Genomic DNA, 72,089 nt, shown 5'->3' with positions numbered 1-72,089 from the left:
ACTGTTTGGTCTGGCTTCTTGTCACCGCACATGCAGGATACAGTTCATAATCATTATCTGGAACTGTTGACAAAGGGTCTGAAACCGTACAGGGGTATACTTTGCTTCCCGCAAGGTCATTCCCTAGAAGTAGGTGTACTCCTGGGACAGGAATACTATCTATCACACCTAAAATGACTTCACCTTCGACGAGATGATGTTTCAGAGCAAACTTGTGTAAAGGGACGACAGTTGATTTTGTCCCCACTCCCTGGATAATGGAAATCCTTCCGGTGTTCGTCTCTGGTGTAATGTCCATTGAACTTTTCAAAAGAAGTGAATGTGACGCTCCTGTGTCTCTTAGGACGGTGATATTCCGCTGAGACAACGGATCACCTGGTTTGCTAATGATGGCTTCGGCAATAAAAGATGAAAAGTCAACTTTTCTCGATCCCTCGAGATCGGTAGACTCGGAAGAAACTGGATGGTGGCGAGAACAGTCAAAATGTGACTGCACATAATGTGTGGAGACTTGACTACCTTCTTGCGGACACTTAGGGTTAGAGTCCTTTTGAATTCTAGAGTTCATAGTTGAACTGGCTGCTTGAGGGGATAGAGCATAGTGCGCAGAAGTACGCACCACCTCTCTGTTAAATTGAAGACGTTTGTAACAGTCCTTGACATGATGACCAGGTCTTTTGCAGAACTGGCAAACTGCTCGACGATTGAGAGTTGATCTTGGTTTCTCTCTGGACTGTGATGCCTTCACGTGTTGGCCAACAGGAGGATTGCTGCCAAAAAGGGGAAGCACGGGGTTGAGGCGGTTTCCTGACACTAATGGTTTCTTATGCACCAACATATATGTGTCAGCCGACTCAGCAGCCTTCTGGATGTCAATTATCTTGTTATCCAGTATGTGTAGTCGTATCTCTTCAGGCAGGGACGATAGGAATTCTTCCCTTAGGATAAGTGACCTGAGTTTCTCAAACTCAGAAACTTCCTCAGAGTGTAGCCACCTTGAGAATATTTTCTCCTTTTCAAAGAGAAATTCCACATATGATTGAGTGGGTAACTTGCGGAGTGTTCGGAATTTTGTCCGATAGGCCTCGGGCGTCAGTGCGTAGGCCTTCAAAATGGCAGTCTTGACCAAACTATAGTTATTTTGAACGTCGTGAGAGAGTGCCTGGTATGTTTTTGCAGCTTTCCCAGTAAGGACAGAGCTCAATAAAGCAGTAATGGAAGTTTCGGGCCATTCACATGTCTTCGCTAAACTCTCAAATGAGTTAAAGAAAACGACCAAATCTGTTTCATCAAATTTAGGAACTAATTTCCCAAATTTGGCAATCACTTGCCCTACCGACAACTTTTTTGGATCTACCAGAGAAGTAACATCACTAACTTGACCAAACTCTAATTCCAACCTCCTCTTATCTAAAGCAATTTTAGCCTCTAATTCCTGTTCTTTTAAAGCCTTCTCTAAAGCAACTTTTTCCTTCTCTAAAGCAACTTTCTCCTTCTCTAAAGCAATTCTAGCTTCTAATTCTACCTTTTCTAGAGGTTTCTCCTCGCGGAGCAACACACCAGCTAACAAACTTTCATCAAATACCCCTTCATTAATAAAATGAACAACAATTTTATCTCTCAACACCTCTGACTTCTGCGTAACAGAATAATCCAATTTCAATTCCTTAACAAGACTAATCAAAACTTTTCTACTCAACTTCTCGACCTCCTCAAAAGAGGGATTAGCCAAAAAAGACTCCATAACACTAACTTTCAAATCACAACAAGCCTAGGTTCACTAACTTAACACGGTGCGTTGGGCCGTGTACTTGACCTCTTCAATCTAGGGCGTGACACGTCTACCTATTGACCTAGATACCTCTATGCTTGCGCGCGTTGTAAGAACACTGCGCTACTGGATATAAAAACAACTAAATCAAACTAAACTTAGTGTTTAACTGATATAACCAACAACTGGAACGACAGATTAAATCTCGGCGAGCCCCCACTTTGTAACGTTTACCTATCTATCAGCCAAATAGAAGGTGAACGTCCCCGGATTCTTTTTTCGGGGTCATATGCAAATGCCTTACGGCCTAAATGGATGAACACTAACACAATGACACACTAGGGCTCGAATTCGATGTCTAGGGAAAACTAGTGATACTATTGATATTAACACTCATCCAATCTACATACAACCTTTAATAAGCGAACACAGTTGTGGCAGAACACAAAGTTAAACTAGATAAAATATTTAATGTATAAAATATCAAAACCCAACTTACAAAATGTAAGAAAAAACACTATCACAGATTTCAACACTGCCTAATAATAGCCACAGGCCACACAACACTGCTATAGCTTCAAGAATTACTTGGCGACAAGTAATATTATACTAGAAGACAAAATCAACTTAAGAAAGCAAGGCACACACAGGACTTAAGTTCTCTCACGTTCAAATGGTCAGAATCTATTGCCGGACAATATGGACGGCTTGATCTTAATAGATCGCTTGATCCTGGTAGACTGCCTGATCAAGGTAAAACTGCCACGTGTGGCGAGTGTGCGGTGCAATTAAAGACTTCAGCCTCAGGGGAGGTTATCCTCAAACCATGTAGCCATTGGTTGGGATAGTCATCTGATCAGAATCATTCAATCAGATCTTAATGGAAAATTTCTACGTCTTAGACACCCTTAATACGACAGTGGAAAATCCCCAGGGGTTGCACAATCATTCCATATAAGGTATTATACAATGTCAAAATAAAAATGGAACCTGACTCGACCTAAGTAGGTCACAACAGTTAAATTTATAATAATTTTAAAAAAAACCTGTTTTATATTTACCTATTTGTTGACTTTGTCCAACATTAAAAACAGAAAATATTAACAAAATTTCCAAAAACGTTTTGAACTTTCCTTCAATCATTTCAAAACTTAATTAGCCAAACTTCTTTTGCGTGTCATTAAAAAAGTTGTATGACTGGAGCACGATTTAGAGAAGACTTAACCTGGTTCCCAGCCTGGAATAAACTGGAGCTTGACACAAACAAGCTAACAAGCTATTCAACGACAGAAGTGAAGCCGGTCTGTGCGTACAGTCATAAATATTGTAATACTTCCGATTTCCTATTCTCTCACCTCAGCGGTTCTCAAGAAGAGCTTAAAGACAACTAAACAGATCCACTGGTGAATGTTGAATTGTGGGATGATTCTATACCCCACATCTGAATGTGTTACAACATGACTACAAAAATGAGTCTATAACGTTTAATAGTTTCACATGACCAAGCATGTCCTACGATAACGCATTGCTCCGATTGTGCGAACATTTCTCATTTTACAATGAACTTGCTTGACTTTATACAGTAAAATATCAACGTGACCTTCATTGACGACAGCCGTAATATTATGACGGGGGGACCACAATATGACGGGGTGACCAGCCTATTATGACGGGGCGACCAGCACATTATAATGGAGTAACCACGTATTATGAAGGAGTGACCACCATATTATGACTTACTTGAAAACACATTCTTGTTCCCTTTGTTGAACAATCGATTGACATATTTAGCATTCAATCTTTCAATCAGTCTTTGTCAAAACACTTGCACTTTCATGGTTCAGCTAATGCAAACAAAAATCTCCAGCATGGTTCAGTAAATATAAATAAATATTTCCAGCTTTTGAATGGCGTAGTTTGGAACTGAGACTTTTGTTTTCTAGTTTGTGAACAAACAGTTGATACACTCGCCGGTATCAATGATGTAACAGAACTGAGAAAATAATGAAATGCCTATTTTTAAATTACCTTGCTGGTTGATTGAATAATGGTTGCAGGTCAAACGATTTCAGACAAAATCTCCCCACGACAAATTCTATCAGAAAACAAAATATATCAGGAAAAATTATATCAGGAAAAATTATATCAGGACAAATTATATCAGTACACATTTTTGCTGATAAAATTATATCTGGAAAAATATCATAGAACAAAACATTTCAGGACAAAGAGATTGTTTGACCTGCCATCAGTATTACCTTACCTAATTTAAATTTCAATCAATCAATCAATCAATCATTCTTTCACCCTTATTTGCGTCGTTGTGACTTCACTGTGGATTTTATCAATAATTTCCCCATCTGTCTCGGTCCACTCATGCTATGTGGGGTTCAGCAACAATCTTTGATGTCTCCAATCCTTTGACGTCTTTGTCTTTTCCTTCTTCTACCTCATGGCACAATGCCCTGCAATGCCCTGTCGTTACCTTACGATGTACAGCTATGTAAGCCAATTTGCCTCCCTTCTCCATAAATGGCGTCGCAAAATGTAACCATCCTCCGGCACATACTTTCCATAGAACCAACGCATCTCGATGAGTCAGTTAACGGGAGAAGTGGAGGAGTGACTGGTAGGGCCTGGGTTAATGGTTGGGTACCTAGCACAGTCTAGTCGTGTTTGTCCATTCCCCGCCTTGTGTGCTGTTGTCAGTCGCCATGTTGTCGTCGTCCAGTTTGTTCCTGCTTTAGCGCGGGTACAATTTGGCGTATGCTAGTGTTGTGTCCAGTGGTTTATCAGCGGTATAATGTTCTGTTTACGTGTCCATTGACACGCTCGACTGCACATCAACTGTTTGTTGACGTGTTCACAACAGCCAACTATATCTTTGTTAAACAACAGACATACGACTTAGGCACAGCATCAAATGTTGCTTTAAAAGTTTCTAATCCTTAAGCTAATGCAAGTGAAAACCAAAACTGTTACTGACACGTTGAATACTGTTCAAGTTTTGTTATCTAAATAAATACAAGACGAAATTGTGTACTATATATAACATTTAATAATACAAAACACAAAAACATCTTCAGTGGGAAAAGACATAAAGGCAAATTATCAAGGGAATACTCGCAACCCCTGATGGACTAAACAGAAAAAAAAATCTTTTTTATTAATATTTTATAAAAAATGTATTTAATTTAAAATTAAACATTAAAATAGTAGTATAAAATCTTTAGAGGTCAGGTGAGTGGCAGTCAGATATCAAATGAAATAACCAAACAAATCGCCATAAAAACTTTACGACTCCTCACCATGTTGAATAATATTAGTGGAGCTATGATCATACAACTATACAAAGGCATATGAAAAATGTATGTACGATAAAAGTAAATTGTATAAGAATAAAATATTTTTTTAAAATGTTTGTTACACTTACAGGGACATTTTTTTTCATGTTTGAAATTCTGAAAAAGAGATGTCTAAAATCATCAATAGCAGGGAACTAAAAGATAAAATATGAGCAATTTCGAATATTTGCTACCATCATATATACTGAGTAAGGTTTGAAAAATATTAAATTATAAAATACTTTGAAATAACCAATGTAAAATTCAGTGCAGTTTGTAACGAAACACCACTCTATCAGCCAGATAGTTGGCGAACGCTCCCGGATTCGTTTAAATGATTATACACAGATGGCGACAAGCCTAAATAAAAGAAAGCTGACACAATAGTTCACTAGGACTCGTACTTGACGTCTAGGGGAAACACTAGAGAAACTACTGATGCCAACAATACATTTAATCTGCATATAACTTTTAATGAGTGTACAAAGTCGTGGCAGGACACTAGATTTATACAGGATAAAATAGATTTACAGAATGAACAAAACCCAACTTACAATTTGTGGGAAAAAATAATATGATACACTATCACAGTTTACACAACGCTGCTATAAGCATAAAGTATTACTTAACCACAAGTAATATAAGAATATGCTGCTTAAACAACTTAGTACTACACGACGACACACAGGGCTTATTATCTCTCAACGATGTCTGGTCAAGTAACTGCCTAGAGAAACCTGTGCGCGGTCTATTTATCGACTTAGGCAACATGGAAGGTCACCTTCAAATCATAAGGCTATTGGTTGGGATATCACCTGGTCCGAATAAACCAATCATCTCATAATGGAAAAGTACTGAGTCTAAGACTTTCTTAAGACAGTGGAAAAAACCAGTGATTACACCACAGACCATATATGGTAAAGTAACAAATGTAAAAATAAAAATTACCAGACCTAAGTAGGTCACAAGTTAAAGATAATAAAAGAGCCGTTTGCCCCTGAGCCAAATTTGCCGCACTCTGAAAAAAGGGATATTAACCGTGAACGTATTTTTTTTAATTATTTAGATAAATGTTATAAATAAAACCATTTTTGAATTTATAATTTTTCCAAACGTAGAATTTAAAAATACTACACGAATTTAAAATGTGCTCAAAATTTGAACAATTAAATAAAAACGGTTATAGATAAATAGAAAAATGTTTGCATGCAAATCCATTTTTTTTTTAAATCGAAGTTAACAGAAACATATTTTTTTAAATTTTTTTTTAAATTGTACATCAGTCTCAACTATTAAAGTTTTGATACGTTAAATCAAGCAGCCAGTTTAAAATATCGAATAACTACAGGTACATTAACAAAAGATTAAAATGTTTTTCAACTTGCTAATATTCCATTGGTTTAGTTAAATTTACGAATATATTTTCAGCTCTGATTTTCTGTGTATAGTTGTCCCCTGTCTTTACGTGTCCGCTTAAGCTAAGCTCCTTTCCCCTCGCTACTGGCCAAGATGATCACCCTGTTGGTGAACTCATATTCTCTGTGTACAGTTGTCCCCTGTCTAGATGTACTCATATTATCTGTGTACAGTTGTCGCCTGTCTAGATGTCCTCATATTCTCTGTGTACAGTTGTCCCCTGTCTAGATGTCCTCATATTCTCTGTGTACAGTTGTCCCCTGTCTAGATGTACTCATATTCTCTGTGTACAGTTGTCCCCTGTCTAGATGTCCTCATATTCTCTGTGTACAGTTGTCCCCTGTCTAGATGTACTCATATTCTCTGTGTACAGTTGTCGCCTGTCTAGATGTCCTCATATTCTCTGTGTACAGCTGTCCCCTGTCTAGATGTACTCATATTCTCTGTGTACCATTGTCACCTGTCCAGTAAGATGTACTCATATTCTCTGTGTACAGTTGTCCCCTGTCTAGATGTACTCATATTCTCTGTGTACAATTGTCCCCTGTCTAGATGTCCTCATATTCTCTGTGTACAGTTGTCCCCTGTCTAGATGTACTCATATTCTATGTGTACAGTTGTCCCCTGTCTAGATGTCCTCATATTCTCTGTGTACAGTTGTCCCCTGTCTAGTTGTCCTCATATTTTTTGTATACAGTTGTCCCCTGTCTAGATGTACTCATATTCTCTGTGTACAGTTGTCCCCTGTCTAGATGTACTCATATTCTCTGTGTACATTTGTCCCCTGTCTAGATGTCCTCATATTCTCTGTGTACAGTTGTCGCCTGTCTAGATGTACTCATATTCTCTGTGTACAGTTGTCCCCTTTCAAGCCAGATGTACTTATATTTTCTGTGTACAGTTGTACCCTGTCTAGATGTCCTCATATTCTCTGTGTACAGTTGTACCCTGTCTAGATGTCCTCATATTCTCTGTGTACAGTTGTCCCCTGTCCAGCTAGTTTTGCAGACACACAGACCAGATGTGTTGTCACAAAAATCCGTGTTGGTTTGGTCACAACTACAGCTCAGCTCACACGTCGGCCCGTACGTCCACTGTTTGCAAACTAAAATAAGTTTACAGACAGTTAGTTTTAAGATTTGTTGTATTTATTTTGTATTAAGTTGCTAATCATTCTAGAAAAAACATAATTTCATTGTTAAATTTAATATTGTTAAGTATAAATAAAAATGAATATTGAGAAAGGAAAAGAGCAATACAAAATGATTATTACATCACATAAAATACTTTTGGGAATTGCTTAACTTTTACCTAATGTCATGCGATCCATTTTTGTGAATACTTTCTTCACTCAACAGCTTCCAAAATGTAAAAACGTTAAATTATCAAATATTTTTAGCTATTTGTAAACAACGTTTACCGTGCGAGCGAAAGTAAATATTAAAGATGTCTCCATTGACATTGCCTGGGCTAGTGTACGTGACGTAGACGTACGGTCCAGTTGACCTGACCAGACCAGAAACAACATTCCCGCAGTATTTCCCGATGAGATGGGAAGAATCTTTTTTCCCGTCGTAGATGTTGATAGAATCAGTGGCGCATCGGGGAGAGTAAGTCACATTGAAGTCTCGGAAACTGAGGGCAGCGAGAGGTCAGGGAAATGTTGGTATGATCAAGTTGTAACGGGAAACTATTTTAGTAACATTAAATAGCATAGCACTAAATAGCTGACTGTACAACATGGAATAAAGAGCTAAATACCTAAGGGAAATAACCCTTCCTTTTCCAGCTCTAACTGTCCATTTACAATTAGCCGAAAGATTGTAGGAGGCTGGGTAGTTGGGGTTGGTGATGTAGCCTGACTCGTACGTGACAGTCATGTTGCACGCTGTTTAAATCAAGAAATATTTATACATTTCAATATATATATATATATATATATATATATATATATATATATATATATATATATATATATATATATATATATATATATATATATATATATATATATATATATATATATATATATATATATACATATATATATATATATATATATATATATATATATATATATATATATATATATATAAATATATATATATATATATATATATATATATATATATATATATATATATATATATATAAATGTAGTCGCACAACAGTTAGGACAAAATCACAAACGTGTTACAAAATACAACACTAAATAAAAGTTTAACGGTAGTGTACTTTATATATATATTCACAATTCACTGTCTATTCTAAATAGGTATGATAAGTAAACACACAACTAGGACACAGGGACTACAGAATTAAAGCACAAGGAACTAAAATACAGTAACGTGGCAGATTAAAAGTACCCGACTGAGGCACTGAACCACTCTTTCACACACATTGTTACCGGTACAAAACCAAGTATTAAATAGGCGATGAACGGGACAAGTTATTAAGTAGTAAACACTTTCTTTCCCTTCTCTCCTTCACTACTTATTTCCATTGTTGTTGTGTACCCATAAATCTGTCGAACTGATAGTCTATTAAAATGTAATTAAAAAAACGAGATTTGTTACTTTATCTGATGTGTTGTGCAAAAAAATCAGCCACACTGACCAGTGGCAATGGACATAGAGCATTCATATCCTCCCCGTGTATTCAAGCATGACTGAGGCCTTGGACAGGGATTTCTGAGACACTCGTCATCGTCTTGTGAGCAGTCACTGGACGTCCATCCTGTCTTACACTTGCAGACGCCTGTCGTAGAGTCACATGACTCTGTGGTGGCTGTCTTACACTTACAGGGCATGCTACACTTTGTGCCATACCAAAAGGTAGGACAGTCTATAGAATCGAATGATAGCTTTTAATTATTTTTAAGTTAGACAGTTGTTAAAGGAGACAGTAATAGATTTTTAAGGAAATAGAAAACAACAACGAAAGTATGCATTGTAGGGAACATACAACGAATGCAATGTAAAACTGTGTAAAATGTGCTGTTCTATCATCAAGTGAGCCCAACACTAGTCTTACCCACGTCACCCTTCTTCCTACGAACATTTTTACCTCCGTTTTGGATCTTCAAATCACCTCCATGGAGACATTCATAAATGTAACATCGTTTTATTACCATATTATTAATATTGTGCAGTAAATAACCACCATTCAGTATTGCATATTATTAGTATTAATACATAAATCTACGTAGGCTAATTGCATAATGTTTTATATAGTTGAAAACAATTAATTTTACTCCTTTAAAAGAAAAAATATAATAATTTATTTTATTTTTGACTTACAATCCTTATTTTAAAATAAATTCCACTCGTATGAATTGATACTATTATAGTTTTAATAAAAAGAATTAAAGATACTCGTGGAGTAAAAATTGGCGTAGAATCCAGCATCAGCCACCGCCCCGTCTGTTCTCATCACGAGGTAGAACATGTTTTCTGATGATGTAAATATCGGCACCGGGGCCTCACAGAACCGTCCAAGTTTCTCCGCGTTACTGTTGACCCCGTCATAGATGTCCAGGTAATCTTTGGAGCAGTCAGGTGAGCTCTCCATTCTCAGGTCAGAGATTCTGAATAAATTTTTTTTAAATAGATTTTCTACAAATGACACAGTTATATAAAATATTAAACCCTTATCTAAAACATTATACTTTATTTAATGTTCTTTATATGTTGTGTAGTGGAATGAAATGAAAAATTTGCCAGACGAAAAGTATTTTTTTTTAATAATGATGAATAGAATGCTGTATTTTTGTTTTGATTAGTGTTATTCCTATGTTCTTTTTACTTCTTTGAAAAGGAAGTATAGGAGAACTATTGTAATTGCGTTGTAATTAATGCATTTTTAAAGTGTTTTTGACGTTTTATCTTCTTTACTTTATCGTTTGAGTATAAACATTTAAAACATATTATTTTCAACAAAAGTCAGTATCTTTAATTTCTCCGTATAATGCTGAACTTGAAAATACTGACCTCATAGCCTCGGAAAATATGTGATGTACAGAGAGAGAGAAAGAGAGAGACAGAGACAGGGACAGCCAGACAGACAGAAGTGCGCAAATAGGCTTTTATGTGTCAAGGATAAGAATTTATGAGAAAGTTTAGGGGAGATAACTCCCACTTTATTCAAAACATTTCATTTTCAAGTAATAAGTATTGCAGTTAAATCTCCAAAAATAATTTTTATTTTATAAAAGTAGTGCAGTATATAATTTGCCGAAAAAAAGTGTTAGCAAAAGATCATGGTATTTTAAACTCTTCTTTGATTTTTTTTTATAACTGAGTTGCAAATAGCTGTTAGAGTTGAAGTGAAAAATATTTTACTTTAGAATAACCGATGTGTTTACGTCAGACACGATGGTCCACTGACAGAGCTGATTGTTGCTGTAGTTCTGTGGGTAGTTGGGGCTAGACAAGTTGCCAGATGTTGCTGCGATGTTGGTGATACATGGTGGGATGGGCGTCACTGTAGATCGTTAATACATTAAATGTTATAGAACTGCTGGACACTTTGATTTATAGTACACATTTTATATATCTTTTTATGAGCGATCAAGCTGATTCACCTACATCTAATATTCCCGACTGATAAAGGGCGTTTACTCCCACTTCAACTTAAATATATCATGGTTGCCGCCATATGAAGTATCCCTAACTGTAAATTATAAAAGTAGTCGTGTCTAATATTTTCACCTGATTGGACGTAGGACTTGCAGTCACTGCCGTAGAAGCCAACCCTACACACACAGTGACCAGTGTTTCTGGTGCAACTGAAAGAGTTGGCCTGCACACAGATGCACGGTGTAGTGCACTCCTCTACACCCCAGGTGAAGTCTGGACAATCTAGAAAACAAGTACAATACCGTTTAATTAAACTCTAATTCGTCATTTCTGGATGGATGTGTGTCCCCGGCTTTAAGTCGTATCTCCTCAACGAAGCAATATCGAGGACTAGTTCCAAAAGCAAATATGTTAAGCAAGTTCCGAGGATGATTGTGGGCCAAAAATATTCCCGGAATTCCTTTAGGGATTTCACGGAAAGCCAAAAAATCTCGACCACTTAGCGACTTGAAACATTTACCAATCGATTCCTGCTATAATTTAGAACAATATCCTTTCGTTCGGTCACAAAAAAAATAATTAAGAACATTTAAACTGAGCATCGTGTAGGCCTAGGATGATATTTACTTCTTTTTTAAACTGAGCATCGTGTAGGCCTACTCGTTAAAATAAAACTATTTCCGTTGATATAGGTTAATATAGTTGTCTTTTTTTTAGCGTAAAAAATATCCGTTCGTTCGGTCAGAAAAAAATTAAAAATTGTTATGGATAACATAAGGAAATTGCGCTTAAATTGTCACTAGACTTTTTATTAACTTGTTTGCTTCAAAACAATTTTTTTCGGCAAACAAACCGACCAGATGTTTTTTTTGTTTTGTTATGGTTTACATAGTGGATTATTAAAGGTGTTTTTAAAAGTATTATTTATAATCAATACATTGAATTTAAAAGCTATATTTTTTAAAATACATTTTATAACAACAGTATATATATATATATATATATATATATATATATATATATATATATATATATATATATATATATATATATATATAAAGCAATGTATGTGTGTGTGTATGTCTGTCTGTCTGTATTTTATGTATTTTATGCATCACTACACTTTTATTCCGATCGCCATGAAATTCATGGGAAAGTTTTTGTCCTTATGTCTGTGTGTGTATGTGTGTGTATGTATGTTTGTCTGTGAACACGATAATTTGAGTACCGTTACATCTTGGTTCCTAAAATTACATATTTAACTATTATATTAAATTTGGTGTTCTGCATCTACTTTTCAGCGATTTTCGTTAACCGGAAGTGAAACTTACTCTACTTCCAATTTTTCGAAAACTATAACTCGAGTACTGTTTCAGATAGATACATAAAATTTCATATGTAAGTAAAAGATCTAATTCTCTGCCTTCTATCAAACTGTGAGTAATTTTCGTTGACCGTTAGTAGTTATATACGTATTGAGTATTTAAAATGGATTAAAAATTATGTCTATATCCCGAGTTGCCATCCCCCGCAGTGATATTTAAGAATAATTGAGAAAATTTAGGGGAGATCACTCCCGTTTATTTGTTATATTTAAAACGTCTTTTGTTTATGTTTGTAAAAAAGGTCTACACTTAGTAACTCTAGTCCTGCATTATTAATATAATATAAGCTGCCATAACCTCTGGGATTATATCATTTTCGTGTGTAGAGGAGCGATGAAAAACTGAGCAAAACACTAGTTCCTTTAGACTTGCTTTACATAGTACATATAAGATATATACTTTACCATCAGGCTTAACAAAGAATGATGAGCTGAAGCCACGAAAATCATCATTGCTGCCGTCTGCTCGAAAAGTTAGGTACATGTAGTTGGAGGTGGACCAGATCTGGGCAGGGAAGTTTGACATGTCTTCAGTACCACAGAGCACGTCAAGTATTGGCGACGTATCGTTTGGTCCGTCGTAGACGGTCAGGCTGTCGCAATGACAGTTTTTGCAAGGCTGGATGTTGATGTCATAAATTCTGTGGACATGGGAAGGATCAACAATGGGTTAACATTAAGATCATGTCTTTTTAATAATTTAAAGCGTTTCAACAAATCAGAGAACAAAAGATTTATGGACAAAGTATATATGATATATGATAACTTGGACCTCATGGACAAAAGGTATCAGATGAAATATTTGGTATGGTTTTAGTCGAGTTATACATTAGTAATAAATTATCGTATGGTGTTTATTCACATTTTTATATTAAAAGAATAAAGATTTGCTAATGTGAACTCGTTACATTTAACATAGATGAAGAAATCTTAAAATGTATTTGCGGTAGCATTTTATTTGAAAACTAGCTTGACATTTTTTAAATATTAAAAACGATCGAGGTTGGATTATACCACATAAATGTTCGAGACTCATGACATGTTTGTTTTTTTCTTATAAATAAAACTTTTATCGTCTGCTACAAAACGTAAATTCATTGTTTTCAAGGCATGCACACTACCAGTACATCTTTTCTACAATGACTGTTATGATTTAAATTAGCATTGTCACCTGTTCATTAAGGTGTGAAATCAATAGCTATCTGACTTAAGAAGTTAGTTGTACTGTTCACCGATAGCAAATGTCCACTCCTTTAGAGCGTGTCTCCGTCGTTAAAGTGGACGGCTACTTTGCTAGGAAGGTGTAACTTGATTAACCTTAAATCCAGAGTTTCTTCCAGGCATCTCTTCGAAAAATTTTACCGCCCCCCCCCCCCCCCCGAACGAAATGAAATTTATATAATTTATATAGAAAATATATACTTTTAACAGTGTCCGCCCCCCCCCCCCCCCCCCGAAGAAAGTTTTCCGCCCCCCCCCCCCCCCGAAAATTTCAAGTGCCCTCCCGGAGAAAAAAGTCTGGAAGAAACACTGCTTAAATCAACAGATGAGCATTCCTCTTAGCGCTTGAATATTTCACCTGATGTGGTAAGACTGTTTCATATCCGACAAGCCCACCTGCGCTGTCTATTGAATATTCGTATGTTTCTACGAGTTTCTATTCTAGTTTAAAAAACGTTTAAGTATGTAAAAATCATGTGTATATGCCGGGTTGCCATCCCCCGTAATGTTAAATAAGAATATATATATATATATATATATATATATATATATATATATATATATATATATATATATATTCGAAAAAGTTTAGGGGAGATTACTCCCGCTTTTATTTTAATGTATGTGACTGAACACATTGAAAAAACGTGGGCAAATAGCAAATGTTTACCTTAATAAAATAAGAGTACCAACAGGGGCAACGACCTGGAAAAAACAATAAACATTGTTTGGATAGCCCGGGTATTGGCCGTTACGCAGTGGGCCACTTATTAAGTCTGTGATGGTTGAGTTACATTCTGAAAAAGGACGTGTGTGTAGGTCAGTTTAATTATCTCACACTAAGGAATAGAAATCGACATAAAAGTTTATATATATATATATATATATATATATATATATATATATATATATATATATATATATATATATATATATATATATATATATATATATACAGTGGCGTATATATATACAGGATCGTCTCAAGGGGGGGGGGTCCAATTTTTACCCGGGGAAAAGCTTTCGATGTGCACCCCCCCCCCCCCCTCAAACTTTCCATTTGCACCCCCCCTCATGCTTTATATATATATCGAGGGGTCTATGGGGGGGTTATGACCCCCCCCTAACCCCCCCCCCCCTTCTCCCTGCCTACGCCACTGTATATATACATATAAGGTATACACCGATGTATGAGTGTGTGTGTATGTGTGTTTATCTGTCTATTTGCCTTTTATGCATTACTACATCTTTCATACGATCGCCATGAAACTTTGGGAAGTGTTTAGTATACTCCTTGGGAGGCACCAGCGAAAAAAAAATTCAAATTCGCAGGGGTGGCGCCCGGACAGTCGACATTCGATTCTTTTCTATTTTCGGTATATAAAAAATAAAAGTCGATTAGAACAGTCCAGAGCGCGATTTTTCTCTATATGCGGTATATATGCAGGGGATAAATATCATATAGGCGGCGCCCGCGAGGGTGCGATTTTAGTCAATAGACAGTTTTGCGCCCAGAGTTCCAGAGCGGCTATTTTAGCACGTGGTATCAGTTAATCGGACGTCCTGCATAGCGGGTAAACTGTACTACTCTATTCAGCGTTAAAACTTTAAAAGGTGCTGCCGCCGGCGCCCCAGCTATGGCATAAACCGACGCACCCCGGGCTATTCACTAAAGACACGGTAGGCAACAATAAGCATTGACCATATCGATTCAGGCGCGTACTCTGGCGCCCCTGCAGGGTGCAATTTAGGGCGGACGGGTTAGCCGCCCCGGGCGTTGACCATAAGGGGACGTCAAATGGAGTAGGAATAAAAAAGCTTATTCTGAGCTGCATTACTGAAATGTACTTAGTCAAAGTTAAGAAAATAAACGGCTGCTCGGCATCACTGACTTATTTAACTGTTTTATACATCATTGTGTGACACCAGAATAAAAGGTAAGGGACACTTACTTGCTTAATTTTGGGGGGAGGGGGGCGCTTTTTCACCACTATTAACAACTATATATAAACGGAGGGGTACTAACTCTATAGTACGCCCCGTGCGCTGTAATGTGTTGTTCTACGTCTGGTTAGACGAGTGGACATAAAGAGTGTTGTGAGCTAGGAAGTTAGGGAATTAGCGTAGTGTAATCAGCAGATTGGTTAGGGCGAGAGAATAGTACAACGTGAAGGTAGAATTAAAGAAAGCCAACAGTTGAAGATTTACCCACTATTAAAACAAGACAAAACCCAGAGAAGCTGTGGTTTAACCATTAGCTAAACATTTTCTACGTCAACAAAGCACACTCTAAATCTTGTGACAATTAACTATTTAGACAACTAGCATAAGGCGGGTTTTACTGGATCGTCTATCACAGTAGACGACGCCATTTTGAATTTTTGTGTTGTTCCTTGTCGGACAGTTGCACTCATCCTTCCAGGTGCTTAGGTTGGTCACGTTACAGTAGAAGGCACAGCTGCTGTCAATGCAGGTACCTGAGGGGAAAAATGTTCGACTACTTGTTGATTGTTCTGTAGGATATAGTATTGTTACAACTATCTCGATAAGGATACAGTAACGTTACATGTAACGAACATGTATCGAACATGTATATATATATATATATATATATATACATATATTTACAAATGCTTATGTGTGCATATACATTATACACATTATATATATATATATATATATATATATATATATATATATATATATATATATATATATATATATATATATATATATATATACAATATAAGCGGCTAGATAATGTGTCAGTCCGTCATCCCTATAGATTTTGGAACCATAAAAGTAAACGCATCACATGTCGTGCTTTTTACTTGCACCGCAATGTCTTATTATAAGTAATGGAGTAGGGTATGTTTATATAACGACTAAAATGTATTTTATAGTTGCCATTGCTTTTACTCTTTGACGTAAAGAAAATAATAAATACACGCACATTGCTAAAACATATTAAAATGATCATTGTCAAGAATCATTTTCGTTTATATTCCTAGATAAAGTGGATACATTTTAATAATAATAGGGTAAATAATACGGATTAATTAAACTGTATTGTAATTTTCCAAGGGAGGTAATAAATAAATTCAACTCACGCTAATAAAAAATGTAAATGCAAAATCTACGGACTTCTAAGAAGGAATTATTGTTGCAATAACATAATTAGCAAAATGTGAATGCAAATTCTTCGGACCTCAATGACGTAATTATGGTTGCAAGTAGTAATTAGCAAAATGTGAATGCACATTTATGAGTGTTGTCTTTTTTGTTTGTGTGTTGCTTTTGTTTTCGTTTGTGTTTACATAGTGTTTGTTTGCATTGTGTTTGTGTTTTCTTTTGTTTTTGTGTTGCGTTTGTATTTTCTTTTGTGTTTGTGTTGTGTTGTGTTGTGTTTGTTTTGTGTTGTGATTGTGTTGTGTTAGTGTTGTGTTTAGTTTTGTTCTGTTCTCAAGTTGGTACATTTAAAAATGATTTACCGTGCCAGAGCACGGGTATGCAGCTAGTATATATATATATATATATATATATATATATATATATATATATATATATATATATATATATATATATACTATTATTATTTGTTATGGAAATTATCTGTGATCACACTTTTAGACGGGTTACCTTTAGAGCAGTACGGTCCAGTTAAGTTTGGTTTACACTTGCAAGTCCCTTTAAACGTGTCACAACTGAGAGTGTTTTCCATCAGACAGGTGCAATCCTTGTCACACGACTCTCTCCCGTACTTGTTCGCTGGACACACTAAAGGGGTGAGAAAATATGGAAGTAATTATGTTGAATAACGAAAAGCGGGTTTGGGCATTGTTAGAATGAAAACTCAAAAAGTCATCGATTTAAACCCCGTTCAGATTAGACTTGCTAAGTGGGGACAGCAACCCATCCAGGAGACAAGTTCCAAAAATCAAAATTACATATTGTTCTTCTGTGAACAAAGAAGCTATAAACAAATCGAGAAAAGCAGATACAGGCTAACTCAAGGGACTTATAAAACGTTTAACTTGTTTACACGTAGTACTTTAATTGAGTGAGAGAATATTCCTTCAAAATTACAATTAATAGCTAGAAGAAGAAGATTTTAGACGAGTGCATATTTATCGCTGGATAAAATGGTGGTGAAAGTAGGTAAGCTAACAATTCAAATAAATATGTTCAAGATAGTAGAAATATACAAGTTTGAACGGAAAATCTATGTAGATCCACCAGTGTTTGTTAGTGTTATGAAACTGAGCTATGTCCAGTATTTTATCAAGTAGTTTCTTCTCTTCAATTATTGCCAAAAATCGGAAGATCCCCCCCCCCCCCCCCCCCCCCCCGATTTTCGAGAAAGAACCATGAATTGTAGTTACTGCTTCTTGCTAGCTCACTTAAAACTATTTTATGAGCAGTATCACATCTTCTATCCAAACACATCGACCCAACAGAAAAATGTCATACCATGTGTCCAGAATTTGGCGATAAAGCCAGGTCTGACCAGGTCATTATCTGACCTAAACATGACGTACATCTTGTTGCTGGTTGACCTAATCAACCGTGACGCCAGCTGAGACTCGTCCAGTTTGCCGCAGACGGTTGCCATAGGTACGACAGTATTAGTCAGGCTGTCATAGACAATGACAGCATCAGACAGTGTACAGGCAGCATCAGAGTCCTCTGTGTCGAACGTGTGGAACCTTCAGGGGTAGTGACAAGGGTAAGGGCAGTAGAACAAAAAAAATTATGATCGGGTGTATATCAAGTTTTAACAGCAAATTTGCAGGCATCTCTTGGGGGAGGGTTCACAGTGAAATAGAAAAAATTATAATTTATATAGAAAATAATTACTTTAATCAGTATCCGCCCCTCGGAAGTTCGAGCTTCCGTTCTTCCTTATCCCACCCCCCCCCCCAACCCATCCGAAAGTTTCAGGTGTTAACTCGGATATAAATGTCTGAAAGAATCACTGAAGTTGAAATGTGGTGCATTACAATACAAATTGATTGAAGAATACAAAAACCAAGCAAAAGGCCCTCTTTCGGGAACTATAAACAAAATGTACTGCATACTAAAAACTTGCTGTAAATATTGTTACTAGCGAGCTTAACTTGTGTGGTGATGTTGCTGTCTTCTTTTTCAGGGTTTCAACAGACGCTTTACATCGTCACATTTATATCTGTTTAAGTGCGTGTATAAAAACTGTGTATGCTCGTCTTGTTTGAACCTTACTCAATATTTAAGCTATAGATTTATTTAACCCAGACACACGTAACTTTACCTGATGTATATCCAGATACACGTAACTTTACCTGATGTCTATGTCCCAGTCAGGTGAATCTGCACATGTCCAGATACACGTAACTTGTCCAGATACACGTAACTTTACCTGATGTCTATGTCCAGATACACGTAACATTACCTGATGTCCAGATACACGTAACTTTACCTGAAGTCTATGTCCAGATACACGTAACATTACCTGATGTCCAGTTACACAAAACATTACCTGATGTGTATGTCCAGATACACGTAACTTTACCTGATGTCTATGACCCAGCCAGGTGAAGCGATAATCTCCCAGGCGCACGTGACGTTGTTTGGGTACCCATACGGATAACCTGGTGACCTGATGACGCCACTGGTTGCGTTGAGCAGACCCCCACAATCTGAAGATGATGGGGGGGGGGGGGTGTGAGTTAAATTCAACCAATTAACACTATTGGTCGATGTTATCATTCAACATTTATTCTTAATAAATACTTAGAAAACGAACTTTTATTTAATAGTGCACAAAAAGGAGAAAATAAATAATTTTCTTTAAATATAAAAAATACACTACCATTAAAATAACTATAAAGAAAAGAGTGAGTCACTATAATATCTATTGGATACCTTTCCTAGTGTTTAGAAAGAATTTCGAATTTTTAAATTTCGAAAAAAAACCTAATCTTAGCCTTAAAAATTTTCAAAATGAAACTGGTTTCAATCTTAAATTTACCTGATTGTTGACTTGGTCCAAAATTTAAAATCAAACAAAATAGAAAAATTTCAAAAATACGTCTGAGCTTAGCCTTAAACATCTCAAAACCGAATTGGTAGATTTGTTTCTTGTGTCATTTAACACGTTGTGTAACCCGCATGTGGATAAATGTCGTACAAGATTTAGCTTTCACCTCGACAGGATAAAGTGAGTTGAAGTTTCGCATTTTATTTAAGTTGACTAGCTGGTCAACGATAGAAGTGACACCTTTTCAATGCGTGCGGTTATAAATATTGTAATACTTCTGATTTTCTTTTCTCTCACTCCAACGGTTCTCAAGTAGAACTTAAAGACACTCAGTGATGGTAGAATTGTGGGATCAGTGTTTCTTCCAGACTTTTTTCTCCGGGGGTGCACTTGACATTTTCGGGGGGGGGGGGGGGGGGCGGTCAACATTTTCCGCGGGGACGAACACTGAAAAAGTATATATTTTCTATACAAATTCCATTTCGTTCGGGGGGGGGGGGGGGCGGTAGACTTTCTTCGGGGGCCCGACCCCCCCCCCCCCCCCACACCCCAACGGAAAGATGTCTGGAAGAAACTCTGGGAGAATTCTAAACCTCGCACGTATTCTCGAGTAGAGAAAACGTTACTCCAGAGAAAACGTCGATTACAATTAATCAGATCACATGACCTAGCATGGTGTTGCTAATAATAATCTGCTGTGACCATACGACTATACTTATGTTACTCATATTTTACGGGGAGTACGTGCTATAATGCCAACCTGACCATGCCTCACACATACACTGAACATACAAATAGAAAGTTAGTTCCCAAATTTTACACCGAAATATTATGCCACCCTTACCATACTGGTGCTGCAAACATAGATCTACACACAAAAAGATAGTTTGTTCACAAACTTTCTAAATTAATATTATGCCAACCTGAACATACTAGTCCCTCACACCTACACTTAACAAAAAATAAGAAGTTTATGCACACATTTTACAAACTCTTCTAGTCTATCTATTCTGCAATCAGAGTATTCTGGGTGCTGCTGGCACTGTACTGAGAATCCCTGCGTCTTAGCAGACTTGATTACACAATCAGCATCATCTATTACCGTCGGTACCCAAGGCACATGGGGTCGTCAGCTTATATAATAACTTAATGAAAACACTTTCTTGTTCTCTTGTCTGAAAAAAAAAGATTGGCATATTTACACTGCAATCTTTTCTTCATTCTGAGGGCAAAACACTTGTAGTTCCATAGATTTTGCAAACTTGAGCAAACAATATTTCAAAAGGTACCGGTAGACCGGGAGATTTCTGCTAGTTGGTAACCAAATATAAGATAGAATCCCCGGTAACAATAAATAAATAAATGGCTCCATAGTCTGATAGTTCGTAGTATGATTTTCAGTCTTAGAAATCAGTGCGCTTAGCCTGGGCAGCAAGATGAGAAGTGTCTGATGAAGCAATAGATTGCATAAACTAAATAGTTTGTATGCACCTAACTGCACCTAACGTTACCTGTTTTAGATTTAAGCATATATATATATATATATATATATATATATATATATATATATATATATATATATATTGGTGTGTTCGTGTGTGTATGTCTGTCTGTGTACATACATTTCGCATAAGCATTGGTTGCTCCTAAAAGTAAATGATTTCATGACCGACCAATTATTTTACAAAAGTAATCGAAAGTTGTTTTTTTCATTGCATTTAATTAAAGCATTTTATAATTTTGTTCAAAGGTGTTTTCTTTTTTTTTATATTTTTGTCCTTGTATTGCTTTAAAAGTGTAAAAACTGATATAAGTTAAATGTATCTACATACATAATATATAGGCTTATAGCAGTTCCACAATTTTCTAAAAATGGGGCTGAGAAAACGTTCTTACATGGAGATTAATTTGTTGATAACTATAGCTGATTGCTACTAGTCTATACATGTTATATGTAAATATTGTGCTTTACAAGTGAATAGCCATTTGCCTGGGCTAGTGTACGTGACGTGGACAGACGGTCCAGTTGACATGACCAGACCAGAAACTTCCCCGCAGTATTTCCCGATGAGACGGGAAGAATCTGTTTTCCCGTCGTAGATGTTGATAGAATCAGTGGCGCATCGTGGAGAGTACATCACATTGAAGTCTCGGAAACTGGCGTCAAGGAGACGATAGGGAAATGTTGGTATGATCAAGTGGTAATAGGCACGTATTTTTTTAAATATAGATTTTGCAGGTAACATTAAAAATACGCTGTTAGCACGCTGTGGATTTTTATCATTTTAGAAAGATGTAAAAATGATAAATAGACAAAATAACCCTTCCTTTTCCTGCTCTAACCGTCCATTGACAAAACGCCTTTAGTTTATAGGATGCTGGGTAGCTGGGGTTGGTGATGTAGCCTGACTCGTATGTAGAGCTCATGTTGCAGGCTGTGTAGACAAAGTTATGCACACATTTTAGATACAGCAGGACATTGAGAAGTCAAAGATCGAATTTGTATTATTAAATAAATTGGTCACCTAATAGTTAAAGCTTTGGTCGAGTTTTGACGGGGCAATCAAGAGTAGAAAATATTGCGAAGAGATAAGTATCCATTTGGATTGGTGTAAAACAGAGGATTGTGATCGATTGTCTAAGAATTTCATTAGATTTAGTGGAATGCAGATGTTCTATCTGATTAGATTTTTGTGGGATGCAGGTGTTCTATCTGATTAGATTTTTGTGGGATGCAGGTGTTCTATCTGATTAGACTTTGTGGGATGCAGGTGTTCTATCTGATTAGACTTGGTGGGATGCAGGTGTTCTATCTGATTAGACTTGGTGGGATGCAGGTGTTCTATCTGATTAGACTTTGTGGGATGCAGGTGTTCTATCTGATTAGACTTGGTGGGATGCAGGTGTTCTATCTGATTAGACTTGGTAGGATGCAGGTGTTCTATCTGATTAGACTTGGTGGGATGCAGGTGTTCTATCTGATTAGACTTTGTGGGATGCAGGTGTTCTATCTGATTAGACTTTGTGGGATGCAGGTGTTCTATCTGATTAGACTTGGTGGGATGCAGGTGTTCTATCTGATTAGACTTTGTGGGATGCAGGTGTTCTATCTGATTAGACTTTGTGGGATGCAGGTGTTCTATCTGATTAGACTTTGTGGGATGCAGGTGTTCTATCTGATTAGACTTGGTGGGATGCAGGTGTTCTATCTTATTAGACTTGGTGGGATGCAGGTTTTCTATCTGATTTGACTTGGATGCAGGTGTTCTATCTGATTAGATTTTTGTGGGATGCAGGTGTTCTATCTTATTAGACTTGGTGGGATGCAGGTGTTCTATCTTATTAGACTTGGTGGGATGCATGTTTTCTATCTGATTAGACTTGGATGTGCAGGTGTTCTATCTGATTAGATTTTTGTGGGATGCAGGTGTTCTATCTGATTAGACTTGGATGCAGGTGTTCTATCTGATTAGATTTTTGTGGGATGCAGGTGTTCTATCTGATTAGACTTGGTGGGATGCAGGTGTTCTATCTGATTAGATTTTTGTGGGATGCAGGTGTTCTATCTGATTAGATTTTTGTGGGATGCAGGTGTTCTATCTGATTAAACTTGGTGGGATGCAGGTGTTCTATCTGATTAGACTTGGTTGGATGCAGGTGTTCTATCTGATTAGACTTGGTGGGATGCAGGTGTTCTATCTGATTAGACTTTGTGGGATGCAGGTGTTCTATCTGATTAGACTAGGTGGGATGCAGGTGTTCTATCTGATTAGACTTGGTGGGATGCAGGTGTTCTATCTGATTAGATTTTTGTGGGATGCAGGTGTTCTATCTGATTAGATTTTTGTGGGATGCAGGTGTTCTATCTGATTAGACTTGGTGGGATGCAGGTGTTATATCTGATTATATAATTCCTTAGGATATAAAATAAAATAAAAAATTTGACAGAAGGCAGAGAATTAGATCTTTTACTAACATGTGAAATTTCATTTATCTATCTGAAAAAATACGCAAGTTATAGGCTTTTGAAAAATTCAAAGTAGAAAAAAATTTCCTTCCGTTTATCGGAAATCGCTCACAAGTTGATACGGATCTACGATTTTGATATAATACTTATATATGAAATTTCATCAACCTAGCTATAACGGTACTCAAGTTATTGTGTTTACACACACACACACACACACACACACATACACACGGACAAGATTGCAAAACTATGTTTTTCCGACTCAGGGAGGTGTAAAACGTCGAGATTTGCAAAAATCTCGATTTTTTTTTTTTTTTTTGCACGATTACAAGACTTTCTCTATACTTTGTATATACGAGAAAATAAAAAAATAACAAGATGGAAAATTTCAAATTAACTTTTATTCAAATGATATGTTTACTTTGTCTGAAGTGTACTTATGTTTAGGCCGTTAAAGACAACAGATGTGGGTGAAGATTATGTGAAATATCAACAGTAATTATCTATAAGTTGTATTGCAGTACATGCAAGTGCAGTTATTAAAGTTGCTAATAAACAATACATACGCTCTTGCAGCAGTTATTCATGTCACATCAATACTACCTGTATCAAAAGCTTTCAACATCCAGTTTCTTATACACTCACGACGTTGATGATCCACGTTTTCATTCAAATCAATACCATATGACAGGTTTGGTGTTAATACCACACTAGATATCATTCGGCTGATTTGGACTAGGTAAACAAAATGTATAGGCCTACTATTTGGCTAAAATTTGGTAAAAAATGTATATACTATTTGGCTAATTTACTGTTGGTAAACAAAATGTGTACTATTTGGGTAATTTACGGTTGGTAAACAAAATGTATACTATTTGGCTAATTTACTGTTGGTAAACAAAATGTATACTATTTGGGTAATTTACGGTTGGTAAACAAAATGTATACTATTTGGGTAATTTACGGTTGGTAAACAAAATGTATACTATCTGGTTAATTTACGGTTGGTAAACAAAATGTATACTATTTGGTTATTTTACTGTAGGAAGCAAAAGTAATGCGATGTGGTTAAATTGTCTAAATCACAAAATTCCTTGTTTGCGGCTGATTTATTGTTGAAACTTGTGTTTGCGAGGAATTTTTTTTTGTCAGAGTGAGATGTGTGTGTTTCTATTCTATAAAACTTCATCAACACTTCCATGGCGTGAAGTACTTGAGACGAGAGATTTTTGTTTGAGTGAGATATTGTGTGTGTTTCTATTCTATAGAACTTCATCAACACTTCCATGGCGTGAAGTACTTGAGACGAGAGATCGGCGTTGGTGACGCCATCCACTCTACGTGCTGACTCAACGACAGGAACCAGATGTCCGGCATCCTCGCCAGTTCTTTGAGGAACTCCACCAGGCCTTCAAAACTTTGGCTGTTGCTGGTGAACCAGGTGTAGTGGATGAATATCTGCATGGGCGACCTGCTTTGGTAGCGATCTTTGAAGTTGGTGCGCAGGTACTCCAGTACTGCGCTTGTTGATTTGGGTAGTCGACAGCCGTCTGGCATCCAAGGCTCGATTATCTTGTTTCCCTGCACACACTTGTACATTGACAATGGTATCTGTAGGGGTCGAATAATTCAATGAGTTAATGACAAATTGAGAAAATTACGTTAATAGAAATATTCACAGCGGATGGAACTAATTTCAACACAAATGACTGCGACTGAAGAAATTTACTTCAACTGAATTGATGATGGAAGTTGAGGAAAGTGACGTCAACAGAATTGATGGTAGGAACGGAATAAATAAAGTCAATAGAATTGATGGTAGGAGCGGAATAAATAAAGTCAACAGAATTGATGGTAGGAGCGGGATAAATAAAGTCAATAGAATTGATGGTTGGAAAGGAATAAATAAAGTCAACAGAATTGATGGTAGGAACGGAATAAATAAAATCAACAAAATTGATGGTAGGAACGGAATAAATAAAGTCAGCAGAATTGATGGTAGGAACGGAATAAATAAAGTCAACAGAATTGGTAGCAGGAACGGAATTAATAAAGTTAACAGAATTGATGACTAACTCTAAAAGATCACCTAGATGTAGTATCGAATTAACCATTAATTATTTTACATGAATGAAAGAAAACAATTCTACTATACTCAACACAACAGAGACAATCTGAACAACCAGTCGCCTCCCTGTACATTGTAATCACCAAGATAAATTCATAATCAAGAAACATAGAATGATCAGAAAAAAAAAACATTTAAAAATCCTTTTTATCAAACGTTTTAGTTGCATAACTCTTTAGATTGTATTCACTATTTACTGGGTTAAATATGTTCTGTAGCGGACAGTATTTTATTGTTTGTAACGTTTTGAAAGTACTAGTTATGATTGTAGAGAAGGGTTGATATAGGGGATAATGGGGGTGTAAATAAGAGGTAAGGGGTGTCTATGGGGGTAAGAAGGTGAATATAAGAGGCAAGGGGGTGTATATAAGAGGTTAGGGGTTGTATATAAGGGTAAGGGGTGTATATGTGAGAGGTGTGTTACCTGGATACAAGTACGATTGCCGTAACAGCACGTCGTTATTTTTATTACCTCCCATATTCCTGGATAGCGTCCCCTGGGAAAGACCTGACCACTGTACTCCGACACAGAAGTGAAGTCAAGCGTGAAAGGCCACTGGTGACCCTCGCCATTTTTCATCACATAACTGGAGTCGTAGATTAGTCCCAGCTTCTGTTGATACATTTTTTTTTACAAATAAGTTTTTAAAAAAACGTCAATAGTAATGTAAACTAACGCTGTGGCGATATAATCATATATTGGTTTAGATGTTACGCTAGTGTGTAAATCAGTCAATTTACGATTATGGTACGAATAGCGAATAGGGGAATCAAAAACTGTCAGACTAAACATGGTCAATACATAAATATCATTTGGGGAATCATGAATGACAACAATTTAAATGAAAAACTTAGTTCCCTTATTGTGGGTTTCAAGATCAACTGTTTTCTTTCACTTTAGGACTTGTCATTAACTTATTGGATCACAGATTGAGTGAACCCCATGACCTCCCCAACCACTCACTCCATGACCTCCCTCACCCCCCATGACCGCCCTCTCACCCCATGACCACCCACTCACCCCATGACCACCCCTGCCCCCATGTCTTTCCCCTCACCTCCAACCCTCCCCCATGATTTCCCCCCTCACCCCCATCACCTCCACTCACCCCATGAACCAAACCTTCACCCCATGACCTCCCCACCCCCATGACTTCCCCCCCATGACTTCCCCCTCACCCCATGACCAACCCTCCCCCATGACTTCCCCCACACCCCCATGACCCCCCTCACCACCAACCCCTCCCCCATGACTTCCCCCTCACCTCCATAACCCCCATCTGTGTGTCGCCTCCAGCCTGTAGGTACGGGACCCTCATACCGCGGAGATCCGACTCTGGAATTCCAGCTTCGTTCATCAAATTTTTCTTCTGATTTCCAAACTCGTTGATGTAATCTTCAGCAGTCGCCTTCCTTGACCACCAGAGCTGATCGGGGTTGTGGGTCACTGAGTGCACTCCGATCTCATGACCTGCGGACATTCGAATTGGACCATCACTTTTTGATAACGTGCAGTCTAGCTACACAAAACGTGTGTTGGATTCAATCACATAAAACTAGAAAGAAAAATTTATCTCATTAAAATGCTTCCCACAAAGCGGGAGCCGGACGTTTTCTCTAAAGACATTTGCCCGAATGCCGTTTGCCCGAAGGCCGATTTCCCGAATGGACACTTGCCCGAATGCGACAAATACCCGAATGGACACTTGCCCGAATGCGACAAATGCCCGAATGGACACTTGCCCGAATGCGACAAATGCCCGAATGGACACTTGCCCGAATGCGACAAGTGCCCGAAAGACACATAGAAATGACACGCTCATCACAACACGACATTCGATTATAATATCAAGTTCCCATTTCGGACCTGGTGATTCTTATGGCAGATGAAGTAGAACTTAGTTATTACCTGACATAGGCATATGAGATATTTCTTCCCTAACGTGATTCAGGTACCCATTACAACTGGGTGGACTCAGAGACTTAGTGTAGACTCGTCCGAGATCCGAACTCGAAGCTTTCGTCTAAGCAGCAGAAAGGCCTAGCACCTTACCACGTCTTCCCAATTAGAATAGTACAAATTTCTAATCTAATTGATCAATTCAAATTTACAATAGTACAAATTTCTAATCTAATTGATCAATTCAAATTTACAATAGTACAAATTTCTAATCTAATTGATCAATTCAAATTTACAATAGTACAAATTTCTAATCTAATTGATCAATTCAAATTTACAATAGTACAAATTTCTAATCTAATTGATCAATTCAAATTTACAATAGTACAAACTTGTAATCGAATTGATCAATTCAAATGTGAACATGTTTGATACACGTCTCACTTGTAATACATATAAAAACCTGATGAAGTTTACCTCACCTAAAAACCTGATAAAGATTACCTCACCTATAAATTTGGCGAAGATTATCTCACCTAATTGATGAAGATTACCTCACCTAAAACCTGATGAAGATTATCTCACCTAATTGATGAAGATTACCTCACCTATAAACCTGGCGAAGATTATCTCACCTAATTGATAAAGATTACCTCACCTAATTGATGTAGGAGCCTCACGTGGGTGTAATTAGTATCTAGGCCGCACACGAAAAACGTCATCTTCATAGGACAGTTGTTGGCACTACGGATGCCGATGTTGGTGAGAGTCTTGAAGTAGTGGATGTTGTGGTCACCCACTGAGTCGTCAAAGGTCAGCAGCACCATCATAGGGACCTGGTCCAAGGGGAAGTTACCCGGGTGTTGGTTGGACTGGCAGCGGCAAGATGGCGGCTGGCAGGTGCTGGAGTTACAGCCCGTGATCTGCGATTTGTTACTGATTGTGGCGTCTGGGGATAAGTTTCGGTGTTAAGGTTAGGTGATTGTAATGTCTGAGAATACGTTTCAATATAGTACAAGTAAATTGTAGTGTCTGATAATTAGTTTTAATATAGTATAAGTTAAATGTAGTGTCTAAAGATTGGTTTCAGTGTAAAGTTAGGTAATTGTAGTTTCTGAGAATTTGTTTCTGTGTATAGTTAAGTGATTGTTGGACCTGAAGCATACGTACAATTCAGTGTAAGATAATTGTAATTTCTAAAAATTAGACTTTAAACTATTATTAATCGGTGTGGCGGTAGAAAAATAAACGAAGTCATTTATCCACAGCAACCTCAGAAAAATACTTAGCATTTTCTCACAATAATGAAGAACTATGTCAGCAAGCCAACAATACATAGAAAGACTAAATCCTCTAGTGTGGCAGATCAGCCAGTCAGAAACCCTATATATCAAGAAAGTCTTTCAACCAGAATCTCCTGCCATTAAGGTAAAGAGGCCGGCAAAGAAATGACTGGCCACGTTATTTTGAAGATCACGCAAGTCAAAGGGGTCACCAGATGGGTCATTATCGGGTACAGAAGAAGGATAGGTCACTTTTGAGGACACAAAAAGTTTGGGTCACTTTTGGGGACACAAAAAGTGTGGGTCACCATTTAGCTCAGGTTCAAGCTAACTGTAAAACTCATGATTGAGGTCTAAGGTCGCCAGGCTAACTTTTATCATTAGTTCATTCTTCGACAATTGGATTCAGACTATATTAGCTGCAGGGGTATATACTAGGTTCAATTGATTGGTTCATTGTAGTGTATGGACGTCTCCTTAAAATATATATAGATTTTTGTAGTAACATTAGAAGTACAATAAAACGAACACCGACTACTAAACACAGCATAATTATCTTTTTACTTGTATGCAACCATACAAAATATTAGAGATTGATATAAATTTGCAAAAATGATCAGAAGACAATATGTATCTTCGTGTGGTTATTAAATATTAACATTGTTTTACTCGCTGCTCCCTAATTTAAGAGGGGAAATTCTGAAAGAACTTACTTGTCTCGTGTTTATGTAGAGACCCAATCTCAAGTGTCTGGTAAAACTGGATTATCGCCCCTGTAACCAGGAAAACAGTCACAGTCAACCACAACCGTGAGTATTGTTGTAGGGCCATGGCTTGGTGGCTTCAATGTGTGGTGTGTGGGTCTACTTCTTCTGGTCGATATCAACACTTGTACACAATAATTGTAAGTGGTTTTCTTGTTCTAGCCAATATCAGAACTTCTGTCACAACTTGTACACAACAATTGTAGGTGGTTTGCTTGTTCTAGCCAATATCAGAACTTATGTCACAACTTGTACACAATAATTGTAGGTGGTTTTCTTGTTGTAGCCAATATCAGAACTTATGTCACAACTTGTACACAATAATTGTAGGTGGTTTTCTTGTTGTAGCCAATATCAGAACTTATGTCACAACTTGTACACAATAATTGTAGGTGGTTTTCTTGTTCTAGCCAATATCAGAATGTGTATCACTATTGTAAGAGTAAGTAGTAAATAATAGCATCAACAGTACCGCAGAAATTCCAACTTTCTTAAATGACTAGATAAATGGCCCGTTGAGGAAGGGTACAACGGGCGCTAGGCTGATAGTGCTGTCTCTTTTCTCTAAACTAAAACCAACCCACCCCCCACACACCACCCCCACCCCACCCCCCCACCCCCACACACCACCCCCACCACACACCACCCCCACCCCAACCCCTCACCCCCACACACCACCCCCTCCACACACCGCCCCCCCACCCCCCACCCCCCCCAAAAAAAAACATGTCTACCGTCCCATTCAACGAAATATAATTATATACTTTTTCCAGTGTCCGCCCCCTCCCAGAATATTCTACCCCCGCCCCCGAAAATTTCTAAATGGCCCGTTGAGGAAGGGTACAACGGGCGCTAGGCTGATAGTGCTGTCTCTTTTCTCTAAACTAAAACCAACCCACCCCCCACACACCACCCCCACCCCACCCCCCACCCCCACACACCACCCCCACCCCCCACCACACACCACCCCCACCCCAACCCCTCACCCCCACACACCACCCCCTCCACACACCGCCCCCCCCACCCCCCACCCCCCCAAAAAAAACATGTCTACCGTCCCATTCAACGAAATATAATTATATACTTTTTCCAGTGTCCGCCCCCTCCCAGAATATTCTACCCCCGCCCCCGAAAATTTCAAGTACCCCCACCCCTCTCCGGGGAGGAAAAAGTCTGAAAGAAACACTGAAACCAACCCACCCCCCACACACCACCCCCCACCCCTACACACCACCCCCCCCCCCACCCCTCCACCCCTCCCCCCCCCCCCAACCCCCCCCCAAAAAAAAAACATGTCTACCTTCCCATTGCAAGAAAACCACTTTTTAGATTAGACACATTAATTAGGCTGTAATTTTATTATAGAGTATCGATGAGGAAATTTCTTTTGAGTTGGGGAGGGGGGGGGGGGCTCAGACGTTCTTACGCGGGGGGTGGGGCTTCGCCCCTACCCGAAGAATTGTATGCAAGAAACTCTTCACGCAAACCATTTAGATTAGACAACATTTCCTTTTTTTCAATGTTTACGCGATAATCAATGACGTCATATTACTGTGTGCACTCTCTGGTTAGAGATTATGTTCTACTCTACGCTAAATGTGTCGACGTCATATTTCGTTTTTCGAATTACTGTGCATGTTTTTAAATTGCTTGTGTTTTCTCTAGAGCGTTCTTGTCAGACAGAGCGTTCTTGTCAGATAGACAGACAGACAGCGAAACTATTAGTATTAATGCATCCATTAATTCTCATTCTCTATCCAACATGATTCTATCTCTTGTGGTGATCAAGTTTGAATATCCAGTAATTTCACCAATGTCTGATTTAACGACACACTAATACGTATGCTACGAAATACAAGTAAAAAGAAACTGTAATAATTCGTGTCCATTTATTTCTCCAACTATTCTCAACAAAGATTGTTAAAATAAGTATAAAATACATTTTAAAATACTTTTACACATCATCATAACATCACGCCGTATATTATACAAAAAAGATAATCTATCCCTATCCCAAATAGCTATATAATTTAGCCACCAGATGGGGAGGGATAGGGCGGGGGGGGGGACTATTAATTACCAATTGGCTCAAAAATGAATGGGTTTTTTTTTCAATTTAAAAATTGCATTTCCTTTTAATTAAAAAAAAATCTTCAGAAAAATTAATTTCATTTTTTAGATAATTATGAAAGAAAATTGCACTCGCATTGCAAAAAATGGGCTACAAAAACAATCTGCAAAAACAAAAATTTTAAAAGCGACCTTAAATTATATGGTTAGAATGGAGGCACAAAACTTTCTATAACTTTAGTCCACAAGTTCGCCAAACATGAACAAAAATACAGTTCAACTATAAAAAATAAGGTATTATACTGCATAAACAAACATCAATATTGCGCTTTATATTTGTCTGTATGGTAAGAGAGATGTGCTTTACCTTATTGAAACACATCAAACTACCCCTTAAGCTAAACGCGTATCTATTGAGTTTATCTTTTCAAAACACATTTCATTTACACGTTTATTTTTCTAACAATGAGCCGAGTTGAATTTTAAAATAGTTTTAAATTCTATTTGGCATAAACTCATCCGAATGCTTTATCAGCTAGTAAGGAAACATTTCTCACATCCCATCTAGTGAACACTAATCATTGTAGATCTAGTTAGGAATACAACCTAACCTAATGCTGGTAGTTGTTTGTATCTCTGTGGTAGTTTTCGTTCCTCATAATTATTTTTAAGCACCCAAAGTTCAAAATTTTCACAGCATTGAAAAAAAGCAAGTGAAAATGACTTTGATGTGTTGCATTAAAATACACCATGTGTATGTCAAAGTATTGACTTGCCAAAAATCGATGAGTAGAAAAGATAAAACTTTATGAGTGTTTTTATTGGCATGTTCTTTGAAATACAATACCTTTAAAGAAGCCTTAAAAATTGTAAAGTTTGATATTAAAGCCACAAAGGATACTAACTTCAGCTATCAAATTGTCATATGTGGACCATATGTCTGGGGTCACACGTTTTTATGTTACTCACATGTAACTCATATATAGGCTGCATAAGCTATATGTGTATATATATATATATATATATATATATATATATATATATATATATATATATATATATATATATATATATAAGCCCATGTGCGCACTTCTCTCTCTCTCTCTCTCTCTCTCTCTCTCTCTCTCTCTCTGTCCACAAATTATTTTCACTGGCTATGATATCAGTATCTTCAGCGATATATGACGAAATTGATATGGACTTTTGTTGAAAATAATAGTTTGGATGTTTTAAATGTAGAAACTAAATTTTATTTAATAAAGGAAAATAAAAATAAAAGCATATTCGAATGGAGAAATACACTTTTAATTATCCAACCAGAAAAGTGTTTATGGTTGTGACAAGAACGCAATAAACAACAACGTCACATGCCACATGTTTTAATCTGCGGAAAGTACACAAAGCTAATGGCGTCATCTTCCGATTTTAGAATATGAAGAATTAAACTATTTCATTCAAATATGGTTTAGATCTATAGATCTATGAAATATATACAATTTTCTCGGCCAAAAGTAATACAAATTACTTTAAAAAACAACAAAAATACCATTGAACAGCCGGGTTTTTAAAGGAATCATTTACTTCTCTTAATCAGTGTGTACATTTAATATGGTGTTAAGTTGACTAATAATGTATATGATTTGGTTTTCTATTAGGTATTGGTAGTCTATGTTATTTTAAATGTGTCGGATTTTTAGCTATTTAGTTATTTCTTTGTCACTAATATCGTTCAACGTGTAGTAAGGCACATAGCATTTTGACCACTAACTATTTAATACAATATTTTTCAATCAAGTTTAACTTTAGAAATATATATAGATCTATAATTTACGTGTAACGGGTACATAATAGTCCACATGACAATTAGATAATGAACCACTTGACCCAGTTTGTTAATTGTATCATCCGACAATTCCTTCATCCAAAAAATGTAGTGAACATACTCAATTAATCCGTTGCCCCTAGTTAGTGTACAAGATAGGAATAGGGATTGGGATAGGGAAAGGAAATTCTAAGGATAGGGATAGGGATGGACTTAGAGATAGTGACATGGATAGGGTTAAAGTTAGGATTAGGGTTAATGTTAGAAATACAACTAAGGGTATGGAAAGGAATTTTTATTGATCCACCGCAGGTTGTCCATTATACGGCAGGTTGTCAATTACACCGCAGATTGTCCATTATACCGCAGGTTGTCCATTACACCACAGGTTGTCAGTTATACCGCAGGTTGTCTATTATACGGCAGGTTGTCCATAATACCACAGGTTGTCTATTATACCGTTGCCTGTCCACTATTGCATGACTAACACCGCCGTAGATAACAAGCATCCAACGGCATTCAGAAATCGATAACTGTGTCCAGCCCCCCCCCCCCCCGCCGAGCCCTCCCAGAACCCTCGGCTCGTGTTGTCTCTCGCGTGAGCAGCTCACTCCGTGCCCAGCTGTGGCGTGCTGCCCGCCATAACCACGGCCATGGTGAGCGTTCGATTCTGTTCTTTTGATCGTTAGGCGAGTACACGCCGTTGGCAGTGTGTCGCCCTCTAGGCTGTTTCTGTCACATAGGCTGGATGAGTACACAGGGTGCCTACAGAACCTGGGATAAGTACACAGGGTACCTACAGTGCCTGGGATAAGTACACAGGGTACCTACAGTGCCTGGGATAAGTACACAGAGTACCTACAGAGCCTGGGATAAGTACACAGGGTACCTACAGTGCCTGGGATAAGTACACAGGGTACCTACAGATTAGCAACAGGCTGAAACGCCTTAAACGATGTTTTGTCTTGATAGCTTTCAGTAAACCTACCAGCATTTTTATTCAGTAAGTTACAGTTCATTTATATTTAGATCTAGTTCATTAATAATATTTTAAATGCTTGTATAAATAGGCCTGTATAATAGGTCTAATATATAAATAGTATATTATTTATTTTAACGTTGATGTTTTAAGATACTAGTTTAGATATTGTAGTATAAACATACGAAGTATTATGTTATTGCTGACTTGCGGGGTATATGTATTATCATATGGAGGTAGTATGTTTTTTAACATATGTTGCTAGTATGTTATTGTTGAACTCCAAGTCCAGCAGTCACATAACAGCTAAATCTTAACTTAATCTTTATTGTTTTCATTGGAGTATGTTGCAGGCTAGAGCTTGTGTTGTTGTGTTTTTACAGTGTTGTGGTGCAGTTTTGTGTGGTGATGTGGTATACAGTTATAATTGGATTCGTGGTGTATATTTGTGTAGTATGTTGTTGTATACAGTTGTATGTGGTGATGTGGTATACAGTTATAATTGGATTCGTGGTGTATATTTGTGTAGTATGTTGTTGTATACAGTTGTATGTGGTGATGTGGTATACAGTTATAATTGGATTCGTGGTGTATATTTGTGTAGTATGTTGTTGTATACAGTTGTATGTGGTGATGTGGTATAGCTGTGTGTATTGTTGTATTATGCCGTTGTATGTGGTGTTGTGGTTTACAGTGGTGTGTGGTGTTTTGGTACAAAGTTGTGTAATGCGTTGTGGTATACAGTTGTATGTGGTAATGTGGTATACAGTTGTATGTTGTGTTGTGGTTTACAGTGGTGTGTGGTGATGTGGTATACGGTTGTGTAATATGTTGTGGTATACAGTTGTATGTGGTGATGTGGTATACAGTTCTATGTTGTGTTGTGGTTTACAGTGGGAAGTGGTGTTTTGGTACACAGTTGTATGTGGTTATGTGGTATAGTTATGGTCCACAGTTGTTGTAGTGTCAACGACCACCAACGGGCCCATCAACTACCGCCTACAGATCCCTGTATTAACTACCGCTTATGTATACATGTAATATGTATGTATGTCAGTAATCTAGTGACCTTTCACCCCCAGAGTGCCGGCCTGTGATCTTTGCTGGCCAGATAAATATGCACGATCCCGCGTTAATTGCTGGGCCAATTATTCATCTGCTGAACTAGAGTGAGTAAGGTTCAGTCTGTGGCTAAGATGGCGGTGTGGTATATTGTCTTGATGCTGGTGTGGCTGTGTTACACCCGTCTAACTAATGGTGAGTACTTTCTTCTCTTTCTCCCCATACACACACTAACCACACATCTTTCCTGTACTTCCTGTTTAAGCTTTATTTACACTTCGACTTTATTGACACTATGGCTTTATTTACATTTTTCAACGTAAGCCAGCGACCACTGGTTTACAAAATCCGATTACGTAATTTCCTACGTTGCCTGTTTTTTAATCGCATAAATGCCTGTGTTATTTCTCAGCTTACTTTCATTTCGACAACCCCCCCCCTCACACCTACTGTATAATGGCTTATATCAAGCTGTGTGTGTTTACATTTGTGTTTTGTGAATATATATGTTTCTACGTATGTGTTATAGACCTGCAGTTAAAAATGTGTCCTTTTATTGACTTGTTTTAAAACGTATGTGTATTTTACTTTTACAAAAGTAATTTGATGCTCCTAATTCATTATAAGGGGGGGGGGGGGGGGTTAAACATGAATCATTGTTTATTACAAATCTTTTGCCAACAGCTGTTGTTATGCCATGCTATAGTTACGTTTGTGAACGAATGGGCTTAGCACAGATTAGCGACTTAATCCCTTTAATCACGGTTTACCAATCAAAAGAATAAGCTAATCGTTCAATTTAAATTCAATTAACAAAAACAAAAGGTATTGGTATATTTCTTATAAGTGAAACTTAAATGTTTATGGTTTGAACTTCCTTTTGTCCGTTATAGTGTACATCGGGAGCAACAATATAACACATGCATTGTCAATCATATGGCATCGTTTAAATCTAAGAAAAATAAATCCGATGTTTCAACCCAAGGTCTTCATAAGCAGGAGACGGCGTGGTCAAATAGTAGAGCATACTATAGCTAACCTGATAGTCTCGAGTTCGAATCCAGGTTGAAGTCAGCAGAGCGTTGTCTGAATCCACCCAGCATTGATGGGTACCAGGCTCACGTTAGGGACAGTCACAGAAAGATGTGAATTATTCTTCACCTGCTTAATGGAATGTCAGGTTCGAAAAGGAACTTCACCTCTACCTTCATCAGCACATAACGTTCTCTCTGTTCTATGTGGCGAGGCTGTTCCGACTATGTGGCGATGGTGTTCTGACTATATGGCGAGGGTGTTCCGACTATTTGGCAATGGTGTTCTGACTATATGGCGATGGTGTTCTGACTATATGGCGAGGGTGTTCTGACTATATGGCGAGGGTGTTCTGACTATGTGACGATGGTGTTCTGAATATGTGGCGATGGTGTTCTGACTATATGGCGATGGTGTTCTGACTATGTGGTGATGGTGTTCTGATTATGTGACGATGGTGTTCTGACTATATGGCGAGGGTGTTCTGACTATGTGGTGATGGTGTTTTGACTAAGCGGTGATGGTGTTCTGAGTTTGTGACGATGGGGTTCTGAGTAGTGGCGAGGGTGTTCTGAGTATGTGGTGATGGTGACGAGGGTGTTCTGACTAGCCTTAACCCGCTTATAGCTTGGACCATGTATACCGCCCCTTCACGCCTTGGTATATCTCAACAATACAGTTATTGACCCGGCCATGTCAAGCTCCACGTTCTAGACTTGTCAGAGAACTTGACAATTTCTTTTCGGCCCTCGGCTGTACAGAGTTTAATAATTGATTGGAGACTGGAGAGTTTTCTGCTAGTCTATGGCGTTTGTTGGTCCGCTGATCACCAGTATTTCTTCCAGTCTTTTTTCTCCGGGGGGGGGGGGGGGGGGGGGCACTTGAACTGTTCGGGGGTGGGGGTGGGTGGTCGGACAATGGTAAAAGTAAATATTTTCATTTTCTATATAAATTCCATTTCAGTCGGGGGGGGGGGGGGGGTAGACTTTCTTCGCGGAGGGAGGGGGGGGGAGATACCTAGAAGAAACTCTGTTGATCTCGTGGTATAAACACAACATGGACAGCTGAGTTCAGACGATCGACATGGTGGAAGTGGTGATTTGGTAAAGTAAGTGACGGTTCGTTGATTCTACCAGAGACGCCGACTGCTGTTTTGGGATCGTTCTAGTTGTCAATTTTAGGTGTAACGGGCTGTTTTGGGATAGTTCTAGTTGTTGATTTTAGGTGTAGTGTGCTGTTTTGGGATAGTTCTAGTTGTCTATTTTAGTGTGACGTGCTGTTTTGGTATCGTTCTATCGTTGGTATCGTTTTGCTGCAGTAACAATTATAATTCCTTCTTAAATTGACAAACCTTTCTTCTCTATACCCGATTGTAGTATGTTTCAATGATATTTGTTATATAAAAACAAGTACCTTTTCGAACCTGACGGTCCATTGGGCAGGTGAGATAGAGTATACCTGTTTCAGTGACCTCGGCATTTGAATGTAAAGCGTGGTCAGAACTGTACCTAGCAATCTTTACTTTCCCTAACGAGAGTCGGGTACCCATTAAAGCTGAGTGGACTCAGAGCCGTTCTATTGACATAAACCAGGGATTCCAACTCGAGACATTGAGATGTAATAATGATATGGTTTCAATACACTCTAATCAAGAAAACAGCACGTACTCATTTCCAGGCTCTAGGGTTTACTATGATGAATACGAGGCTATAGGGTTTAATAAGATGAATACGAGGCTATAAGGGTTACTGTGATGATTCAACACGAGGCTATAAGGTTTACTATATGCGCAAGTACGAGGCTCTAGGTTTACAACACCTAGATCAATACGAAAATCAAACTCAATGTCCACCTGCCGTATGGGCGATCGATGCTAGGTGAGAGGCGGTGGGGGAAAGGGGTGTGAGGGGGGGGGGATTGTCATAAGTTGGCAGACTGTAGTAACCATAGTGTGTATGTGTGGAGGGGGGTAGGTTGGCAGATCTCAAACTGTGGATCGTGTGACACAAAAGATTTGTTTTAAATTGTAGAAAAGTTTTCCAAAAAATGACGTAGGGATCATAATTAACACTGACTTAATTTACCAGGTATGATTAGTCCATTTGATGTTTCGGCGTACCTATCCACGTCGCAGCGAACGTGTGAAGTATTGCAATTGATTGGCTCCATAGATACAGGCTTACATGACTGGTCTGCTTAAAGAAATTAATATTGTAGGTCCTACAGCAGAACATGTTACTCTACAGTTGTATACGTTCTGACAGCCATCGACCAGTGTTAAACAGTTCCCAATACTTTCTCTAGACAGTGTCATTCTATTGGCAAAGAACCGATGTTATTCAATGTTAAGTAGACGGTATACGATTGTTAATACATTTCAGACACGTTTTTCTTTGTTCTAAATTCTTAATGAACTTTTTCTCCTTTTTCTTTATTCTACATCCCCAAAAATAGTGTTTCCTAAATTCAAGATGAAAGTTTTCTCGTAGTTGTGTTAATATTCCATACGAATTTTGTAGGGCTTTTAGTTATCCTAAAATTTTAATGCAGTTTTTCTCGTTTTTCATCGCCTAACTTCAAATGAATTTTGCTCCTTTTTTGTTTGTACCAAAATCCCAATGAATTTTTCTCTCTCTTTTTTTATCGTGTGAAATCGATATGAAGTTGAGCAGACATTGTAAGCAAATTGATTTAGCTGCTCGCCGCACCCCTCTAATTATTTAGATGCTGTCCTCACCCCCACCCACCCCCTGTTCAGCTGCTGTCCTCACCCCCATCCACCCCATGTTTAGCTGCTGTCCTCATCCCCACAAACCCCATGTTTAGCAGCTGTCCTCACCCCCACCCACCCCATGTTTTGCTGCCCCCCCCCCCCTTTAGGTGTCCGCCCACCTCCCACATCACACCGACTCACACACAACACGCAATGTTTGCCCGAGGTCAATCGACTCACACACAACACGCAATGTTTGCCCGAGGAGAAGGTCAATCGACTCACACACAACACGCAATGTTTGCCCGAGGAGAAGGTCAATCGACTCACACACAACACGCAATGTTTGCCCGAGGAGAAGGTCAATCGACTCACACACAACACGCAATGTTTGCCCGAGGTCAATCAACTCACACACAACACGCAATGTTTGCCCGAGGAGGAGGTCAATCGACTCACACACAACACGCAATGTTTGCCCGAGGAGGAGGTCAATCGACTCACATACAACACGCAATGTTTGCCCGAGGTCAATCGACTCACACACAACACGCAATGTTTGCCCGAGGTCAATCGACTCACACACAACACGCAATGTTTGCCCGAGATCAATCGACTCACACACAACACGCAATGTTTGCCCGAGGAGGAGGTCAATCGACTCACACACAACACGCATTGTTTGCCCGAGGTCAATCGACTCACACACAACACGCAATGTTTGCCCGAGGTCAATCGACTCACACACAACACGCAATGTTTGCCCGAGGAGAAGGTCAATCGACTCACACACAACACGCAATGTTTGCCCGAGGTCAATCAACTCACACACAACACGCAATGTTTGCCCGAGGTCAATCGACTCACACACAACACGCAATGTTTGCCCGAGGAGGAGGTCAATCGACTCACACACAACACGCAATGTTTGCCCGAAGAGGAGGTCAATCGACTCACACACAACACGCAATGTTTGCCCGAGGTCAATCGACTCACACACAACACGCAATGTTTGTCCGAGGTCAATCGACTCACACACAACACGCAATGTTTGCCCGAGGTCAATCGACTCACCGTCACGTGACACATAACACGAGGCAAGCTCGGTAATCACACCAGCACTCACTGTTCAATGGTAGCTAGCCGGTAACACTGCCCCACTCTGTTTACACTGCCCCACTCTGTCCACACTCCTGTCCACACTGCCCCACTCTGTCCACACTCCTGTCCACACTCCTGTCCACACTGCCCCACTCTGTCCACACTCCTGTCCACACTGCCCCACTCTGTCCACACTGCCCCACTGCTGTCCACACTCTTGTCCACACTGCCCCACTCTGTCCGCACTGCTGTCCACACTCCTGTCCACACTGCCCCACTCTGTCCACACTCCTGTCCACACTCCTGTCTACACTGCCCCACTCTGTCCACACTCCTGTCTACACTGCCCCACTCTGTCCACACTCCTGTCCACACTCCTGTCTACACTGCCCCACTCTGTTCAGGGTACATTAAACTCCTCGGGTTTTTAACAATTAACACACATCAAACACCTAACATTGTGACCATTAACACACATCAAACACCTATTATTATGACAATTAACACACATCAAACACACATCAAACACATAACAATGTGACAGATTGTGACACTTAACACACATCAAACACACATCAAACACCTAACATTGTGACAATTAACACACATCAAACACCTAGCATATGACAATTAATATACATCAAGCACCTGGCTTTTTGACAATAAAAGGGACGTTAACTGTAGCCTATCTATCACCCACTCGAAATATCTAGGCCTGTCTGTATTTTGTGAACAGAATTTATTTTTAAAAAAAAAGCTTGAGATTTATTCGGGTTCCGAACACGAGGCTTTCATACGTTTCATACTCCGCTATTTAGTCGTTTTATTCTCTACTTTTCAGTACTTCATAGTTAGTTTATTCGACACTACCCAATCCTAACCTCCGCCACCGCGAAAGCAACCGTCCGTGACGACAGTTTACGGACGACAATGAAAAGATCAAGCAGAACGTCTTACCTCTACTTAGTTTCAAATAGTTTAAAAGCTAAATTATCTGCCCCTAATAGCCGTTACTATTTCAACCCGGCTCTACGATGGTAAACATTCGGGGTGAACCTTAGCTCACCAGAATTGTGGGTGGGGTGGTGGCTATATGCCCAGAGAGTGGGGGAGTAACGGCGTGCGTTTACGTGGTGTCACGCATGGTCCCCATGAAGAGAATTATATATATATATAGATGTCACAATTTTGTAGAAAAACGTTTTGGATCTTTCCATCAGTTTTATATAGGTTTCTTTAATCGGCCATTTTTTTTTTGTAATTAGAGAACTAATGAGTGTCCCCTCGTCCACAGCGTCCACCTGCTCGTGGTCTAACGAAGGCTGCAACGATGACAGCGAGTGCTGTAGCAAGTCGTGCTTTCTGGCTCACGAGGGTACCAACGCTAGGTGTCGCCACAGTACCCTCGGGGAGAGATGTGTTTTCGATTACCATTGTCAGGTAAAGTACAATACAGGGGAGGGGGGAAGATATGTTCGATTACCATTGTCAGGTAGAGTACACTAGGGGGATGTGTTCGATTACCATTGTTAGGTAACAGAGCTCAGAGAGAGAGAAGGTGTGAGATGTGTTTTTTTATTACCGTTGGCAGGTATAGCAGCCTACTTTTAGGCGGTTGTGTAAAATATTGTAGTGTCATTAACGTATTGTATGTAAAATACGAAAACGTATTTTTCTATTTATAACAATACAATAGTAATAGGGCTGGTAAGTAGGTCACCAACCAGTTATACGGCTCAATAAAACTTACATGAGACATAGAGCTGGTTGGTGACCTACTTACCAGCCCTATTACTAAAACGAATAAAAATATATCTACATTGTTCAATACATGTCAATAAATGATAACAGGCCTTTTTAAATATTTTTCTTAAATTGTTGCTTATATTAATACTTATTAATGTACATTTTCATGTTCCTTCGCTATGATTTGTGTTGCGAATAACTGAAGCAATTAAATCAAACTCCAGAACAGTTTTCACACACTAACCTCAGTGCTCATATTTTAACTGACACAAATTTGTTTCCCCAGGATACGCTCGTGTGTGGCAGCCACTTCAACTGCTGCTCTCCCTTCTGGAAGATTTGTATCAAAGACTCAGACTGCTGCGAGCCGGTTCACGTCTGCCGAGCTGCCGTGGGCTATCTCTACAACCGGTGCCTGTTTGCACACTCCACCCCCGCGGTCTACAGAAACATTTACCACCATTTACCTCTGCTTCTTTCTTCTGCTTTAGTCAGCTGGATGCTTCTCAAGTACTGGCTACAACGAGACTGATACAAAACTTTAAACTTCCAGAATGATAAAATACACATTTTTACATGACGTAATATTCATTAATGATACATTAATTCAACTGACAATTGTATTGTAACTTCCATAAATCATAATGATAAAATACAATTATTACCCATATATTAATATTCATTAATTGATACATTAATAATTTTTATACCGATAATTATATCATTAAAATTAACTGCTTGATTTAAGTAACAAGGACTATAGTGATAGCTAACAATTTATAAACTATTGTTTTTAGTGCTGATTTGTTGACATTTTTTACTTGGTGAAGGCAAGTTAGCTAATACTCCCAAGCGTGAACATTATGGTTTAGGTCTTAATTTATCTACTACTTCATAAACAGTTGACACCAGAGTGATTTGAATATAAGTGATATTTTTTCTAAAACTCATATTTCAATTTGTGTTATTGAGTTATTGTTAAAGAAACAATTTACAATTTTTAAATATTTACATTTTAGAAAACAATGTCTATGCCTTCAAACAAAAAGTCGTTCTTATTGTGATTGAGAAAAAAAGATAGGTCTATTCATGGAGTGAAAATCAATGGTAAAATCATATGGCATAGGGTCATCTTGTACTGTCAATTCCATTTTCCATTCAAGCAAATGGACAAAAAGAAATTAAAATCATAATTTTTAATTGACAATGGAGCAAAGTGCTATTAAATTTGTATGTCTACATTTGTATGATGTCTAAACAATTATGTTGTTATGTGGGTAAAGTTGGTAAGCTTTGCCCAATCATAATTTTGTGTAGAAGATATATATAAATCAGATATGTAATTTTTATTTGAAGCTTTTCACTTTTTAAAGTGTTTTTAGTATACCACACAGTATTGATTATTATAGAATGATCTATATCCAGTTCAGTTGGTTTCGCTTTTTTTTTCCTTTTTGTTTATTTTTTAGAAATGACTATTTAATTTTAAAATATTAAATAGTGTGTATTTAGAAATTAGTGTTAAAACTGATAGAGAACATTATTTAGCTAAAACTGGATTTCCAAGCATATATAACATATATCACACCGTTTCATATATCACAATTATACAGAATGATATACACCATCCACTTTATATAACACAATATAAAAATGATATACCACCACACCACTTTATAAAACACAATATAACAGAATGATATACCACCTGCCCCACCTCTTTTGCATTTTATAATATGTGCAGATTAAAAAAATCAGATTTGCACAGTATATTTATGATTTACACATTTTTTATACTTTTCTATCTAATAATTAGACATCCTGGTTTAACTAGATTTGCTTGATAAGAAAACATGTTCTAGCTTTATTCCCACAAATTGAGCTTGATGAACTGAGATATCTTTTTCCAGCATTTTCTGCTTTAACAGATTTTAAGTTTTTTTTTAATACTCAGCTGATGTGTTTTATTTTTATTAAATGCAGCTAATATTCTCCCATTTCAATCTTTGTAAACTTTTAAAAATGTCTGCTAGTATTTTAGGATTTTTTATATTATTAATTACTTGTGCTTATCTGGCTAATGAAATAATTTAATTTAATATTGGAAGTGGTTTTATTTTGTGTTGGTTAATCCCTGCATTCAGAGGCGTAGCGAGGGGGGGGGCGGGGGGGGACATATGTCCCCGGGCGCCGACCTTAGGGGGGCGCCAAATTGAAAGTTTGAGGGGGGGGGGGTGCAAATGAAAAGTTCGAGGGGGGGGTGCAAATCGAAAGTTTGAGGGGGGGGTGCAAATGAAAAGTTCGAGGGGGGGGGGTGCAAATCGAAAGTTTGAGGGGGGGGGGGGTGCAAATGAAAAGTTCGAGGGGGGGGTGCAAATCGAAAATTTCCTCCCGAGGGGGGCGCCAAATTGAAAGTATGTCCCCGGGCGCCGGGAAGGGTCGCTACGCCTCTGCCTGCATTAAGCTCAACTGTGGCTTGATTGGCAGACAGTGGAAAAACTGAGTTAAATTCCACAACCTTATAATAAAGCTGTAAATAAAAATCTGATAAAACATGTGGTTATAACTAAAACTTCTATACTGTCTTTAATTATATAATTTACCTCAATCTGCTTTGTTTTTAAAATGAAACAAAATTGTGATTAAAATTGTTGTTTAAAAACATGCGTGTGAGTTTGTCATAACTGTTGTGATAACCATCTGTAACTATTATGTCATACCCAAGGTGAGATGGTACAAAAGTTATTAAATGTTAAAGTGCAGTTTAGTACATCTGCTTTATCTTTTTTTTAAAGGATTGTAATAAATTATTAAATTTTCAAAACAATTACTAGATTCTAGATTCTAAGTGTAGTCAAGATTGCTCAAATTTAATAAAAATTAGTGATTTAAGAAAAAACAATGAAAGTTAATTTTTTTAGAAAACTTCATTCTCATTTCTATTAGATTATTTACTTTACTGATGAATTGCTAACATTTTAAAATATTCAAATAAAAATTTCTTTAAAGAAATTTAGCCATAAATTAACAGATTGATTATTTAATTGCTGTGTTTATTTGTTTAAACTAATAGGATTAATATACTACTTATGTGTTTTACAAATGTATATTAAAAACAAGTGTAGATTAATTTAACATAATTTAGCATAATTTAAGCAGACAATGAAGGTGTTGCATCAGAAACAAGTTAACATTGCATTTATTTCAGGTCTATGTTTTTTTGTAAAGTTGTGATTCAAAATAAACTTGTTATTCCACAATTATTTTCAAATTCATTTTTGTTTCATAATTTTTTTTATTAAGGAGGCGGTTTGGGGGGGGGGGGGGGACACACCCATTGCAACTCTCAAAGAGTGACAAAGACAAACATTGTACTGATCAGAAAAAACATTAAAGGTAAAAAAAATTGGGGGGGGGGGGGGGGGGGTTGAAAAACTAAATATCAAATTATAAATTTTTAGCATAACAATTATTATAATAATGACTTTATTATAATATATCTGCCTATAAAGGAAAGAAGACCTGAAGGCTAAAAGCTTTTTTTTAACGAAGTGTCTACTCGGAATAAGATTTTTCGGCAAAAGATAGTTCTGCGCATGCGCAGTGACCTATGGCTAGGGTTAGGGCTAGAATGAGGGTTAGGGGTAGGATTAGGGATAGGGTTAGGGATAGGATTAGGGCTAGGGTAAGGGATAGGATTAGGGCTAGGGTTAGGGTTAGGGTTAGGGATAGGATTAGGGATAGGGTTAAGGATAGGATTAGGGTTGGTATTAGGGTTCTGCGGTTGTAAACACACGCATGCGCAGTACCATCGAAAACATCGCCGCTAAGTCGTAGTTTCTCTCCATTGCGCATGCGTATCGCATGCGTATCTTATTCCGACTAGAATCGGCCTTTTTTTAATGTGTAGAATAGTTTGAAATAGATTCTATGTTAATTTTCTATTTGGTATTACGTTTATTACGGACGGGGGAGCTTGTGACAACATATAGTTTTATATTATTCTTGTGTGGCCAAAATTAAGTTTCTTTTTACGCAAAAAGAGGGGAAACACCGTGTGCTTTTATTGTACAATAATTAATAATAATATGCGAAAGAAAAAAGCTAGCCTACTGCACAAATTCTTGTAAAACAGGTTAAAATTAATAGAGTAGTTCCCCTTTGAATATTCAAAGATGTTACGCTCAGATTTCAAGCGTTTTGATTTTGCGTTAATATTTACTTTTGTGTTTATTTTTGCTAAGGTGGACTCACTGCATAGTAATTGTGTATCGCCATCATGTAAGTTATACAAACTTTAATTTGGAATAAGCCTACATTTATTACATCTCTTTATAGATCTAGAGCTACACTAGCTGCTACTGAACTAACTAAATCTAGATCTAGATCTAGCTAGAGTGAAGTTCCACAACCGGTCACACATGACACATAGCGAACTCCCGACTTTCATCGACTTTCATCGGGCGCTATTTTGTAACCGTTTAACACAGAAACAAACCCAAAGTACTATATTATTCCTCTGCCTTTCTACTCTTAATATGTAATGTATCAATCATTTTATATTCCTACGCATTGAATTTGAGATATTCATGTTTTAATGACGTGCTACTTGCGATATTTTTTTCCCCTCTTTTTTTTTCCTGCGGCCATCTGAACCGGCTTGCGTAACGATCGTGTTTTATACGTTTTAATCCTAGTTTAATAAATAAAATAAATATTTTACACTTTTAAACGTGTTGTTGATTGTATTATTAATTAATAGATTTCAAAACCAAATTAAAAACATGTTAGGCCTAATTAAATTAATTAACGACATTAAAAGTTGGGTAAAATCACGATATAGCGTCGGAAATTATTGGGTAATGTTTGTTGAGTTTCGGTAACATTCGTTACTGTAAGCCATACTTTATTTGAGCGGTGAAAGAAAAATAAAGTCAAGTGCATTAAATTAATGTTTTAACTTAATTTAATATTAAACTGACAAAAATTAGCAACAATTAGTAAATCTAAATATTATTAATAAAGTCGAGTGTAGTAATTAATGTTTTTTTTAAGAAACAGAAAAAACCTGCAGAAGATTTGCGACAACCAGCTCTAGTTCTGTTAGTAAATAAGACGATTAGGCTAGATTAACTAAAGTTAAAAGTAGTAAGAATAACTAGAATAATGTTTAGTAGCAGCAATAATTAGCACATACACTTAAAATAATTAGAAATACAAAATAATTAGCAAGACAGTATTTAAAATGCAACTAAAAATCAATCCTTGCACATTTTTAAACATTATGTACTAAAAATAATATGGCGGCAAATAAATGATGGTTTACAGTATTTCCGGTGGTTTCCGGAACGGCTCGACAGACTACGCCATGGTTTTACTGTTTTTTACTGCTGAACAGTTCCGGAATAATAACCGACGCTATATCGTGATTTTACCAAAAGTTGACCCAGTGATGACTCAAGGGACGCAACTATAATAATCATAACAAAGGGACGTAACAACCACTGAAAAGACATAATGTAACATTTGCTTAGATATGCTTGTATGTAGAGACACAAACTAGATTTAGAAGAAGTAGATGATCGAAATAATTTAAAACAGCAGAAAAAAATAGAAATTATACAGATTCTAGGCTTAGCTTGAAATGTAGAGCATCTAGAACTAGGCTAGTCTAGCTCAAGTCGTTGGTTACGCAGCGCGGTGAAACCACCCAAATCGACACCCAAGCTGCGGCCACCCCTATTCACCTATCAGGTTGCTTTATTAGCCTTATCTATCGTATGTACAGTGTCCCGCACATATTGTAGAAGCTATTTATAGTTAACCTAGTTATAAAAAGCTTTGTTTTGGTTGGTTTATTCATCTCATCCGGGACCTAGTGTTTTTCATACGGGGAACTATAATCGCCTACGACGTCATACCTCGAAACTTTAAAATTTAAAAACTCGACTTCCAGAAGGAGAAAAACAAAAGAATTTGACCTGGATATATTTAGAAATGGACAGGTTTACAGCAGATATCGGTAGTTTCGTATAAAACATCAAAACAAATATTGTACGAAGCGATAAACAGGCGATGGCCGCACCGGTGTTTTAACCGCGCGTGGAACTTTACTCTAGGAGTAAACAAGCTGCAAGAGCGCCTTACAGTCCCCTCTCTTCCTCTCTATCGCTACCACCCCCACCCCCTCACATGGTCTGGTGAGCTGTGGTTCACGCTGTTTACATTTTACAATCATAGAGACGGGTTTGGTGACGGCTATTAGGGGCAGATAATTTAGTTTGAAACGATTTTAAACTTAGAGGAGGTAACTCAGAGGAGGCTGCTTTCACGTGGGGGGGGGGGGGGGAGGGGGGTTTTTTTAAGCAAATATTTTCAGTGGCAGCATTGGTACTGTCGAATTCACAAATTATAAATTACTGAAAAGTAGAAAAAAACAACTAAATGGCGGCGTATGATACGCAGCGGATCGGCTCGTAGTTTATAAAATTTGACCGTTGAAATAAAAATAGAGTCAAGTGCATTAAATTAATGTTTTAACTTAATTTAATGTTTAATTGACAAAAATATAGCAAGAATTAGGCCTAGTAAATTAAAATATTATTAATAAAGTCGAGTGTAGTAATTAATGTTTTTTTTAAGAAACACAGAAAACAAGTTAATAAAAAGTCTAGTGACAATTTAAGCGCAATTTCCTTATGTTATCCATAACAATTTTAAATCGAGATAAATCATATATTCAGCAAATAAATAATGCAACACAAGTAGTTTTAATAATTCAAAACAAAATAGAAAAAATATTTATTAACGAGATTTTAAAAAATTTGCGGACGTGTAGGGGGTATTTAGTTGTCGCACTCTCTATATTGCTATATAGTACTGTAGTGTATTTTGTATAATGTAATTTTTAAAAAATTTTTGTGACCGAACGAAAGGATATTTTTGAAAACTTTCTTCAGCAATATTGTTCTAAATTATGGCAGGAATCGATTGGTAAATGTTTCAAGTCGCTAAGTGGTCTGGTTGCCGAGATATGGGCCAAAAACTGCATTTTTAAAATGTTTTTTTTGGCTTTTCCTGGAAATCCAGGAAGGAATTCCGGGAATTTTTTTGGCCCACAATCATCCTCGGAACTTGCTTAACATATTTGCTTTGGAACTAGTCCTCGATATTGCTTCGTTGAGGAGGAGATACGACTTAGATACGACTTAAAGCTGCGGACACACATCCAGAAATAACAGAAATTTCGAGGTTTTTTGGCTTTTCCGGGAAATCCAGGAAGGAATTCGGGGAATTTTTTTGGCCCACAATCATCTTCGGAACCTGCTTAACATATTTGCTTTTGGAACTAGTCCTCGATATTGCTTCGTTGAGGAGGAGATACGACTTAAAGCTGCGGACACACATCCAGAAATGACGAGTTGATAATCGCAATTGTCCAGTATGGAAATTGCGCTAAAAACCTAGCTCTAGTTCTGTTAGTAAAATAAGACGATTAGATTTACTAAAGTTAAAGTAGTAAGAAGAACTAGAACAATGTTTAGTAGCAGCAATAATTAGCACATACACTTAAAATAATTAGAAATACAAAATAATTAGCAAAACAGTATTTAAAATGCAACTAAAATCAATCCTTGCACATTTTTAAACATTGTATACTAAAAATAATATGGCGACAAATAAATGATGGTTTAGGCCTACAGTATTTCCGGTGGTTTCCTGAACCGCTCGACAGACTATGCCATGGTTTTACTGGTTTTTTTACTGCTTTACAGTCCCGGAATAATAATCGACGCTATATCGTGATTTTACCAAATCTAGAACTACTAGTACTAGATTTAATAATAAACTGAGTCTAATTATAAAAAAGTGCTAAGCTAAATAAATTAAGTAGGCCCTAACTATTGTACTAATTAAGCTAAATAATATAATAGACTGCATTCTAGATCTGGAATCTAGATCTAGTTATTTTTAGTAGTTAGGCTAGCAAAGAGTTCTAGCCAACTTCTAGTTCTAGTCTATAAGTTACATCTAAGTATAAAATATTTTTAAAAAGTCTATTTTAATAGCCTATTTAAAACTACTAGGCCTATTTAAGTATTTTTTGTTGTCTCATTAAGACAAAACATCATGCTCAACATACATAGGCCTAAACAAAACAGTGAACATGTAGATGACAAGAACCAGGTAGCCTAATTCAATTGTCAGCTATGTACATGCGCCCCTTTTTAACACGTTTTTATTAACTCAGCTTCGCGTGTGTTTGTTGTTAAAATTGACATCGAAAATTAGCCCACTTCTGATTGCTCTATAGATCTGAAATTTGGCATGCAGGCTACTTTCGCCTAACAATTTCAGATGCAATCATAAAAACTAGCAATTAGAGACCGTAATTAGCTTAATTTAATTACACCCTAAGGACCATAAAATTGAGGACATGATTTCTAAAGATACCGACAAGACTGGAGGCCTATTGACACAGTTACTTCGGCCCCAATCGATGTGAGCGCGCTGGCCGTGATCGTATAGTGGTTAGTACTTCGCGTTGTGGCCGCGACAACCCAGGTTCGAATCCTGGTTGCTCAAGATATTTGGTCCGTGTATTTATAAACACTTAGTCAAGTCATACTTAATCAAGTCATTAGATAAAGTAGAAAATAAACTATATAAAAAAATTTTTAAAAACCACGTTTTTCATGTGTAGCAACGGACTAAAAAGGAGAAAATAAAATACTTAAAAAAAACTTTTTAAAAAACCACGTTTTTCTTGTGGACTAAAAAGTAGAAAATAACTATTTACATACATTTGATGACAAAAAACGTGGGTCAGGCAGATGGGTCGGGAAATTTGATGGTGAACGTACCCACGTTTTTTGTCATCAAATGTATGTAAATAGTTATTTTCTACTTTTTAGTCCACAAGAAAAACGTGGTTTTTTTAAAAGTTTTTTTTAAGTATTTTATTCTGGCTAGAATCAGGCTTATTATTTCTTTATCCCTAAAATAACTTGGTTAGGTGGGAGAACGTATAATTGCTTACTTCCCAACACCTAGACCTAAGCATATGTTTACTGTTAGGCCTAGTTATTATAATATTAGGCCTACTCTTATTTAACTTATTAAAATTAAATATGATATTTTTTTCTCAAATAGGAAGCAATAGGCCTATAGGGATATTTTTTATTATACCTACATCTATTAAAGTGGTGCTTTTTAGTTTTTGTATTATTATTTCGATTAATGTAAGACTAATTATTAGTAGTTTGCTACCAAGTGACTTGACATAATTTAAACTCCTACAAACTTAACTTTTCAGGTGTATCTTTAACATTAGAGGCAGCCCCTCAGGAGATACTTGTTTCAGCACTAGAAGGAGGTTTAAGAAAACTCTGTATTCTGTGTTACCATGGACAGAGAAAAACTTTGTTCAAGTTGTGGCTCAATCCCAAGGTCAGTAGAGATGAGGGTTTTTTTAAGCACTTTTTTTTTCTGCGGGTTGTAGTTATGGTTATAAATGGTGTCTGAATTTCTACACTGTTAAAGTATTAATGCCAAATAATTGGGACTAGGACTCCAGTCAATTACCCCCTCTCTTGATTGCCAATGTCATACATGGGAATGCTGAGTACGAAATAACTGTAATTTATTTCCTAACCCTAATTTAAACCTACCCTGATCCATTACTGTAGCCCTCGAGTAGTCTTGTCCTAAGCTTATTACAGATAGGTTTATTGTGAAGTGTCAGTTTGTAGTTGACAAGGGGGTCATGGCCTACTCCTTTTGTGTTTTTTTGTTTTTTGGGTCTGGGAGGGTTAATTTTCTGCTTCCCCAGATCAGTTGTTGAGCTGAACTTTTTCATTCTGATTTTTAATTTTTTATTATCTAGTGTTTGTTTCAACAGATATGTTGTAGGTCCAAGGCTTACATAAATGAAAATTGATTTTTCAGATAACAATCAACTTACCTGACCCTGAGCAGGAAATTGAGGTGTTCTATGGCCAGAATGTGAGTGAAATTGTCGATAGGTCAAGGGCAGTTGGTTTTCTCAAATGGACTGGCTTTAGTCTGATAGTTGACCAGTATTCATTTGACCCATTCAACTCTTCGTGTATAGGCATCTCCTCAGTGAAAAACTACACTGTAAATTTCACTATAAACAGTAAGAATTGTTGTCTACCTTATTATATTATACTATTACATCAGAAAATGTACATTATAGTCCAAAAGAGCTATATATTTCAATGGTTTGAGTTGCTGTAAAACTTTTATTTTTTGTTTTACAGATCCAGAAATTAGGTTTTTAGTATACCTAATAGTTGGTCTTCTTTTATTCTTCTTTGCCTCATCTTGGAGTCAGTAAGTCATGTTTAATTTAAACTTTAACCTTAATGCTAATTTAGATACTTATGTTGTAGTTTATGGGTGGGTGATGAGTTTCATACCATTTGTTTCAATTTTCAACATTACATATGCTTAGGTAAATGAAAGCAATATTATTTGATAAAAGAGATATAACAAGCTTGATATGCCTAAAATTGTTTTGAATATTTTCAGGCATGCCCTATTATACTACAGCACAGGAGTCACAATAGGAATTTTGGGTTCAGTCATCATTGCTGTGTTCATTTTAAGCAGATTTCTACCCCAGGTAAACTTTACTTAAACTTCTACCTTATGTAAACTTAAACATGGTCTGATTTTAAATTTGGCTTTGTTTCTTTTTTGGGATGTAAAATAACATATTTACTATTTAAGACATTATTATTTCAATATTTGTATACATACATTATTTTGGTTAGGCATATATAAGAGAAAATAATGTTACACCCACCCTATAACACAGCATAGCTAATACCTTCTTAATCTGTGAGTTGAGCTACAACTAGTTTTTCCACCTTCCTAGCAAGTCTTACCTAACCATTTCAATAAAATAATGTCCTCAGACATTTGGCCTTTTCTGTGTGTATTTTATGGTTGACATTGATTTCAGAAACTTAAAACACTGGGCTATACTATAGCTTTGATCAGTACATCCACATCCTTGTACCTCTGGCGATTAGTCTCTGTGTATCTGAATGACATCTTGCTTAATCATTGGCAGGTAGGCTACTCCACCAACATGTTTATTTTATTTTTAAAGTGTAAATTATGGTCTAGAATTTAGTTTCTGTTTGTAACTGACAATGCAATGTTTATCTTTACAGTACGTCATTGGTTATGTGTTAGTAGCTGGGGTACTCAGCTTTGCTTTTGTGTATCGTTATGGGCCTGCGACCAACTCAAGAACAATGGACCTGGTGCGCTGGTCACTTCAGGCTCTTGGGCTGGTCTTGGTGTACCAAAGCTCGCAGATAGCGGAGATGTCCATTGCCTTGATTGCTGTGTCTCTGTGTGTTTATTTCTTGCCCATGGGATTTGCATCTAGGCTGAATAAGCTAAGGTTTGTTTTTGAAAAATAATTTTAATAAGCCATTACTTACATTAATTGTTTTAAACTGTTTTTATTATTTCTTAAAATTAGGCAAATCTTAAAATTAGGCTAATTTCTTAAAATTAGGCAAATCGAAATGGTTTTAAAAAACTAAGCTTAATTATTCTAATCTATTTTAATGTCATTCTGTCAAGTAATGTAAATCTTTGTATAACGGAGATCTCAATTTGCTTATACTTGTAGATTTAGGTACTTCCCACCAAAGGTTCGGCTCCTAACAGAAGAAGAATACTATCTAGAAGCTGAAGTTGAAACAAAAAAAGCCTTAGACCAGTTGAAGGAATACTGCAGGAGTCCTAACTGTGATGCCTGGAAAACTATGAGCAGACTTACCTCACCAAATAAGTGAGATTTGGTTTTAACCACTACTTGAATCATAATCATCAAAACATCTAGACCTACATGGGCTGTGAAATCTTAGTGACTGAATGCTATTTTACATTGTCAGAGATTATTATTGATTGACTTTCAATAGTTCACATTGTTGATCTATCACATTTATTGTTTTTGCACCCTCCCTATTTCCCCTCAACTAATTAATTTTAAATATTTTGTATGTTCATCTTGTATCAACAAAAGTCTTGTAGCCAGATAAAAATTATGTACGTACTCACCCACAGGTTTGCTAGCTTCATTGATGGAGGCTCACATGTGACAGACGAAGAGTACAGAGAGCATGACTACACGGCAGAGGTCAATCCCCTCAGGATGGAGGATGACAGTAGCGACGATGACACTAGGTATAGATAACACCAGCAAAGATGAAATTAGATATAGATGACAGCACCGATGATGACACTAGGTATAGATGACACCAGCAATGATGACATTAGGTATAGATGACACCAATGACCATGACATTAGGTATAGATGACACCAGCAATGATGACAGTTATAGATGACAGCAGTGATGATGACATTAGGTATAGATGACAGCAGCAAAGACAACACTAGGTATAGATGACAGCACAGATGACTTTAGGTGTAAATGACAGCAGCATAGATGACATTAGGTATAAATGACAGCAGCGAATATGACATCAGGTATAGATGATATAATTAGTTATAGCTGCTTACATGTTTTGAGACAATGTTATGGTTTGTTTCTGAGCATATCCCCTTCACCACATACGAGTGTTATCTAATTTAAAACCATAAGTTTTCTCTTAGTTACAGTTATATTACACAGTATATAACAATCAGTTAAACTACTCACACCTCTGGTCATAAATCAAATTTTTATTACTTTAAAGATGTTGTACTCCTATTTTTGTACATACTTTGATGCATTTTTAAGCTCTTAAAAAGAATTTGTATATATTTGTTTTGTTAATCAGGTTGTTAAATCAACTTTATTTGTTTGCCACACTCCATTATTTATATTAAAAAATTCTGTTTACTACATTTTATTAGGATATTTGATTTCCAGTATGGTTGTAGTGAATGCTTGTATGGAGGGGTGTTACAGTATAAATGTAGTGATTGTGTTTGTATTGAGGGGATTTCCTGTCAGTAATGAATGTGGTAATATAAAGTTCCTGTTTAGTCAAGTGTTTATGTGCTTGTATGTAGGCAATTATGACTGCTTGAGTGAGCTTGTATTAAGATGGCCTAATATTGTGCTGAGTATGTGTAAATACACCTTCTATGATTACAGTTACAAAATTGATCTCTTGTGAACTTAATTCCTTTTATTGCAGTTACTAATAAACATTTGTATTTTATGCAACACAGCATTTTGTATAAATAAAAGTTTTGTATTTTTAAGTAGTGTGACTTAAATCTTGCAATTTATCAGGTCTTACCATGAAAATTGGTGAACTTATGTACAGAAATATAATAATTGAAAAAGCACTGGCAAAAAATTAATGCGACCCAAAAAAATGTTTTTGCAAATATTTTTATTTCAACTAATAATTGTCAAGACAATTCACCAATCAAAGTACCACGAGAAACTAGTAAATGTTTACCACATGAAGATCACAAATAATTCACCAACATAAAAATAATTACATGAAACATTGCAACGATGTGTGATAAAGCAAATTATAATATCATTTACTAAACAGTCAAAGTAATGTATGTATCACACATTCCAATTATCTACAAATTCATATGTTACCTATACACTCACTCCATTAAATAACTATTATACACACCCCACAGAGCAATACCTGCTGTGGACAATATTTCATCTTATTCAATGTTTTGTTTTAGAAAACCTATTTAATACGGAAGACTAGTGTTCTGTAACAATGTATCTACTTGTGAATTTATCAAAATTTTTCAAAAATGATATATAAATACTGTTCTTTTGCAGACCTAATTAGACTTAGAAAATTCTGCAACCAACTCAGAAATATTTAAACAATTTCCAAAATTAATTAGTCCTCTTAGTTTACAGCTCATAGGGTCCTCAGCAATTAAAATTACATTTAAAATACACCCTGCCAATACTAGATTGCTAAAAACAACTTATTGCACCGGCTTCCAATAATTGTTTTATTAATTTTGTAGATAATTTCAGATCCACAAACAGGACATAATAACTTAAACATCTGTACTAATAGTCAATTCATTCAATAATGTATATTACACATCTAGCACAGCTTCAACTTTTGATTTCATCTTGGCTTTAAGTTTATTATTTGTAAACAGAAGTCCAACACAAAGTTTTAGCACATCTTTAAAAGAAAAAGCATGTCAAAGATACAACTGCTTATAAATCAGCTTTAAAATGGAATATTAATAATCAACATTCTTTGGTAAAGTGCCACAGGTTAAGTCTCAGGTTTAGCACAACATTATTCCATTGATGATTTATTATTCAAATTCAGAAGAAACAATAAAAATCGCATTTAACTCATTTCATTTAATGTTTTTCTAAAATAGTTTCAACACTTTTTAGAACGAGCAATATTGGCATAGTTTTTTTAGAGCAAAATTTTATGCTTTATATAAAAATATCTTATGTAAGATTTGGTCTTTAAAAAGATCCTTATCTTTGAAACATCGTTTTGAAGATCAAGTTAGAAGATGAAGAAGCAGGCTAGGAATGTACAGATCAAACTGACAGCACAACCAGATGAACTCTACTTCATCTGATCCAGCTTTCATTCCTACGTAATGCCATATGGACACTAAACTACAAATCTTCCACTTAATCAGCTAAGCTGTTACGGTGTAAAAAAAAATGTTGAACACTCTGGAGTGTCTGTGGCCAGGTAAGCGGACAAAGTTGGCCAGGTAAGAGAACAAAGTTGGCCAGGTAAGCAGACAAAGTTGGCCAGGTGATAAGTCCATGTTTGCCAGTTGGTGCAGAGACCATAGCTGTCCTTACAGACTAGTGTTAACATTCACATTCTACTAAGTCTTTATTACATGAGTAGTTCTATAAATATGAAACATAAAACTTATATTTTAACAGTAACTGATGTCTCTAAACCCTGCGGTATATTCGGCTGCTCACCAATGCAGCATCTAAAAACTGGAATTAAAATAGTCCTTTTATACAACTCAAACTAGCCGACATTTCGCTGAGGAGCTGAACATCCTTTGATTGGTCATCCAGGGTGATGACCAGTCGTTGACCGGGATATCAGTGTTGTAGACCCTAGACGCTGTTTTGTTATACACAGGGAGCATTTCATTGGCTTCATTTGACAGCACCTAAAACAAAAAACCCAAATTTGTTATTGGTTACATGAACAGATAAGTTCACCTGATGCTGTATTTAAACAGATAAGTTCACCTGTAAACCTACAGCTATTTAAACAGGTAAGTTCACCTGATACTGTAAACCTTTGACTATTTAAGCAGATAAGTTCACTTGATACTGTAAACCTTCGACTATTTAAGCAGATAAGTTCACCTGATACTGTAAACTATCAAACTGTACTGTTACCTTCAAGTAGATAATGGCATCTGTTCCGTAACCTTCATACGAGGTCAGCACAATGTCGCCCTGAAAGTATCTGGCATAGAGTCTGGACAAGGGCAAGCCGTAGCCGTACCCTGCAAGCGGAGCGCTGCCCATATCTGACCTAGCTGGCTGAGGTGCAGTGCTGTACATGTACTGGAACAGTAGGTCAATCTTGGAGCGGGGAATACCCCCACCTTCATCAGATATCTGAAACAGGAAATTTTAGTTAGAACATCTTAATTGATTGTAAGACTGACTCAAGGTTTTTTAGAGGATTCTGTGGAGGGTTACTAATGAGAATAAAAATACCTCCATTAGCAGTATAAAATTGTACAAACTGCTTCACTCCCAAACATGTCTACCAAAGACCTGCTTATAGCTTATGGGACAGTACCTTAATGGACAGACCCTCTTGACAATCATGACTTTAAGGGGCGGGATAGTAGTGGGACAGTACCTTAATGGACAGATCCTCTTGACAATCATGACTTTAAGGGGCGGGATAGTAGTGGAACAGTACCTTAATGGACAGATCCTCTTGACAATCATGACTTTAAGGGGCGGGATAGTAGTGGGACAGTACCTTAATGGACAGACCCTCTTGACAATCATGACTTTAAGGGGCGGGATAGTAGTGGGACAGTACCTTAATGGACAGACCCTCTTGACAATCATGACTTTAAGGGGCGGGATAGTAGTGGGACAGTACCTTAATGGACAGACCCTCTTGACAATCATGACTTTAAGGGGCGGGATAGTAGTGGGACAGTACCTTAATGGACAGATCCTCTTGTCCCTTGACAATCATGACTTTAAGGGGCGGGATAGTAGTGGGACAGTACCTTAATGGACAGATCCTCTTGTCCCTTGACAATCATGACTTTAAGGGGCGGGATAGTAGTGGGACAGTACCTTAATGGACAGATCCTCTTGTCCCTTGACAATCATGACTTTAAGTGGAGGGATGGTACTCTCCTGCAAGTGGTACTCTGTTGCTGCTCTCATGGCATTCTGAAATGTCAAGTTATAGCCAACTGAAATGTCAAGTTATAGTCAACTGTTTACCATTGTCTATATAGTATATTCTTGACAGGCAAGAGAAATTAATTAATATATTAATCATGATTATTAAGCTGGAAATTTTAACTCTGGAAATGACTGCAAGGGAAAGATAAATTTATCAGGTAACTGAGTTATTTCAGGAATGATAAACATAAATAATTCTCTGTGTCTAATTAAATGTCACAGGGATTTGAGCATTAGCTTGGAGAGAAAAAAGTAATGAATTAATAAATAGGTTGAGCTTGATCCTGCTTTTAAAAAGATATTTCATTACTGGCACAAGAAAAAAAAAATTATGTTAAAATTACATTAGTAAGCAGGATCAGAGTTAATAATTTTTAACATAGCAATTTATTGTTCTTTTTGGAATAATAATAATTTCTAATATATTTTGTTACTTTTTAGAGATTAATATCAATATTTTTACTAAAAACAAAATTAGAAAAATATCTACAACAAATATTTTTAACTCTTTTAAAAACGTGTTTGACTAAATAGCTCTAGGCCTATTTGTGTCAGCGTTAAAGATCACAAATGATTTTTTATGACATGTATGCATTTAATGCTATATTCGCCTAACCAGCTGAGTTGCACAAAATATGTCAACAGCCAAAGTTTAAACAGTTACATGTATGAATGAACAGTTCAACAGCCAAAGTTTAAACAGTTACATGTATGAATGAACAGTTCAACAGCCAATGTTTAAACAGTAACATGTATGAATGAACAGTTCAACAGCCAATGTTTACCTTAAACAGTTCAAAGAGCATGTGGTACAAATGAGATGGCACATACACTATTTGAATGGGATCATTTTCACTTTCAGTCACTGGATAGAAAAGATGGACTCATCATAAATATCTTATCTAGCAGTTTTTGTTTTAATGCTTCTAATTTTAAAACTAGTAATCAAAATATTAAATTTAATTGTTTTAGTTTAATTACCTATAGATTAGGCTAATTAGAGGGGGGAAAGTTGCATAAAGATTTAAAGGATATAGATTAAGATTTAAAGGATATAGATTCAAATTTAAAATATAGAAATACAATATGGTTGTTATTCCTAATTTAATAGAATAAATAAACATAAAAAAAGCTAAATTATTAGTGCTCTTATAATATTAACCACTTATACTTTTAAGTCTTTAATGCTGTTAATAATATCATCAACAAATATGTTGACCAATCCCCATAATTACAGTAAAACTGTTCCATAGACATAATAGTAATAGTATTATGTCTACAGAACAATTATACTCACACTAAACCTGAGTGTTTAAGAAATACCTATATCAGCTCAACATATATTCAACCCAAGCCAAATTATATTCAATAAATTTTTACTATAAACTTTGTGACTACCTATATAAAAATGTACTTCTCTTTATGGAAAGCTTTTTTGGCTTTTTTTTTGTATTTATACATATGGCAAAATTAAGAAAGAAATACGTTGTGTATAAATATTGTAAAGCTAGTACATAAAGAATGAGGTAAGCATAAATAATAAATTTAAAAACTACAAGATAAATACCTCACCTGCATTGTTTTTTGATGTGATTACCAGTTCTGGAGCAGCTAAATAGTATTGCTCACACAGAAATCTGGCATTTTCATAAGCATCTGACATGGGGAGAAACAATATTAGTTAGAAACAGAATTATTTTTGCCCTTCAAAGATTTATATGACTCTACTAGTTTCAAACGTCAGGAACTTCATTCTTTACAGAAAGTAAGACAATTTTTATAACACTAGAACTTTATGTGAGCAAAACACACTGACCTTGAACTACAGTTGACACGTTACAATTTGGGTCAATGCAGCCTATATGTCTGGGGTCATTATTTTTTTCTTTCTTTCCAAAAAGCAACGCTGTAAGTAAACATTTGTTATTAGGTTATCTTCAATGGGTGTGTTGGTGGGTTACTGCTGACAGTGTAATTTGTTATTAGGTTATCATGAGGGTGTGTTTGTGGGTTACTGCTGACAGTATGATTTGTTATTAGGTTATCATGAGGGTGTGTTTGTGGGTTACTGCTGACAGTATGATTTGTTATTAGGTTATCTTCAGTGTGAGTTGGTGGGTTACTGCTGACAGTATGATTTGTTATTAGGTTATCATGAGGGTGTGTTTGTGGGTTACTGCTGACAGTATGATTTGTTATTAGGTTATCATGAGGGTGTGTTTGTGGGTTACTGCTGACAGTATGATTTGTTATTAGGTTATCTTGAGTGTGTGTGTTGGTGGGTTACTGCTGACAGTGTCATTTTTAATTAGGTTATCATGAGGGTGTGTTTGTGGGTTACTGCTGACAGTATGATTTGTTATTAGGTTATCTTCAGTGTGAGTTGGTGGGTTACTGCTGACAGTATGATTTGTTATTAGGTTATCATGAGGGTGTGTTTGTGGGTTACTGCTGACAGTATGATTTGTTATTAGGTTATCATGAGGGTGTGTTTGTGGGTTACTGCTGACAGTATGATTTGTTATTAGGTTATCTTCAGTGTGAGTTGGTGGGTTACTGCTGACAGTATGATTTGTTATTAGGTTATCTTGAGTGTGTGTGTTGGTGGGTTACTGCTGACAGAATGGTTTGATATAACTCAGTATTCAACATCTTGACAAAGTGGCATTGATTGGATTGGGTAGATCTATCCCATGAGGCCTGTCTGCCATACAAATAGTGGCGTGGGTGGACAGTATCCTGCTTCGGTGGGGGAGGGTGTGTGGACCCAGTATCCCTGTTTCTGTGGGGTGGACCTAGTATCCCTGTTTCTGTGGAGTGGGGTGGACCTAGTATCCCTGTTTCTGTGGAGTGGGGTGGGCCCAGTATCCCTGCATCTGTGGGGTGGAGTGGACCCAGTACCCCTGCTTCTGTGGGGTGGGAGGATGGATGCAGTATTCCTGCTTCTGTGGGGGATGGGTGGATGCAGTGTCCCTGCTTCTGTGGGGGAGGGTGGACCTAGTATAGATGCAGTTTTCCTGCTTCTAACTAGAGTGTACTCACTGTGCTGGTTGATGAGCATTCTGATGCTGATTCTGGACATGTAGAAGCGGTCTAAGAAGTACTGGATCCTGTTCTCAGTGTTTATATCAATGCCATGCAATTCCTTTAGCTCCATTACACCCTAGACGTGGTACAACATACAACTTTTTAAATGGGACGACAATGTAATTATACAACATACAACTTTTTAAATGGGACAGCAATGAAATTATACAACATTTACTTTTTAAATGGGACAGCAATGAAATTATACAAAATTTACTTTTTAAATGGGACAGCAATGAAATTATAAAAAATACAACTTTTTAAATGAGACAGCAATGAAATTATACAACATACAACTTTTTAAATAGGACAGAAACGTAATTATACAACATACATCTTGTTTTAAATAGGAGAAAAATGTCTCCCAACTATTGTCTTAGAAAGTCATCATCTAGGCTAAATATAAATCATATCAACTCAAACTTCTTGGCTAAAATCTGGTCTCCAAGTTTCTGAACCTTAATGTTAAGTACTAAATCAAAGCTTTACAGTTATACAAGGTATGTCCTCATTGGAACTAGTGTGTTAGTCCTCACGAGCCGGCCCGCGGCATATCATACGCCGCTATTTAGTTGTTGTTTTTTCTACTTTTCAGTAATTCATAATTTGTGAATTCGACAGTACCAACGCTGCCACTGAAAATATTTCTTTAAAACACTATCTTCTTCTTCTTCTTCGTTCTTAATTATTAGTGTTGAAGGGGATCGAGATTTATCTGCCAGTTGGTTTGAACTCGAGACTTTGTTCAAATTTATCAACCATGAGCTTTTTGCAGACTCGACCACGCCTCCAACACAATTAAGCGTTAGGTGTCAACTGGTTATGCGCACTTTAAGTAGCTCGTTAAGGACGATACCCCCCCCCTTTAAAGTAAACTCAACTTAGTTACCCCCTCCCCCTACGTTTAAAATCATTTCAAACTAAATTATCTGCCCCTAATAGTCGTCACTAAACCCGGCTCTGCTTGTAAACATTTAGCGTGAACCACAGCTCACCAGACCATGTAGGGGTGGGGGTGGTAGGGAGCGCGCTTACAGCTTGTTTTCTAGCATCTCCCAGAAGAGAATTATATATATAGATTGGAACTAGTGTGTTAGTCCTCATTGGAACTAGTGTGTTAGTCCTCATTGAAATGTATTTGAGTTAGTCCTCATTGGAACTAGTGTGTTAGTCCTCATTGGAACTAGTGTGTTAGTCCTCATTGAAACGTATTTGAGTTAATCCCCAATTGAACTAGTGTGTTAGTCCTCATTGAAATGTATTTGAGTTAGTCCTCATTGGAACTAGCGTTCTTAAAAAGCAAGAGCTGATGTAGGAAGAGAAGCAGCTGATGTAGGAAGAGAAGAGCTGATGTAGGAAGAGAAGCAGCCACCTACCTGTGCCATAGTCTCCACCACATTGCTGTGTCTGTTTCTTATGTGGACTAGGGTAGAGGTGAAACTGTAAACATTCAAACAAATCCATGCCTTTAATTTCAAACAGTTTTACAGTAAAACTTTTATAAACTGATTTGCCATGTTTTGCAGCAGATGGAAGCCATACAATTAGAGAAATATGGGAGATAACAAAAAGAAAAATCTGGGTAAACAAGAAGTTGTTGACTTGGAAGGAAGCCATATTAACTACCACATTTTAAATTGTAATCAACACAGCACCTTTATAACTAGTGAACAAAATTATGGTACATTTTAGAACTGTTGAAATTTCAACTTGAAGGCTAAATTAATACCATTTCTCCATCATCTGTATTTACTTATTTGTAAGATCAAAAACAAGTTTTACATTAAGTGTTTATGTGGTGGCCTATTGGTATAGAAATTATAGCCAGACTTTCTACATAGGCTTTCAAAAGTTTTACATTAGAAATTATAGCCAGACTTTTTACATGTGCCAAAAATTTTACATTAGAAATTATAGCCAGACTTTCTACATAGGCTGTCAAAAGTTTTACATTAGAAATTATAGCCAGACTTTTTACATGTGCCAAAAATTTTACATTAGAAATTATAGCCAGACTTTCTACATAGGCTGTCAAAAGTTTTACATTAGAAATTATAGCCAGACTTTTTACATGTGCCAAAAATTTTAAATTAGAAATTATAGCCATACTTTCTACATAGGCTGTCAAAATTTTTATATTTGAAATTCTAGCCGGACTTTTTACATGTGCCAAAAATTTTACATTAGAAATTATAGCCATACTTTCTACATAGGCTGTCAAAATTTTTGCATTAGAAATTATAACCAGGCTTTACATTAACATGTTTTCTGATAACGACTATTAAATTAACACCACCATGATGATAGCCAATCATAAATATTAATATTTCTTTACAATATTATTGCTATGATTTTTTAAGCCACTGGTGATAAATATCAGTATTTCCATCAATTTGAATTCAGCTAATTAAAACTTGAAGCAGGTGTTTTACTGCTAACTTGCATACATTAGAACAAAAATTCCATGCCTGCCTACACAACAAAAAATTCCAAACCTACCTACACTAAAACAAATTCCAAGCCTACCTACACTAAAACAAATTCAAAGACTGCATACATCAAAACATATTCCAAGTCTGCCTACATAGAACAAATTCTAAGTCTCCTACACTACAACAAACTCATAAGTTTTAAGAAATAGGGTGGCTCATTTTGAGGTTATTTAGGCTGAACCAAATACCAAAGGAAAACTATTCTCACATCACTTTCCAAATCCCAGTTTGCATTATTTCTTAATAATTTTCAATTTTTTTGTTTAAAAATATCTCTTGATACAAGTTCCTTCAAAACATTTAGACTACAGTGTCCATTCAAGTGTATCATTTCAAACCTTATGGTCCATGGGGCAGATGAAGTAGAGTTCACCTGGTTTAGTGACCTCAGCATATGAAGGGTAGCACTATGCCCGCCACCTTTACTTTTGCTAACAAGTGTCAGGTACCCATCAGAGCTGAGTCGACTCAGGGAAGTCCTACAGACTCAAGCCCAGGATTCAAACTAGAGACTCTGTAAACAGTCCAGTACTCTACATTTGACCATACAGTCCAGTACTCTACATTTGACCATCAGTCCAGCATCAGTCAAAATGTGTCTAGGTAAACTAAAATGTGTCTAGGTAAACTAAAATGTGTCTAGGTAAACTAAAATGTATGTCCAGATAAACTAAAATGTGTCTAGGAAAACTAAAATGTGTCTAGGTAAACTAAAATGTATGTCCAGGTAAACTAAAATGTGTCTAGGTAAACTAAAATGTATGACTAGGTAAACTAAAATGTATGTCCAGATAAACTAAAATGTGTCTAGGTAAACTAAAATGTATGTCCAGGTAAACTAAAATGTGTCTAGGTAAACTAAAATGTATGTCCAGGTAAACTAAAATGTATGTCTAGGTAAACTCAAATGTACCTTTCCATCACCTTCTGATCTGAGCCCCCCTTGTTCTCAAATTCTATCAGCTCTTTAAAACTCTGCTGGTACCTGCAGGGAAGAAATATCAAACAATACATAAAACAACCACAAAGAGGGGTCAAAGATGAAATAATTGCTAAATTAACAACAAAATTCAATTGTAAAAAATTGACACTGCTAAGTCAAAAACAGGAAGAACATATGTGGGTCAACAAGAAATTGATGCACAGCTGATGTGGTTCAAGTGAACTGATGAAAGCAAAACATTTCTTCATCACATGCGGACTCAAATTATGAGCTTTAATTCCTTTCTCTTCTCTCTCTCCCCCCCCCCCCCCCCCCCCCAGGACACACATGTTGAAAACTTGGTCAGTAATCAAAACCTAAAAGATCCTAAAGATGATCAGAAAACAGACTTTGAACTACCTTGAAATTAAAAAGCAACTAAAAAGAATATAAAATAAATTTAAAAAAAGAACAGTCTTAACTGTCTTATCTAGAGTTTCAAAGTTCACGTAATTTCAACTAATTACTAGATCTAGTTTGGAGATGTGATTGTGGTAATAAGGGCAAACATAAACTTACTAAACAACAGGAAACACACATGAGCAAAGCAAGTAACAACAAAAAGACAACACAAAACAGGTGGTAAAAAAAGAAAATCTAGTGATTATAAAACAATGACTGATCAAATAAAGAGAAACAAGCTGATTGATAATTGAATTTAATAGGAGGGACGAATAACAAGCTGATTCAGACATTCAGCTAGAGAACACCTACTCTATGCCACACAGTTGCCTATGTTGCTAGCTTACACCCCATGTTGCTAGAATCTTCTATATGTTGCTATATTACACCAACTGTACAACTATACAAGTACTATCATCACACGACACTTGTGAAGCAAGAATAAGACCAGGGCCTCATTTAATCAACTCCTTGTTCGTTTACTTTCTGTTGGATAAAACGTGACTATCAGCTGTTCAACATGTTACAGTTATTTCCCTTTGCCCTTGACCTCAAGGTCGACCGACTAAACGACAAACACTGTCCTTATTTTAAACCAGTCGATGCGAGGAAACATTACGTCAGTACAAACTAGATCCCCAATATAGCAATAAACGACTTTAAATAGAAGGGTATGACGTGGGGTATGGGTAAAGTTTGACTTTGGGAAGGTATGGACACCCTCTTGAAATTTTTTAACTAGTACTTGTAACTGTAACCCTCCAGCGATAAGGCTCGATTTACAGACGGGGCTAACCACTTGTACACCCCGGGCTCTGTAAGATTTACAGACGGGGCCAACCACTTGTACACCCCGGGCCAACCACTTGTACACCCCGGGCTCTGTAAGATTTACAGCCGGGGCTAACCACTTGTACACCCCGGGCTAACCACTTGTACACCCCGGGCTAACCACTTGTACACCCCGGGCTAACCACTTGTACACCCCGGGCTAACCACTTGTACACCCCGGGCTAACCACTTGTACACCCCGGGCTCTGTAAGATTTACAGACGGAGCCAACCACTTGTACACCCCGGGCTAACCACTTGTACACCCCGGGCTCTGTAAGATTTACAGACGGAGCTAACCACTTGTACACCCCGGGCTAACCACTTGTACACCCCGGGCTCTGTAAGATTTACAGCCGGGGCTAACCACTTGTACACCCCGGGCTAACCACTTGTACACCCCGGGCTCTGTAAGATTTACAGCCGGGGCTAACCACTTGTACACCCCGGGCTAACCACTTGTACACCCCGGGCTCTGTAAGATTTACAGCCGGGGCTAACCACTTGTACACCCTGGGCTAACCACTTGTACACCCCGGGCTAACCACTTGTACACCCCGGGCTCTGTAAGATTTACAGCCGGGGCTAACCACTTGTACACCCCGGGCTAACCACTTGTACACCCCGGGCTAACCACTTGTACACCCTGGGCTAACCACTTGTACACCCCGGGCTAACCACTTGTACACCCCGGGCTCTGTAAGATTTACAGACGGGGCCAACCACTTGTACACCCCGGGCTCTGTAAGATTTACAGACGAAGCTAACCACTTGTACACCCCGGGCTCTGTGAGATCGGACTGGCACTGACACTAATCTACAGCCCAGCTGGAATCTCCTGTACGTCCGCACGCGAGGGAGACAGACGTTCAAAGACAAACCTTCAATGACAAGTGCATGTCAGCCATTGGGATATCGGGCAACAACCAATCAGTGGCTGCATTTCAGGCAATGCATATCTTCAGTCTACCGATATGTGTCTCTACCATCAGTTCAGGCAATAATACATAGCTTCAGTCTACCGATATGTGTCTATGCCACCATTTCTCATGCCGAGATTTTGGACAACATTAAAACGCTTTAGCTGGACACACTAGCAAACTAACGGAACAGTCTCGTGTGTACTAATATGTAAGCCTACAGCAACTGTAACTTATTACAGCAACCACCACAAATCCTGAATGTTGACCAGTCCACATTCTCACCAATATGTATACCAACATGTACGGCAGTAGTCACCCAGTCATGAAACCTGGATGTTACTCAGTCCACATCTATACCGCCCTCCTCCCTCCCCCCTTACGTGTGTACCAACATGTACAGATGTAGTCACCGACAATAGCAGTCATGAAACCTTAATGTTGATCAGTCCACATTCTCACCAATATGTATACCAACATGTACAGCAGTAGTCAACGACAATAGCAGTCATGAAACCTTAATGTTGATCAGTCCACTTCTATACTGCCCACCCCCTCACTATACGTGTATACCAACATATACAGATGTAGTCACCCACAACAAAAATCATAGATCCTGTATGTTAGCCAGTCCACTTCTACCGTCTCACCCCTGTAATAAGCCGGATACGTGCGTGACGACATGCAACATATTAAGGCAGGGGTCACGAACTGGTAACAGTCAACTGTCGGGTCAAGGTAACCCAAATACTTCCCGCATGATCGCTTGGCTGGTCACACAGTGAAGGAATTAGAAAATTGGCGGGGGCTAGTCTATAACAGGGTGCTAGTCTATAACAGGGTGCTAGACTATAACAGGGTGCTAGACTATAACAGGGTGCTAGACTATAACAGGGTGCTAGACTACAACAGGGTGCTAGACTATAACAGGGTGCTAGACTATAACAGGGTGCTGTGTGAAACATTAGAAAACTGACGGGTGCTAGTCTATAACAGGGTGCTGTGTGAAACAAGATTCGAAAACTGAAGGGTGCTAGACTATAACAGGGTGCCGTGTGAAGAATACAACTTTTTGTTGTGCTAGGCTATGACATGGTGCAGCCCACCTATACCCCAGGCATAAATAAATATAATGTGTTTCAGCCCAAAAAAATTATATAATCAATAGTCAGGGCAAACTTTTTCTTCAGAGACAAAAAGAGAACGACGGTCTTTTCTCCCCAATGTAGAACATTTGTACAGCAGTCAGATCAGTTTAGACACGCGAGCATCAACACACCTTGGAGGAGGGGGGGGGTGAGACGAGTTATATGGCTTACAGGCATGCTATATATTTAGTTTCTAAAAAATGGAGAGGGGAGGTGTGAATTTGAGCCGTCAGTTTAGTGGCGGTCATCTGGGGCAGGAGGGGAAAAGATGATGTCATTTTAAAATTATATCATCACACCTCAGAGGTTCAGGGGTCTGACCACATCAAAGAGGGACCCTACCGGACAGTACCGTATGACCCTACTGGTCAGTGACCCAAGTGGACAGTACCGTGTGACCCTACTGGACAGTACCGTGTGACCCTACTGGACAGTACCGTGTGACCCTACTGGACAGCACCGTGTGACCCTACTGGACAGTACCGTGTGACCCTACTGGACAGTACCGTGTGACCCTACTGGACAGTACCGTGTGACCCTACTGGACAGTACCGTGTGACCCTACTGGACAGCACCGTGTGACCCTACGTGACAGCACCGTGTGACCCTACGTGACAGCACCGTATGACCCTACTGGTCAGTGACCCAAGTGGACAGTACCGTGTGACCCTACTGGACAGCACCGTGTGACCCTACGTGACAGCACCGTGTGACCCTACGTGACAGCACCGTGTGACCCTACGTGACAGCACCGTGTGACCCTAGTGGACAGCACCGTGTGACCCTACTGGTCAGTGACCCTACTGGACAGTACCCTATGACCCTACTGGACAGTACCGTGTGACCCTATTGGACAGCACCGTGTGACCCTAGTGGACAGCACCGTGTGACCCTACTGGTCAGTGACCCTACTGGACAGCACCGTGTGACCCTAGTGGACAGCACCGTGTGACCCTACTGGTCAGTGACCCTACTGGACAGTACCGTGTGACCCTACTGGACAGCACCGTGTGACCCTACGTGACAGCACCGTGTGACCCTAGTGGACAGCACCGTGTGACCCTACTGGACAGCACCGTGTGACCCTACTGGACAGCACCGTGTGACCCTACTGGACAGCACCGTGTGACCCTACTGGACAGCACCGTGTGACCCTACGTGACAGCACCGTATGACCCTACTGGTCAGTGACCCTACTGGACAGTACCGTGTGACCCTACTGGACAGTATCCTATGACCCTACTGGACAGTACCGTGTGACCCTATTGGACAGCACCGTGTGACCCTAGTGGACAGCACCGTGTGACCCTACTGGTCAGTGACCCTACTGGACAGTACCGTGTGACCCTACTGGACAGCACCGTGTGACCCTACGTGACAGCACCGTGTGACCCTAGTGGACAGCACCGTGTGACCCTACTGGACAGCACCGTGTGACCCTACTGGACAGCACCGTGTGACCCTAGTGGACAGCACCGTGTGACCCTACTGGTCAGTGACCCTACTGGACAGTACCCTATGACCCTACTGGACAGTACCGTGTGACCCTATTGGACAGCACCGTGTGACCCTAGTGGACAGCACCGTGTGACCCTACTGGTCAGTGACCCTACTGGACAGTACCGTGTGACCCTACCGGACAGCACCATATGACCCTACTGGACAGCACCGTGTGACCCTATTGGACAGCACCGTATGACCCTACTGGACAGCACCATGTGTCTCTACTGGACAGCACCGTGTGACCCTACTGGACAGCACCGTGTGACCCAGCTGGACCTATTGGTCTGCTCACGGTATCCGTGACTGACAGCACTGAGTGACCCTATGGTCAGGTCATAGCATCAAGTGACCCCTGACATACCAGCACTCACTACAGTGATGGCCAACTGGTCACTTTTGCCCCCATTTCAGGTTAACTGTGAGAGGTCAGATATCAAATCGTGTCACAAAGGTTGTACATTCCAATCCACAGTGTCAAATATTTTCTTCTATCTCTTAAGAGATGTTCCAAACTTGCCTCCTATGTAACAGCATTATTTGACACACATTCTAATACTAATAGACTACCTCAATTTGAATAGACTACCTCAATTGTTCAGATCCTTGTAAATACTCGGACGTTTTTGTCCCTATGAAAACTTTACACTGATGTAATGAGAGGTTACTATTGGATAAAATCCTAATAGATTACAACTGAGAATAATATGACAGACAAATTCGATGTAATCAAGAAGATAAACAGGCAGGCATTTTATTAGTACATCAAGAAAGCAGACATCCAAAGGGTATACAGACAAGAAAGCAGACATCCAAAGGGTGGGTACGGACAAGAAAGCAGACATCCAAAAGGTGTACAGACAAGAAAGCAGACATCCAAAGGGTGTACAGACAAGAAAGCAGACATCCATAGGGTGGGGGTACAGACAAGAAAGCAGACATCCAAAGGGTGTACAGACAAGAAAGCAGACATCCAAAAGGGGTACGGACAAGAAAGCAGACATCCAAAAGGTGTACAGACAAGAAAGCAGACATCCAAAGGGTGTACAGACAAGAAACAGACATCCATAGGGTGGGGGTACAGACAAGAAAGCAGACATCCAAAGGGTGTACAGACAAGAAAGCAGACATCCAAAAGGTGGGGGTACAGACAAGAAAGCAGACATCCAAAAGGTGGGGGTACAGACAAGAAAGCAGACATCCAAAAGGGGTACGGACAAGAAAGCAGACATCCAAAAGGTGGGGGTACAGACAAGAAAGCAGACATCCAAAAGGTGGGGGTACAGACAAGAAAGCAGACATCCAAAGGGTGGGGGTACAGACAAGAAAGCAGATATCCAAAAGGGGTACGGACAAGAAAGCAGACATCCATAGAATGTGTGAACAGACAAAACTGACCAGCTCATGACGAGGGAGACGCTGGGCATCTTGAGGAGGTTGTCGGGCAGCAGGTTGATCTCCTTCATGATGTTGGCCAGACGGACGGGGCAGCTCCTTCTGGAGGAAGGCGTACGACTCGCGGCTGCTGCCATCTTTGGACCCTGTAACCAAGGAAACGATGGTCGTTAGGGGTATGTAACCATGGAAACGATGGTCGTTAGAGGTATGTAACCAAGGAAACGATGGTCGTTAGGGGTATGTAACCAAGGAAACGATGGTCGTTAGAGGTATGTAACCAAGGAAACGATGGTCGTTAAAGGCATACGGTGTCGTATACAACTTATACACCTTTCTTAATGTATTCAAGCATTTGAAAGAAAACGTACAAACATGATAGTGTATATCTCTAAATGCTACGTAGATTTTTCGTTGCGCATGATTTAGCTCAAAACATCGCGTTTAGAATCGCTATCACTCGCCGGTACGGCTACTAGACAGGCGTCAAATGATTAAAGATTAAAGATACTAGATGTAACAAACGTGAAACTACGGCATGCTAGATGTGTACTTTAAAACATGCACTAATAATACGGGTGGGTTCAAAGTCCAA

The 72,089-nt window shown here is 37.9% G+C and overlaps 4 protein-coding genes across 4 annotated transcripts; 2 read left to right on the top strand and 2 right to left on the bottom strand.

The window, feature by feature from the left end:
- Positions 1-24,093: 24,093 nt before the first annotated feature.
- LOC131937180 (chitin deacetylase 1-like) lies at positions 24,094-29,841 on the bottom strand. The gene is made up of 6 exons (XM_059294393.1): positions 29,724-29,841; positions 29,136-29,261; positions 28,386-28,676; positions 27,093-27,298; positions 26,300-26,440; positions 24,094-25,310 (listed from the first exon to the last, which is right to left on the bottom strand). The coding sequence occupies exons 1-6, from the start codon at positions 29,839-29,841 to the stop codon at positions 24,975-24,977; spliced, it is 1,218 nt and encodes a 405-aa protein (XP_059150376.1). The 3' UTR covers positions 24,094-24,974.
- Positions 29,842-34,295: 4,454 nt separating this feature from the next.
- LOC131937179 (uncharacterized) lies at positions 34,296-43,860 on the top strand. The gene is made up of 4 exons (XM_059294391.1): positions 34,296-34,669; positions 35,728-35,902; positions 41,848-41,993; positions 42,586-43,860. Exons 2-4 carry the CDS (start codon positions 35,842-35,844, stop codon positions 42,829-42,831), a joined length of 453 nt encoding a protein of 150 aa, XP_059150374.1. The 5' UTR covers positions 34,296-34,669; positions 35,728-35,841; the 3' UTR covers positions 42,832-43,860.
- Positions 43,861-46,461: 2,601 nt separating this feature from the next.
- Positions 46,462-54,540, top strand: LOC131937181 (nuclear envelope integral membrane protein 1). Its single transcript, XM_059294394.1, has 9 exons — positions 46,462-46,580; positions 51,616-51,749; positions 52,248-52,458; positions 52,583-52,655; positions 52,854-52,947; positions 53,290-53,400; positions 53,504-53,739; positions 53,974-54,135; positions 54,411-54,540. Exons 1-9 carry the CDS (start codon positions 46,475-46,477, stop codon positions 54,538-54,540), a joined length of 1,257 nt encoding a protein of 418 aa, XP_059150377.1. The 5' UTR covers positions 46,462-46,474.
- Positions 54,541-55,680: 1,140 nt separating this feature from the next.
- LOC131937193 (pyruvate dehydrogenase (acetyl-transferring) kinase, mitochondrial) lies at positions 55,681-71,640 on the bottom strand (the record flags this gene model as incomplete). The annotated part of the gene is given in 10 exon segments (XM_059294407.1): positions 55,681-57,459; positions 57,695-57,919; positions 58,625-58,723; positions 59,524-59,603; positions 60,311-60,394; positions 60,555-60,644; positions 61,781-61,901; positions 63,202-63,265; positions 65,231-65,302; positions 71,498-71,640. Coding segments are annotated over 10 exon segments (1,122 nt in total). The 3' UTR covers positions 55,681-57,306.
- Positions 71,641-72,089: the final 449 nt, after the last annotated feature.

This window comes from Physella acuta, unplaced genomic scaffold, assembly GCF_028476545.2.
Source record: "Physella acuta isolate Inbredline_101_S28 unplaced genomic scaffold, ASM2847654v3 ptg000202l, whole genome shotgun sequence".
NCBI lineage: Eukaryota > Metazoa > Mollusca > Gastropoda > Physidae > Physella > Physella acuta.
The sequence above is the reverse complement of the archived record's forward strand: the minus strand, read 5'-3'. Positions and strand labels throughout refer to the sequence as shown.

Coding starts and splice junctions, on each gene's coding strand:
- LOC131937180 (XM_059294393.1), bottom strand. CDS start 29,841: ATGGCCCTACAACAATACTCACGGTTGTGGTTGACTGTGACTGTTTTC. Junction 27,299..28,385: donor GAGGCTCCTACATCAATTAG/GTGAGGTAATCT, acceptor GAATGTCCGCAG/GTCATGAGATCGGAGTGCAC. Junction 25,311..26,299: donor GCTATCCAGGAATATGGGAG/GTAATAAAAATA, acceptor CGACCCCTACAG/ATACCATTGTCAATGTACAA.
- LOC131937181 (XM_059294394.1), top strand. CDS start 46,475: ATGTTACGCTCAGATTTCAAGCGTTTTGATTTTGCGTTAATATTTACT. Junction 52,656..52,853: donor TTTGCCTCATCTTGGAGTCA/GTAAGTCATGTT, acceptor GAATATTTTCAG/GCATGCCCTATTATACTACA. Junction 54,136..54,410: donor AGACTTACCTCACCAAATAA/GTGAGATTTGGT, acceptor ACTCACCCACAG/GTTTGCTAGCTTCATTGATG.
- LOC131937179 (XM_059294391.1), top strand. CDS start 35,842: ATGGCGGTGTGGTATATTGTCTTGATGCTGGTGTGGCTGTGTTACACC. Junction 35,903..41,847: donor TTACACCCGTCTAACTAATG/GTGAGTACTTTC, acceptor CCTCGTCCACAG/CGTCCACCTGCTCGTGGTCT. Junction 41,994..42,585: donor TTTTCGATTACCATTGTCAG/GTAAAGTACAAT, acceptor TTGTTTCCCCAG/GATACGCTCGTGTGTGGCAG.